Genomic DNA, 72089 nt, shown 5'->3' on the forward strand with positions numbered 1-72089 from the left:
GAAATTAACTGCCACAAACTAATTTAGACATTTTCTGGATCTTGGGATGATAACTACTAGTATCTTTATGATGTATGTGATTTCAAAGCCAAAACAAAATAGGCTCTAAATTGCAAATCAGTGTGAGATGTATAGCCTCAGATGTGCTTTTTCTCTTGCTCTCTTTTTCCCAATATGTATTATGGAAGTTTTGACTAACAAGAAAAAAATACACACAATCTTTTTCTAGTTCTCAACTGGGCTGTTTAAAAGAGAATTGTCTTAAAAGCTTCCTACTTTGCCATGTCCACAGAGTGCTGGCCCTGTCATTAGGCAGACTGAAGCTGCCACCTCAAGCAGCTGAATCAGGATGTTATTAAAAGACAACAAATGGGTAGTTACTTCCTGTATTTCATTTTACAGTCTCACATCCAGGAAAGAGAAAATGATCTGCTGGTCACCATAATGAGACTACTCCTTGATTTTGGTAAGGATGTGTGTGGAGAAGACAGCCTTTGCCTCATTTGATGTTTTCAGCCTTCCTAGTAGCCAAGCTGAAGAACAAATACAAGCATGCTAACATTTCCCCTGCTGTTATCCAGGCTGGTTCTTTCCAATCTTTTTTTACTTCAGTTCAACTGCCAGCTCCTAAAATAAGGAGGTTCAGGAATAACTTGCTAAATGAAAACAGATATGTTGGAAATGAATGAAAACTGATTGAGAAAGAGGAAACTATCCTCAAGCCAGAATTGGAAGTGGAACTCCTTGCTTCATCCAGATTTCAATAATAAGGAACATTCTGCTATACTAGTATTTTTATTCAATAATGTCCTGTGGTACTAGACCTGGAACTTGGAATATGGAACATCCAGTGATTTTTTAAAATAAAATTCCTATTGGTTTTAAGTGGAGAGCAACAAACTATCAAAATTGTTGATCAAGACTTAAGGGCAAGCTAACCACTCTAGAAATATTTCTCATTTAGTGAGACTAACCATAGTTTTTCCCACTACTACGATAGTAGTTTGGGGTTTAAATGGGATTCAGATTTAAACTGAGCCATGAAGTTCACTGGGTGACTCTGGTAAATTATAATTTTATAGTATTCTGACATGAGATAAAAAGTCCTCTGAAAATTTGTTAATTATAATGTGAAGGAACCAAATGTTCATATGGGTTAAAGCCTAGGCATTAGGTGAAATTTCTAATAATCTGGGAATAATTTCCTCAGAAATAATGGAATCCAGCTCAACAATATTTTAAATCTGAAATAATTTGGACTTTAAGCAAAGAGGTTTGAGGGATAAAATTTATCCAATAATTTATCCATGCCAAGCAATAGTTACAGTATATTAATATGTCAAAGTGCTTTCCCCTCTCTATACATCAGCATTATTTCACAGGAGTGGTGTGAAAATTCTAACCTTAAACCCTTCCCAGTTTTTCATTAGATTGTTAAGGCTAACATTTTCAAAACAGGGCTCGGCTGTTTTTGGCCTCAACTGAATTTTAACCTCTGGCACCAGCCTCCTTAAATATTATTATTTATAATGATTATGTATATATGCACATAGGGACGCGGTGGCTCAGTGGGTTAGGATGCTGAGCTTGTCGATCAGAAGGTTGGCAGTTTGGTGGGTTGAATCCCAAGTGCTGCGTAACAGAGTGAGTGCCTGTTACTCGTCCCAGCTTCTGCCAACCTAGCAGTTCGAAAGCACGTAAAAATGCAAGTAGAAAAATCGGGACCACTACGGTGGGAAGGTAACAGCGTTCCGTGCGCCTTTGGCGTCTAGTCATACCAGCCACATGACCATGGAGACGTCCTTGGACAAGCGCTGGCTCTTTGGCTTTGAAACAAAGATGAGCACCGGCCGCTAGAGTCGGAAACGACTGCACACATGTGCGGGGGAACCTTTACCTTTACCTTTATATATGCACATCTTTTTTGCCAGCCCCGCCCTTTTTTTTAGTTGTGTGTCCCAATAACTTTTATCCATCTCTCTCATATTATCCATACAAAAACGCTTGGGGGCGGAGACACAGTGATTTGGTCTTTGGAGGCTAAAGGGGTCCCTAAGAAGAGACTTAGGGGAGCTCCCTATCACCCTAGAATTAATGTGAAACAAGATCAGAAGCCAAATGGCTAATATGAAATTGGGTTGGGAATAATTCTGAAGCCAAGTTTTTTTGAGTTTAGCAAACTCATTGTCTCCCCTGTTTTATCTCTCAGGGTAGATTAAGATGTAACTTTATTGGGTCAGATGTAGGAGATATTTACAATTTCTAACAACAAAGCTGGGCACTGCTTATTGTCCGTTCCCAATCTATATGTGCTTGTTTAACCTCTTTGTCAGAGGGAACAAGCAGCCTGGCACAGAAACTCTATACACAATCGGTACCTTTGTCCTTAGTTTAACAATTCTCAGATTCCTTTGTTTTGACAACTGATCTAAGAAATGATTTAGATTAGCCAAGGCTGATACAGAGGCAGAGCACAATGCAGAAAACAACTTCCTTTTATGGCATAATCTCACTTTTAGAAAATGGTCTCTTGTTACATTTTTTTAAACTCATCTTCTTATAATTAGAGACATGACTCTCCACCAAGTTATTTGTAAGTTCATTTCAGTCTCAGAGCAGCTTCTGAATAATTCTCTTTCTGAATCATAAAATTAGATTTGCAAAGGAATTATTGAAACATTTTTGAAGGTCAGTAATTTATGGACTTTAGGCATAAATTTAGGGACCAGTTACAAACAGTGAAAGTCGGGTCTGCTTTGTCCACACCCCTGAAGCTTTGCACCCGCTCGCCACAGGGCTGTGTGCTTAGCCCCTATCTGTACTCTTTGTACACATATGACTGTGTATCATCTGACTCATCTATTGCGATAATTAAGTTCGCAGATGATATTACTGTGATGGGTCTTATTACAGATGGGGATGAGACAGCATACAGGGCGGAGGTACAAAAACTATCCATGTGGTGTTGTAACAACAACTTGCATCTGAACATCGGCAAGACGAAAGAGATGGTGCTAGACTTCCGGAGGAAAAAGGAGGAACCTGCCCCACTTTACATCGGGGAGGACTGTGTGGAGAGAGTTTCCTCCTTTAAATTTCTGGAAGTCTATCTCTGCGAAGATCTTACCTGAAAAGTTAATACAACCCAGGTGGCCAGAAAGGCCACTTCACTTTCACTTTCACTTCACTTTCTCAGGGTCTTGCGGAAGAACAGGGTAGAACAATGGCTAATGACCCTCTTTTACCGGTCTACTATAGAGAGCGTTCTCTCGTACTGTATTGTGGTTTAGTATGCTGGTCTGACAGCCATGGATAGGAAAGCATTACAGAGGGTGGTGAGCACAGCACAAGACATTGTGGGCTGTCCCCTGACACCACTGGATGACATCGCCAGGGCTCGCTGCCTTGGAAGAGTGAGGAACATTCTCAGGGATGACTCACACCCTGGACGGTATCTCTTTACTCTCCTACCATCGGATAGGAGATATAGGAGTATAGCCAGCTGTCCCAACAGGCTGAAGAACAGCTTTTATCCATGGGCTGTTAGGCTTTTGAATGGGATATAATTTTATAAACTTTATGTATGATTGACTTGCGAGGCCGGTGTGTTGTGCAATTAGCTCACATGGTGTAATAAGATGGAGGGTTTGTGTCACTGTAAGTTGGGGGTGGGGGCACGAAGGGAGGCTCAGCCAATCTTAATGTATACATGGTTGTACTTTGACAATAAAGGTTCATTCATTCATAGGACGCATAATTAGAGACTAGGTTATGTTTACATACCTAGCATAATGACAGAAAGCTTTATTTCTATTAATTAATCTTACATACTTTTCAGGAGTGGGTAATGAAGGGCCCTTCAAATGTTGATGAACTGTCACTTCCATTATCCCTCATCATCGGTCATATGGCAAGGGCTGATGGGATGCTCATATTTTTCTCATGTCTCATCCTTCAACTGCATCTACAAGTACTTCATTCTAAGCCCTGGGAAAGTCCAGAGGTTCTGGGAACACTTAAATTTAACTGCAAATACTTTTAAACCAGGTTTGCTATTGTTTTCTTAAGCATCTGTAGTTAGTTATCTGGAAGGGAGCTAAGTAACATTGTTCTCTCCTTGTCAGCACTAGTTTTGGTGGAAATGGGACTGAAAAGTTTCCATAGTACTTTTTGGCCCAAAGATGACCATGGGAGAGTAGAGATTGGCCATTGTATTGAGATCTGCTTGTTCTGTCCTTTGCCAACATGAGCTTAGCAATGAAAAAAAACACACAACTAGTTTTGTATTACAGTGATTTAGGCCACACAAAAGTCTTTATCAAATTCATCTGATGCAATTTAATGGTTATTAGTCCTTTATTCCTCATGGAAAGGCTGCCCCATTGGTCCTTAGGAAGGAATGAACAATACAAAAATAACTAGGTGAAAAAAATTTCCAATTTATCACACATACTTTTTTCAATGAAATTTGCATTGGAAGGTAAATAATAAACCTTGCAAGAAAGCATCTTACTCATCCTGTTTTTATTTATATAAGAGACTAGGGCATCCTAGAGGGATGTATCTGTGTTTGTATTAAATATTGCATGCATATGCAAATTGGTATAATGATGATTGATCAAGCAAAACCTCTTTGAAAAATCATAAATTTCTTTAATCAAGTCTTGATGTCAATATATACATACATCTAATTGGAGAGCTTTGATAGTTGAGGTAAGCCATGCTAGGTTCACACATCAAAACTATGTGTTTATTTTTATTGGGTTCTTGCTGCATTGCATCACTGTAGATCATTGTATTATAGAAATATGATGCTGGGTAACTGTGGCTGTGCAGAGGATCACTAGCACAGAAAAATGCATGTGTATTATAGTTGGCAGCATTGCCATTTCTTTTGCCAAGATGCACCTTCCCTGTAGTTATCTGGGCATTCATCTAGGCTAGAGGTTTTCAACCACTGATCTTAAGAATGGGGTCAGTCTGCAGATTGCTTTGCCTTGGTCTGCAGTTAGACAGTCAGTTCTGGCTATTAAGCTGGAGAACCCATTCTCGCTTTCCTCCAAACAATAGCAGAACCTCACCTATTGGAGAGACAGATACTTTCTTCCTTTTATTCCACCATATTACCTGTTTGGGTTTCAGAAAGTGAGAAGAACATCTTCTGCTGACTTACACAATTTCCAGGAGGGAGATATTTGTGTATCTGTCACTGAGGGCCTCTGAGACCTCTCACTTCCAGCTATATTATTCTAGAAAATGTGTTATAAGCTAAAGAGCAGATTAGTATGAATCCTCTCTGCTGACTTCTTTGGTTTTGCCTTGGGTTGAATAGTTTCTATCTGCTAGAGGGAGAAGGGGATCCAATAGTGCTGCCTTCTTACTGAGTTTTCTTATAGTTTATCTGCCCTTTAAACTGTATAATCTGCTTTATCTTCTTAGAGAAGGATGGCATTAAAAATTGCACTGGTTTTCAGTACAGAATTTCAATACAGAATTTTAAATGAAAAATTCTCTTTTTAGAGAGATTCTATTTTACAAGACAAGAGCATTAAAAATAACTCTATGACTTACTTTGGAAATTTCTGGAGAAACATTAGGTAAACGTTCTGGCTTCCAAATACCTCAACTGGTGACTGGATTAGGTCTGAACAAAATGGTAAGCCACAATACTTGGCTGCAGAACTACATGTGGTGGGAAATAAAATGGCACCAGACACTCATGAAACAAGCTTTATTAAACAAGCCTTTTAGTCTAGTGTGTTTGGCAAACACAGCCATTATTATTTACACAATCTAGTATTATTTATTCTGCATCCAGACATTATTTGAAATAATGTAGTTTACATTGTTTTGACTCATCATGTTGACTGAATACAGAAGGAGTGGTTTGTAGCTTAATGTAAATTATAATTATCATTTACAGTATTCAATATATCATGGTTCAACAAAACACTAGTGATGCAAGAACCAGGTCTGACACCAGCATTTCATATTGGTGCAGCTAAAGAAAGGTCTCAGCTCTGCTGCAGCTGCCAAAAAAGCCAACACAGTGCTAGGCTGCATTAACAGAGGGATAGAATCAAGATCACATGAAGTGTTAATACCACTTTACAATGCCTTGGTAAGGCCACACTTGGAATACTGCATCCAGTTTTGGTCACCACGATGTAAAAAAGATGTTGAGATTCTGGAAAGAGTACAGAGAAGAGCAACAAAGATGATCAGGGGACTGGAGACTAAAACATATAAAGAACGGTTGCTGGAATTGGGTATGTCTAGTAGTTTAATGAAGAGAAGGGTGAGGGGTGACATGATAGCAGTGTTCCAATATCTCAGGGGCTGCCACAAAGAAGAGGGAGTCAAGCTATTCTCCAAAGTACCTGAAGGCAGGACAAGAAGCAATGGATGGAAACTAATCAAGGAGAGAAGCAACCTAGAACTAAGGAGAAACTTCCTGACAGTTACAACAATTAAGCAGTGGAACAACCTGCCTCCAGAAGCTGTGAATGCTTCAACAATGGAAGTTTTTAAGAAGAGACTGGCCAGCCATCTGTCTGAAATGGTATAGGGTTTCCTGCCTGAGCAGGGGGTTGGACTGGATGACCTCCAAGGTCCCTTCCAACTTTACTATTATGATTATGACCTGTTTAAATCAAAATGTCAGCGGCTTTCCACATCTGGGCCATCACCCCGAGCCTGTAGCAATAAAATCTTTGGATACGTTGGAAGAACTGAACACGAAGCCCATGGAGTCAGGTAGTTGTCCACAGCGTACTGGTGGCTGGGAAAAGCTGCTTCACACATCTAACTATACACAGTCTCCCTTTACTTGTCTTCCGGCAACCTTAGCATCTCTTGACAGACGGGATTTTCAGAGCTTTAAGAGGAACGATCCTCTGGGAACAGAGGCAGGAACTGAATCATCAAGGTAGACATTTAGGGTGCAGGATGCAGTATTTGACTCAGGGGTGGGTTGGGAGGGAGGGAGGGGGGGAGGCTGGAGGCTAAGCGGGGAAGCGACTCAAACCAGCAGCGAGCGAAAAGCTGGGCTCCTCGTCTTGCTGGGGCTGCTAGAGCAACTTGGCGCCCACCCCAGAGCCGTCCTCAGTCAGGAGAATCGAGGCTCCCCTTCTTTTAAACGTCGCCCGAATTCGGGAGCTTCCCCGCAGCGGCCAAGCGGTGAAAAGCCGCGCTGCTTTTCCTCCGCTTGGAACTGGGGCCGGCCCCTTTAAGAGAGGGTAGCACGGTAGCGGCGAAGGCGAGCCCCGCCGCCTAGCTCCGCTTGCGGGGCTGGTAAAGCGGCCGCCGACTGGCAGCGGAAAACAAGTCCTACTTCGATCTTCCAAGGGCGCGTCCACGCCGCCCGCCTCTGCGCCCCCCCCGCCCCACCCCCGAGGAGTAGAGTTTGCCCCGCCGGTGCGAAATCCCGCGGGGAGGTTTGCGGAGGGAGTGGACCCGCTGACAAGGGATGGCAGGTCGGGAGTCCTCAGCTGGACAACGGAGAGAAGCCAGCCAGAAGATAGATAAATAAAACCTCCCACCAGCCCCCCGGTCCCCCCCCCATCCCGGCATCCTGCATGGAGGAGCTTGGTAAGTCAGGCGAATGGGAATGCCTTTGCTGGGCCTTTAAAAATACTAATAATACTAATAATACTAATAATACTAATAATACTACTAATACTACTACTACTACTAATAATAATAATTAATAATAATAATTAATAATAATAATAATAATAATAATAATAATAATAATAATAATAATAATAATAATAATAATAATAATAATAATAATAATAATAATAATTCTTCGCAAGTTGGTTTGATGCAGTCTCCTATACAGGACAGCTGACCAAAGACGAACTGCAACGGAGAAGGGAGCTTCTTAAAATTGTATACTCCCTTCCCCCCCCCCCAAATAAATAAATAAGTAAAAAATCCCCCTTTCCGCATTAACTCTTTGCAGCGGGGCTGAGAAACGAAAAGCGAGCGAGGCGAGCGAAGGGGCCGGTGGTGCGAGCAAAAGGCGACGAGCTCACTTCGGAAGGGCGCGCAGCTTTTTTGGGGCGATTCACTGCAGACCGTTCAAGGGCGGACCGGGGGATTGCTTAGAAACGTCATTTCGGGCACAAGGACTCCCAAGTCAATCGGGCGGCGCCTGGTGAGGTTTATTCTCGGGGTACTACCGGATTGCAGAGGCTAAAAAAAAAACAAACTTTGCTTCGACTGATTGTTTGCCTGGCTTTTAAATGTTGCGTTGCGCTTCGGGCTATAATTGGAGGGCGGGGGGGGGGGACGACACGGAAACCTTCCTAAGTAAAAGCAGGGGCGTTGATACGTGAAGTTGAGGTTTCTAAATCCGTTTCGTCGCCAGTTGTTAAGAATCGGCTGATCCGAGCTCAGCTGGGACTACTCCTGCCGGGTCCAATCAGGTACGGCAGGGGGCGTCGCTGCGACGCTGGGGGATGGCCGGGTGTAAAAAGGGGCAACTTGGTAAGTTGAATAATTCAGTTGCGCTTGAATTGGTACTAGAGAAGGGTGCCTGGGCTAAGCTGATGATTAGGCTGATCAAATGAGTGAGGAAGTACTATCGCTCTGTCGAATGTGAAGGAACGCTTTCTTTTCTCTTCTTTTCTCTTTTCTCTTTTCTCTTTTCTCTTTTCTCTTTTCTCTTTTTTCTCTTTTCTTTTGATGACAGCTGTATAAGAATTATTTCACAGTATTACTGGAGGATCATATATAATTATCATTCCATATATAATAATCTGCCTTTGCATGTTGTTGAAATATATTGATTTGGAATTCTTCCAACATAATTTTAAAAAGGTGTGTTTAGTTGCTAAGCATATCAAGTTTGGGAAATGCGCCAGACTAGGCTCAGATGGCAGGTCTCTGTTCGGTGAAAGGACTGTCCCCCAGAGTAGAATGCAGAATTCATCTTTAGTGAGCAATCTTTTTAGTGAGCAAATCTTTTCAGTGAGCGATCTTTATAGTGAGCAGTCTTTTGCACAGAGCTGTTCCTTGGACTGAAGATTAAGTAACAGGATGCCCAAGACCGGCAATGATATTTCTTCTCCCATTTTTTTTGTGGGGTCTTGGGCATACAGGTAATTCTCGACTTGCAACAGTTTGTTTAGTGAACGTTCAAAGTTACAACAGTACTGAAAAAATGTGACTTATGACCGTTTTTCAGAGTTACAACCTTTGTAGCATTCCCAGAATCGCGTGACCAAAATTCAGATGCTTGGCAACTGGTTCATATTTATGACCTTTGCTGTGTCCCGTGTGTGTGTGTGTGTGTGTGTGTGTGTGTTCATGCGATCCCCTTTTGTGACCTTCTGACAAGCAAAGTCAATGGGGAAGATTGTTAAGATTTACTTAACAACCAGGATGCTAACTTATCAACTGCAGTCATTCACTTAACAACTGTGGCAAGAAATGTTGTTCAATGGGGCAAAACTCACTTAACAAATGTCTCACTTAACAACAGAAATGTTGGGCTCAATTGTGCTCGTAAGTCGAGGACTACCTGTATATTAATATCCAGTTGCTTGAAGACTTCAGTCAATGGCAATATCTTGCCAACTTCTTCATCCCATAAATGGCCATAATCTTTGCAGGGTTGAGTGATCCTCTCCAGAAGTGCCAGCCTTCATGTTGTCTCGTCAGGATACTGATTGATTCCTTCCCTCTGATTTTCTGCCTCTACTGTCTGCAGTTGATTTTCTGTTCTGTGGCTACTGAATATAGCTCCAACCTGTTATGTTCCCCCACCTGTTGAATTTCTATTTCCTTTCTGTAGTTTTTGTACCTCCAATCCAATCATCAGATCATTAAATTCGTTATCCCTCTCCACTGGGAAGGGGTTGTAGCTTAGGGTCAAAACACGTTGCTTTGCTTGTAGAAAGATGACAGGCTGGTATGCAGTACCTCCAGGCTAGACTGGAAAAAGTCCTGCCTGAGACCAGAGAATACTGATGCCAGCCAGTCTCCATACTGACAATGGGCCCAGAGACTTGGCACCAGCAGAGCTTCCTATAGGCAGATGGTGCTTGAGATTGGCATTTGGAGAATGAATTTGCTCCTCTTGATTCCCAGGACTTTAATTGGCCTGGCTATGATTTGTTAGCCCTTCTAAAGGTTTTCTTTAAAAAGGCTGAAGGACTGTCTTCTCGGCATGAAAAGAAATAGCATAACCTATCAAGAGCCAGTTTGTGGCTCTGAAGAAATGAGCCATTGAGCCTCATCTGGTCTCCTTGTTTAGTATCAAGTCTTGAATCTCTACAGTACAGTTTTTGAGTGGGGTTAATAAGGCTTTCTAATAGGGTAGTTGCATTGCTGGATTCATAAATACAAAGAACATCCTTTCCTGCTGAGCTGTTTTTTTTCTCTCTCTCTCCAGAGCTGAGTACGAGATATGGCCAAGAACAGGATATAAAAGTTGATCTTTCTTGCTTTTTTTTATTGATGCTGAAAAGCAACCTTTTACTATCCCTGTTTTCTTCATTTCAGGTTGAAGAAAAATGCATGTGTTATTGCAAATACAGTTAGTCTGGTGCTAGTAGAAAAGTGTGGTTCAAGCCGCGGATGCTTTAATATCAGAGCTTGATTGTGTCTGTAGAATTTCAGATTTTGAGATTTCTAAGGCAGATCCAGGAATGGCATTATCTGAATATGCAGAGTAATGTTTCTAAAGCTCTGTAACCTTAACATTCTGAGGTTGGGAGATCACTCACTGACTTACTCTTCTCAGCGCAAACAATAAATCTCGGAAAAGCTACTGAAAACATGTCATGAAATTTGCTCATTCAGGTTTTTGGCATTTAGAATTCATTGAAGTTTTTTTTTTGCTGTTATGGGTGTTGCTAAGTGATGCGGCACATCATACCAGAAGGTTATCTTTACACACAGCTGGCAGGGGATGTGTATATTTTCAGACCTACTTATACTTCTTAAGGCTTAGTGAAATCCAGCGTTCTGTTCCTGCTGACAGACTCCCCTTTCATAGGAGAACTGGCTTTTTTCCCTCTTCCTCTGAGTACTTACTGCACACTTAGATTCTATTCATAAAACTTGGAGGGACCCACTGGAGCAGCTTTTGGGGGGATGTTTGAGGATTGCAGTGGGGAGTGGGGAAATGAAATGTTCCTTTGTGCCTCTAGATTGCAGCTCATGCAGCCCTGAATTTGGGCCTATTGTAGGCGCACACACTGGGCTTTTTCCTTTCTCCACAAACCTGTCCCCCAATTCCTTTTGCAGTGATAGGCCATATCGGCAACAGAGTTGAGAGATTCTTAAAAAGGTATTCTGGAATATGAATGGCCAATTGAGGTCAGGGGCCATACAGGAAATAACCTGTTATTGTTCCTCTAACAATAACAATAACAATATCAACAATATCAACAACAACAACAACAACAACAACAATAATAATAATAATAATAATAATAATAATAATAATAAGAAGAAGAAGAAGAAGTTGGAAGGGACCTTGGAGGTCATCTAGTCCAACCCCCTGCTCAGGCAGGAAACCCTATACCATTTCAGGCAAATGGCTGTCCAGTCTCTTCTTAAAAACCTCCAGTGTTGGAGCATTCACCACCTCTGGAGGCAGGTTGTTCCACTGGTTAATTGTTCTAACTGTCAGGAAGTTTCTCCTTAGTTCTAGGTTGCTTCTCTCCTTGGCTAGTTTCCATCCGTTGCTTCTTGTCCTGCTTTCAGGTGCTTTGGAGAATAGCTTGACTCCCTCTTCTTTGTGGCAGCCCCTGAGATATTGGAACACTGCTATCATGTCACCCCTCACCCTTCTCTTCCTTAAACTACACATACCCAATTCCAGCAACCGTTCCCTATATGTTTTAGCCTCCAGTCCCCCAATCATCTTTGTTGCTCTTCTCTGTGTGGGAATGAATAAAATGAAAAACAATGTGAAGTGGTACCTTGTTTAAGCTAAGACCACCTTGCTGCAAAGTAAGATCTTTGTGCAGCCAAATATTTGGGGTGACTGCTGGAAGACTGGCAATAGAGAATGTTGACAAAGAAGACAAATGTTTTTTGTTTTAAGTCTGATATCATTCTTCTCTTCCTTGGAAGGGTTGACAAATTACACAAAGTTCTCTAAAATTCTGGAAATTGGGATTCTTGACCATCTGGATCACACCGATTGAGGAAAGGGGGATTATGCAAAGTATTGCAGTTAAAAGAAATTTGAGTCTCAGGGACATATAGAACATGCCATTTAAAAATGTGGTGCCTGTGCAGTGACACAGTGCATTTGAAAGTTGATTTTTTTGTCTGAACAGGAAGAGCAATTCAGCAATAGATACAATTTCCTAGGACCTAGGTGATGGTGGGTCCCATTTATTGGTTATGTTCCATATTTATCATATTCATCAAATTTAGGCATCACCTGTAGCACAATACAAGTCACTTTGGGTGGTTTTTCAGGTAAAGATCATAAAACTAGAATAGAGTAGAATAGAACTGGAAGGCACCTTGGAGGTCTTCTAGTCCAGCCCCCTGCTCAAGCAGGAGAACCTATACCATCTTAGACAAGTGACTGTCTTGTTGTTGTTAGTTGCAAAGTCGTGTCCGACCCATCGCGACCTCATGGACAATGTTCCTCCAGGCCTTCCTGTCCTCTACCATCTTCTGGAGTCCATTTAAGCTCACAACTACTGCTTCAGTGACTCCATCCAGCCACCTCATTCTCTGTCGTCCCCTTCTTCTCTTGCCCTCAACCTTTCCCAGCATTAGGCTCTTCTCCAGTGAGTCCTTCCTTCTCATTAGGTGGCCAAAGTATTTGAGTTTCAACTTCAGGATCTGGCCTTCTAAAGAGCAGTCAGGGTTGATCTCCTCTAGGACTGACCGGTTTGATCGCCTTGCAGTCCAAGGGACTCACAGGAGTCTTCTCCAGCACCATAGTTCAAAGGCCTCAATTCTTTGGCGCTCAGCCTTTCTTATGGTCCAACTTTCACAGCCATACATTGCATCTGGGAAGACCATAGCCTTGACTATATGCACTTTTGTTGACAGGGTGATATCTCTGCTTTTTAGTGTGCTGTCTAGATTTGCCATGGCTTTCCTCCCGAGGAGCAAGCGTCTTTTAATTTCTTGGCTGCAGTCCCCAGCTGCAGTGATCTTAGAGCCCAGGAAAATAAAATCTGTCACTACCTCCATTTCTTCCTCATCTGTTTGTCAGGAATTGAGAGGGCCGGATGCCATGATCTTGGTTTTCTTAATGTTAAGTTTCAAGCCAACTTTTGCACTCTCCTTCTTCACCCGCAACAAGAGGCTCTTTAGTTCCTCTTCACTTTCTGCCATTAGAGTGGTATCATCTGCATATCTTAGGTCGTTGATGTTTCTTCCGGCAATCTTAATTCCAGCTTTTGATCCATCTAGCCCTACCTTTCTCATGATGTGCTCTGCATATAAGTTAAATAGGCAGGGCGACAGTATACAGCCTTGCCGGACTCCTTTCCCAATTTTGAACCAATTAGTGGTTTTGTGTCCAGTTCTCACTGTTGCTTCTTGATCCGCATATAGTTTTCTCAAGAGACAAATAAGATGGTCAGTGACTGTCTAGCCTCTTTTTTAAAATCTCCAGTGATGGAGCACCCACAATTTCTGTGGGCAAGCTGTTCCAGTGGTTAATTGTCCTCACTGTCAGGACGTTTCTCCTTAATTCCAGATTGCTTCTCTCTTTGATCAGTTTCCAACCATTGTTTCTTTTTTTTATTAAAGAGTTTTACAAAAACAAAATTATCCCCAAATCCCTCCCACCCCAAACCCACCCACTTTCCCCCCCACTTCCCAGAGCTAAATACAGGATTATAGTTACAATAATCATATTCTAAATAAAAATTATGCATAATATACAATTAACCAAATTCATAATGTGCTTTAACTCCCCTTTAACATAACTGCATACAAAGTACCAATAACAATATCCCACTAAAATCTACTCATAAGCTAAATGGAACTTTTTGGTCCCATATTTGTTCTGAATATAATCTATCCATCTCCTCCAAACTGAAATATATCTTTCCTGTGAATGATCTTTCAAATAAGCAGAAATCCTAGACATTTCTGCAAGATTCGAAACTTTAAACACCCATTCTTCTATAGTAGGCAAACTATCCTTCTTCCAATATTGTCCCACCAGTAACCGTGCTGCTGTTATCATGTTCAACATCAAGTTAGTTTCTTTAACATCACAATCTACAATACCCAATAAAAACAATTGCGGAGAAAACCTTTATCTTTCTCTTAAAAATTTTTTGAATGTTCCACCAAATTTTGATCCAAAAAGCTTTTATATTTCTACAAGTCCACCACATGTGAAAATAGGTAGCTTCTAAGCTACCACATCTCCAACATTTAGACTGTAAATTAGGATACATTGTTTCTTGTCCTGCCCTCTGGTGCTTTGGTGACTAAAGTGACCCCCTCTTCTTTGTGGAAGCCCCTCAAATACTGGAATACTGCTATCATGTCTCCCCTATTTCTTCTTTTCTTTAGACTAGCCAAACCCAAGTCCTGCAGTCATTCTTTGTATGTTTTATTCTCCAGGCCTTTGATCATCTTAGCTGCTCTTTTCTGATTTTTCCCCCCCAAATTCTTAACATCTTTTTAGTGATATGGTGACCAAAATTGGCTGCAGTATTCCAGGTGTGGTCTTACTAGGATTTTATAAAGCGGTACTAATACTTTGCATGTTCTTGATTCTATGCCTCTGTTTATACAAACCAGGATTGTATTAGTTTTTTTGTCTGCTGCTGCACACTGCTGGCCCATGGTTAAGTGATCCTCCACTAGGACTCCAAGGCCCCTCTCTCTCAACTAAAAAGACACAATTAAAATTGACTTGAGCTGTTTATGAGGCTGAGAAGCTTCAGCGGTACTTCAACCTGGATTCCTACTTTGAATCCCAGGCTGGACCTACTGGCTAATTTTTGCACTTTCTGGGCACAATATGGCCAATTTTTATATATCTGGGTTTTCTATTCTGTTCTGTAGGGCAGGAAGGGCTCAATCTAAAATGTTTGGTTTTGTCTTGGGGGGGGAAACGTTTATATTTGCTGCATCTGCTTTTGTAAGATTTATCCAGCAGCCTTAATCTTTGCACAAAGCATATTTTAAGAATGCAGATGAAAGTTTGCATTGTCTGTTTCTTAAGAATTTCTTATACAACATGGGGCAGTTATGCACGCCACAGTTTATTTTGCTATACTGACAAAAATATAAAGATACATGGCCGATTGCTTTTTCTTATCTTAGCTGATAAATCATTTTGGTAATAAATGTGAAGGATGGGGGTCAGAGGACTCTTTATTGCTGCAATCCACCAAGCATCTTCCTCCTCAAAATATTCCAGACTCTCCAAATGAATGCATCCTGTTGGACATTAATCTCTTGGAGAATTCTGAAGCAGTCAAGGCAAAGGCATCTTAAGATTTCTAAGGCTACTTCCAGAGTAAAGTTTCTCTGAGATCTAGTGGTCTTGGCACCGCAAGCCATGCAGAAATTACTGCCTTTGCCTGGTTAACTCATCAACAGGTTGTGTTCCTTTTGACACATTTATTTTATTTATTTATTTTATTAGATTTATATACCGCCCCTCTCCAAGGACTCGGGGTGGTGTACAGGGCAATTAAAACGCTAACAACAGGCAAGGTATAAAAATTAAGATTAAATCAATAGCCTTAAGTAATAAATACAATCTAAAATTTAAATGTTTTTAAAATTTAAACACTAAAATCCAATCCCTCAGTCCAGGCCAGCCTGTTCAAACAACCAAGTCTTCAGGTCGCGGCGAAACGAGCGAAGGTCGGGAGCCATCCGGAGCTCACCGGAAGCTGATTCCAGAGGGCAGGCGCACCCACAGAGAATGCTCTCCCCCTGGGGGCCACCAGTCAACATTCCTTGACCGATGGCACACTGAGGAGGCCCTCTCTGTGGGAGCGCACAGGACGATGGGAGGTTAATGTCGGCAAAAGGTGCTCCCGTAAACATCCATCACCAGAAATGGTAGTATGAATTCATCCATGGAACTAGCATGCAAGTATAGGGTTTAGTGCTAGAGAGAAGAGTTGCAGTGAGTTTCAGATGAGTGTACTGTACTGCACACACACACACTCACACATGCTTCATTCTCTTTTGCCAGTATGATTGTTAAGGGAAACTTAACACTTTTTATTAAATGCAGTTTAGTATTAAACCCAGCTGCAAGCGGCTGACTCAGTAACAGAAGCAAGGGCTTCTAAAATTCTCTTTATAATTATGCGGATAGGCTGGGGGTTAGGAACTCTTATCTAAAGGTGTTACCATGAAACACTAATTATGATCTGTCTGAACTATAATATAATGGGTTCAGTTCTGGAAAGGAAGGTTTTAATGCTGCATAGGGCTAAATAAAGAAAACATTTTAAATTCCAGTTTGACCTACTTCTTCTGGTATTTTGTCTTCTGAGCAGTTGATTTCAGAAATGTGCATAATATTAGTGATCTGTAAGGCACCAGAACAAGAAGCCTTTTTTGCTGTTGTTTTAAAAAAAGAATGTGTGGTGGATGGTTACTGAGGAAATTGGTGTAATGAGAAGACAAATCCTTTATGAATATGCAGAATGGAAGTTTATTATAGTAGAATTCTGATCATTAGAAAACGGACTAGAGGAGAGGAAGATGCTTTTGCAGCGATGTTTGCATACTTGGAGAAATACTTTAATAGAATAATAAGGTTGAGTGTAGAGGAAATTTGAATGGCAGAGTTCACATAATATCCTTATCCATAGTATATGATGGGTTTTGATTTATTATGTTGTGTGAACTCTGCGGTTATGTATGACTCTATTATACAAACCCAAGCAATTGTGATCAGTTCTATAAGTCTTAATTAAAGAAAACCATGTTTTAGCATCATGTCTGAATTTGGTCAGTAGTAAGGATTACTAGACTGATTAAGGGAAAGGGAGGGTTTTTTTTTCTGTTCTCTGAACGTGATCATCAGTTGAACCCTGAGCATGACGCAAAATTTTACATTTGAGTGCTTCCCCAACTGTGTATATGTATGTGTATGTTTTCCTAACAAACTGAATTCCAGGGATGTTTGTGCCAAAAGAAGGATGTAATAAAAGCCATTTTTCCTAACTCCTCTTTTAGTTCTGATAAACCATTTAGGGGTCCCAGTGGGCTGATATCCCTGTAAACAACTTTCAATCTTGAAGAAATGTGCTAGTGAAAACCTGGCTGCCTATGGCTTATCTAATGAGACAATACAGAAAATGGAAAATGATGAAGCAAAGCAGATATAGAAGAGGAGGATTGTTGACACGGGGTGATAGCAAGGCAATACAAGTCTTGGATTACTGCCAATCATTAACATTAACTCCTGCTCTCAGGACTTAGGGATGGTAAACATCAAAAGATTCCACATGTCTGCCCAAGTGACTCCCCTGGCCATAGAAGACATCTGACATTGTCCTCTTGTGTTGCAAATTCTACATTTTGTAGAAAATCTACATTTTGTGATATGTAAGCCCTTTATAAGATCAACAACGACAACAACAAGAAAACTAGGCAGAGATGGTGATTCATTTAGCTCCTTTGTGCTAGCAGACCATAAGAATGCTGTTACTCACAGTGTAGCCAAATCCTATCTGGCTGAGAGGAGAAGGAGGCAGCAGAGACTGTCAAACCCAGTTGTACTTCTCTCATAACCTCTTTAAGTTTAACCCGCAACACTAACATTTTCCTTTTATTACTATTTAATGAATTGTGGGGAAATTTAGGCATGTTTGAGGTATTTAATAAAGTTTATTTTGTGGTGTGCTATTTTGTGAAATTCAATGAAGAAGCTCTAACAGCTGTTTGCCAGTTTGATGATTAAGGCACCAGACTAGAAACTGGGAGACTGTGAATTCTAGTCTCACTGAGACACAAAGCCAACTGGGTGACAATGAGCCAGTCACTTTTTCTCAGCCCTAGGAAAGTGGTAATAGAAGGCATTTCTGAAATCTTGCAAAGAAAACTGCAGGACTTGTCCAAGTAGTCTCCACAGGACTTGTCCAGATAGTCTTCAGGAGTCAAAACTGAATCAAAAGCACAAAACAAAACAAAATTAGTTGTGCTGCCTTGGCTCTTTAGTGGAAATGGAAGGAGGATTTGTGATTTTTTCTAAAGCTCGAACTTATCTTTCCTAGTGCAATGGTTTCTTTTGTACTGTTATCTAATTGGTTGTAGCACAATTGTTAATTTGTAAAGGAGGCCTAAAATCAGTGGGATTCTGTGCCAGGATTGTCCGTTTTTTTTGACCTTTCTCCCTGGAGTCCCCCATTTATGGTATTTGGCAGTTCTGAAATGTGTAGGTGGTTGAAAGTTTGTCCAATTTCTAAATGATCTCGCATGTGGATTTTATGTGCTTGATGCAGTAGCCATGCAGAACAAGGTGGACTAAGGACAAACTGGAAGAAATTGCTCTTAGTTCGATGAATATCTCACTAGTGTTACACACATGGTTTGAACCTGGCATTTTGTGGTTTTCCAAATACACAGGGTGGATGCCATGTAGCGAAATTTAGTGGGTGTGCCAATGCGTACAGCTCTGTGGCTGGTAACTTTACCTAGATCTGGCTATTTGACAGCCTGATCATATGGCTGTGTTTATTTTGAAATCTGCAGAAAGTACTGTAACTTCAGCTTTTTGGAGCGAACGTTTTGCAGCAATTGATGAAACTGGAATGCTCACCAAATGGTATGGCTCTTGTGTTATCTATTCAGTTAATTAAAAAAATAAACTTTGGAAACCTTGGTAGAAGCAGTTTATGCTACAGTATATTTCAGTTCTTGCCCTACTGCCCTTCCTTAAAGAAACTCCGGGGCCAGAGTCTTGCAGGTACAGCTGAGAGGAAAAGGGGAAATAAGTGGTTTTATTAAAGGTATTTCTGACTGAAGCTTAGAAAGCGCCCAGACTGCGTGAACTGGAAACTTTAAGCCTGTGAGGGAGCTTTTGATGGAAATATTTAAAAGGATCAATTTTATCGGCTGCTAGAGAAGCAGAACATTTTTATAGTAACCTGATACTGTAATACCAGTAACATGAGCTGGGACTTGATTGGCTGTGGCAAATGCTTATTGCAAACTGAAAATACAATTCTCAGTATAAAGGAAATGTGAATGAAAACTGGGAGCAGGGACTCTCCTCTTAGTTATAAAGCTGCCCGCTTATGTTTAATTTGCCTGAAATTGCTCGTGTCCTGTAGTTTCATATCTATAATTACCAAGGACCTGAAAATCCCAGAAGCTTTAATTGAAAGGCTGAAGTAACTAACATTCCTGCTGTCATTCTGACTCCCTAGTGCCCACTCCCTTCCATTAACATTCAACATGCTGGGTCCCCAATTAATTAAATGCACTTTTTTTTGATATGTTATGCATAATAACGGCGCTCTTTGAAGAACATGCATTTGCAAATGCATTTGAGATTTTATTCGTCTTTTATTGCTCACTGTGTATTTTAGTGTGCATCAACATCAGTGAAAACTCTTTGTGTATCTTCCATGTTTTAAAAGTAAGAGTTTTAATAAACTGGACAAAATAAGACAAAATGTTACTGGACAAAATAGACAAAATACAGTGGTATAAAAATCCAATAGAAGAGAAAATACTTTAAATTGAGTTATGTTTTCATCTCACCCTAACCATCAGATAAGGCAGTGGTTGGCTAAATATTGTTGTTGCTATAAATCTGTATTTGTCTGGCTTAGATACAGCTAGATGAACTAGGTATGAGTACAGATAGTTTATGTGAGTGGAAATTTGTTATAGACATGATTCCCTAGTATTATACTTCTAGCTTCCGGAAACAGTGAATTGTTATGTTGTGATGTGATCCAGGATAGATCTGGTTCTTTAAAACCTTTGGAGAAATTGTCAGAACTTATAAATCCTTCTGAACCAAAATGGGAGGCTTATAGCTTTCTATTCTGTTTACATAGGGGTGGGCCACTTTTAGCAGCTTCTCACAAGCAAAGTCAATGGAAAAACCAGATTTACTTAACAATTGGGTTACTAACTTATCAACTGCAGTGATTCACTTAACAACTGTGCCAAGAAAGGTCATAAAATAGGGCAAAACCCACTTAACAACAGAAATTTTAGGCTCAATTGTGATCGTGTCGAGTACTACCTGTGTCTGTCTATCTACTATCTCCTTTTTAAAGCTATGCGGATTTCATGTGACAGAGTTCTAAGTTTGATATGGATTATCCCACCCCTTACTACTACTAGTAGTAGTAATAACAAAAATGATAATGATAATAACAATAATGATGATGATGATGACGATGATGGTGATGTTGGAAGGGACCTTGGAGGTCATCTGGTCCAACCCCTTGCTCAGGAAGGAAACCCTATACCATTTCAGACAAATGGCTGCCTAGTCTCTTCTTAAAAACTTCCAGTGTTGGAGCATTCACAACTTCCACTGATTAATTGTTCTATCAGGAAATTTCTCTTTAGTTCTAGGTTGTTTCTCTCTTTGGTTAGTTTCCATCCGTTGCTTCTTGTCCTGCCTTCAGATACTTTGGAGAATAGTTTGATTCCCTCTTCTTTGTGGCAGCCCTTAAGATATTGGAACACTGCTATAATTTCACCCCTCGTCCTTCTCTTCATTAAACTTCTAGACATACCCAATTCCAGCAACCGTTCTTTATATGTTTTAGTCTCCAGTCCCCTGATCATCTTTGTTGCTCTTCTCTATACTCTTTCTAGAATCTCAACATCTTTTTTACATTGTGGTGATCAAAACTAGATGGAGTATTCCAAGTGTGGCCTTACCAAGGCATTGTAAAGTGATATTAACACTTTACATGATCTTGATTCTATCCCTTTGTTAATGTAGCCTAAACTGTGTTGGTTCCTGGTGTTCACAGCTCATTATGCTCTTGTTGTGTGAAATTATCAATGTGTTGTTTTGCACATGTGTGTGTACAGCATATGTTTAAAAAACAATGACAATATTTTTCCCAATGAGGAAATCTTTTTTAAACAGAATTATGAATGATGGAGACAGGGTTGTAAGAGTGGCTGATTAAAGAATTCTGAGAACTGTGTAGGCAGGACAGAGCTAGTACTGTTTCTGTAGAAGTTGGAGTAAAACTCCTGGATCTTTATTTGACCTCTTTTGGCAATCATCCTGTACCACCAAGAAATCAGTAAGGAATCCTTTGCAGCTTTAATTTTTGGAGTGCAGAGATGGTTATAGAGCTCTGAACAAAACTCAATTGATTTCTAGAAGATTGAAGTTACTCAGCAATTTTGTTTCAGCTACTTTGAGATAAAAATGAATATGTTTTTTGTAAGGACAAACATCCACATTTTCATTCCTTGGTGCTGGGAATATTTAACTCCTTACTATGCTGTTCCTTTGATTTGAGCCTTGATTTGGTTTGAGCCTTGATTAGACACACTGATAATCTATGTGCAAAGTGAGAGAGATCTGGCCAAAAGATCTTTTCTAGATTAAACTTCAGCTTAGATTGTACTAGAATTACGGTATATGTGTGAATTGATTTTGTTTGAAATTTTAATCTTTCATATTTTGTGTATACAACTAGGAGTCATATTTTAACCTGGTCTGGTGCTAGATATAGAGAGCCAGTGCAGGATAGTCATGAACTGGGACTGTGGAGACCTAGTTTCTGGTTCATGCTCAGCTATGGAAGTTCAATAACTAAGTTTGGGCCAGTCTTCTTCCTTATGTCTCTCAGCCTAACCCAGAGGTCCCCAACCTTTTGGGCACCAGGGATCAGTTATGTGGAGAAAGGTTTTTCCACGGACTGGAGGGTGCGTGGTTTTGTGTGGTGCCTGCATCCCACAGATGGGGCTTTGTTTGTTTGTGCGGACTGGTTGCTGGCATGCTGCAGCCTGGTACTAGTCCACGGATCAGGGGTTGGGGGCCCCTGGTCTAACCTATTTCACAGGTTAGGGTTGGAGTTGTGGGGGAAAATGGGAGGAGTGAACATTATGTACCCTGCTTTGAGCTCCTGAACTGGAATCTAATAAATAAAACTAGAAAAAGTAAATGAATAAGTTATAGGTAGCCAAATTGACCTGGGTTAACTATACTTTCCCAAGGAAACTGACCAGGTTGAGGATTAGCCATAGATAACTGTATCCAGTTAGGTTGCTGCATTCTAGTTATTGTGATCCAGAAGCTGGGCAAATTTCTGAATATTTTCTATATGGAATCTAGGCAAAAATGTGAATGCACTGCTTTTCTGGTCTCAGTGTCAGGAATGGTTATCTCAGCTTTCCTCCCCCCCTCCCTCTAATCCCTTGCGAGGCAATATTTTCATATTTATCTTGTGAAGAAATGTGGTGTTTTCCTGCTGCAAGGAAATCCATGCAAATTTAAGTCAGCTGAAGTGACAGTCATTTTCCTTTCTCTGAGATTTATTATGCCTGTGTAGTTTTTGTCTTTTTGTACGCTCTAGTTTAGGTCTTTCATTTCTTTAAGTTCTGAAACAGGACTTGGATAAATTTAAACTCTAAAATAAAAACCCTTACAAAGGCTATTTTTTCCTCTTTAAGACCAATTTTGCTAGTATGATCCTTTCAGGATAGAATTTCTTGGAATGGTTTTGTGTATTTGATAGAAAGGGAAGTTTTACACTGAGCATTTAGCTGATTTGTTCACTTGGTTCTGCCTTTACCAGAAATAAAACTCAGTATCTTCTAGCAAAGTGGAAACCTTTGTCCCACCATATACGTATGTCCCATTGGGTAATGCAATAGAGAACAAAAACTTGGAAAGGAGGAAATTTGGTTCTTGTGGGATGAGACATAGCAGAGCTCAAAGAGCAGGATAGGATTGGGACAGGAAGAGATCAGTATGGAGCCTGAGAGTTTGCAGATATTTTCTAAAATCTGGAATTGTGTATCATGAAATAGAGTGGCATTTTACATGAACTACAGACTTCAGATGGCCCTTCAAAGCAGTTGGCTGGTTGTCTGTTGTTAGGAACTCAGCGTAGTCCCGGACTACTGTGGGAGAACTGCATTATGATGGAAAGATTGGCAAGCTTTGTTTTTGTTTTCTTGCTAGGGTTTTGGACCATTGGGAGTTTTATTTCTTATAGCATGAAGGATGCGCAGTAAGGTTTTTCCTCATAGGTGGGTTGGCTGCAGAGAATAGCAGGTGGACATTAACCAGGTCTTCATCCTTGTTGATGCTAACTTTTCTATTTTGCAAAGAGAGGAAGAAACAGGGAAAATAAACTCTTGGCTGGTATCTTCTACTTTAGGAGTAATCTGCCCAGGGCCCCCAAAATCCTAGATCTAGCGTGAATCTAACCATTGTTATGATCACTCTGTTTTGTCCCTCCATCTCCCTTCTGTTTCTGAGCAGAGTGTAAACCCATCTATTCTAAACCACACTGTTGCTTTCAGCTAGGAGAGAAAGAGAAAGTCATAATGAAGGAAATCAGGCAGAACTGATTTTCATTAGCATGTTGAAGTTTTCAAAAGCATGTTGAAGTCCTCCAAAAGAGCCTTGGTGGAGCAGTGGGCTAATGCCTCCTTAAGTAACACCAGCTGCCTGCAATTAGTGCAGGTTCGAGTCCCACCAGGCTCAAGGTTGACTCAGCCTTCCATCCTTCCGAGGTAGGTAAAATGAGGACCCAGATTGTTGGGGGCAATTAAGCTGACTTTGTAATAATGCCACTTGGGGTGTGTGTGAAAGCCCTAATAAGCAGGCATATACATAGAATGAAGGCTACTGCTAAGCTTGTAAGCCGCCCTGAGTCTTCGGAGAAGGGCGGGATATAAATGGAATTAAAAAAATATATATATAGTGAAGCAAGAGGGTAATGATTCTCTGGATTTCCTCTGTATGTCTGTTTTTGAGGGATGAAAATAGCTTCTCATTTTGTTGACACTCAGCAGGAACTGAGACTTGTTTGTAAAGAAGAAGGAAGATGTTACCTGTATTATTATTATCATTAGAATAAGCAAAGTACCCATTATCATCATAGCAATGTATCCTTATGTGCTTTCTAAGGGGCTGCCACAAAGAAGAGGGGGTAATCTGTTCTCCAAAGCACTTGAAGGCAGGACAAGAAGCAATGGAGTAAACTAATTAAGGAGAAAACCAACCTAGAACTAAGGAAAAATTTCCTGACAATTAGAACAATTAATCAGTGGAACGACTTGCCTCCAGATGTTGGAGTGCTCCAACACTGGAGGTTTCTAAGAAGAGATTGGACAACTGTTTATGATATAAGGTTTCTTGCTTGAGCAGGAGATTGGACTAGAAGACCTCCAAGGTCCCTTCCAACTCTTGTTATTCTTTCCAGTTTTTCCAAGTTTCTAACCTTTCTCTAGCAGTACTACTGTTGGTCTTTCATTCAGAAAATGGAAGACCTTGATCTAATAGGGCAGACCTCATATTCTGGTAGTGCTGGGGAGGTGTACAATAATATAATAAAGTTCAGTCTTGGGTAATTTTTTGCCTGAGATGTTGTATATTTGCTGAGTAGGAGGATATTTAATGCACTGTATTGCTATAAGAGAGAAGAGTTAAGGATTAAAGGAGTATTTGATCAAGGATCCCATTAGAGTCCATTGGAGTTGAACAGTAATAAACGCAGATAAATAAATACATAAAATTTTTCAAGAAGCCATGAAACTTAGCACCAAATATTAATTCTAAGTAAGTCTTAGCATTCTTTGTCTCTGAATGCATTGAACTTCACCTTCTTAAATCCCAGGATAAGAAAGGTTGAAGGTTGCATTAGAAATGAAATAATAATTAGAACAGTACTGTTCTAAAGTGTAACCATCTTGTCTTTCTAATTTTACTTCCCATTGCTACAAAAACTACCATGTGTCTATAAATACTACCATGTAAAAGCATACAATTCTTTTGGGACACTTGGTACTACTGCAAGATAATCAGCACCAGTTTACAACCAGGTATGCAGTTAATCACAGGACTGTGATCTTGTGGTGTTCATCTCTTTTCCCAAAGACAAGATGGTGACCACTGACTGAATGCCTTTTCCATAAGTGTGGATGGCCATGATGTCATTTCCTTTTTCTTTTGAATATAATTTCTGATAGATCATTTTTAAAGTAGCATAAGTCCTTGAGTAGGATTTTCATTTTACTCTATTAATTCCCTTCAATTCCTATAGGACTGGCTATTAATTACAATAGCTTATGAGAATCATTGTTACATCAGAACAATATTATAGCTAATGTGGAATTTGAGACTCTTATCATCGTCTTAATTTGATGTAGGCAATTACGTACCTTTCCTTTCTCCGAGACTCATCCAGAGTTGTCATTTGTTAAAGGACAGAAGGGAAAAGCCAAATTTAAAAATAGCCTTATGCCTCATTATTTCCTCCACTTCCTGTTCTATGCTCCAACATTGCCTGCAACTTTGGCAGTCCTTTAGGCTCAGGATTATTGGAAAAGTTGCCTACTTAAGTAATCATCTAGATAAAGTTGGGTATTGTGTGTGTGTGAATATGTGTTTGTTTGGGTGCATAGGGATGTGTATGTGTGTGTGTATATGTGTATGGATGTCTCACTAACACGCTGTCTCTTTCTCACACACTTTCTCTCTTGCCTTAACCACTAGATTTCATAAAACATTGTACTATATTCTGTATGTATTTACCTGGAAATTTATACCTAGTTCCATACCCGTTCTGTACCTGAGAGCTACCTCTACCCCATATTTCTGTTCTTGTGCATGAACCTTCTGGAACATCTTAAGATGTCAGCATCTTTACAATTCTCCTCTTCTTGGGAAGTTAGAACATATCTTGGAGTCTAGCTTAGAATATCTTCAGAGCCATTTCTCTGATGATTGTTCAAGTCTGTTGCCTCCCCAAATATAAGCTTTCTTTTAGGAGGTTCACCTGGATGCAATACTACTTATTTTCTGAATCCAAACAAAGGCATTTTTTTTCTGGCATTTACTATAGATCTCTGACTTAATTGTGATTTTCCATTGGTGGCTAAGGCAAAGTACAAAAATATACCATCATTCCTTGCAAATATTCCCTGACAACATTTGCAGTGCAAACTGGTTTAATCCTTGGGGACAGGATACTGCTTTCCAATGGACTAGTGTCTCAGAATATCAAGTTAGTTGTGCAAACACAAATCAGTAGACCATTTAGCAAATACTACTCTGCCCTTCATGCTAGTCTCTCTCTCTAGCATCTATAGCCTAAGGCCACTACCTCATGCCTCATGCTACAACAAACTTTGTCTCTGCTGTTACATTAGATACACCAGAATCATCTTACAGTACTGCATCTGGCCAAAGTCTGTCTTAGTCCAGCATTTGTTTATCACAGTGGCTGACCAGATACTCACTAGCAAAAAATGGTGGCCGAGCTCTCTCCCACTGTTGTTCCTCTGTGACCTACAGTAGTTTGTTCCTCTTCTACTTACATTCTGCTGTCATCCCAGACATAACACTGAGTCTTCATACCCTTGTAGATCTACCCCCCATGAATTGATCCAGTACTCTTTAATGAAGTTGGTCATGATTCCTGTGTCGTATAGTTACAAATTGCACAGACTAATTATGTTACATTCATTTCCTGCTGGAAATAAATAGAGATCAGCATTTCTACTTTTCTCACAAAGTGTACTTACAAAGTATCCTGGTCTAGCAGGATACCAGTAGTATAGCATAGTAAGTACGTCTTGGCCTGACTTCAACAACAAGGAGACACCTCTGGGGCATCATTTTCTAAAAAAGTAAGCTCATGACTTACTTATGATTCTTCACTGCAAGTGGCTTTCAACCAGCAGAAAGTTTGTGGCTATGCTTTCTAATTCTTCATTTTAATAGATGACCTCTGTTGCCTTAATTTTATTGGATACTTACAAAAATGTGATTGTCTGCCAATGAAAGAAGAAGAGTTATACAGGAAAAAGGCTCGTTAGGAGTCCAGCCTTTGCAGCTAATAGCTTTTGAATGCAAGGGGAGCTTTCCAAGACCCACAGGGTTGCTTTGAAACTGTAGTTAATACTGTCATATGCAATGAAGTGTACATAAACCTCTCCTGTTTTTATCACAAAGTGACTGGCTTGCATTATGAATTTGAAGTGTTCTGTATTAGTACAGCCGAGGCTAACTGGATGAAAGCCAACCATAGGCTGCCTTCTTCCACAGTTAACAAATGATCTCATTGTGGTTTAGATCCATTGGAGTTCACAAGATCACGGATGTCCAAAAATTTCTTTTGGACAATGTTCTCCCTACCAGTAGGCATTTATATTCTTCCCTGGGTTTTATGGGATAAGTCTATTTTGATGACTTTCTGCTGTAGAAAGTGAAACAAAAGTAATGTTCTGATATGGTCTACAACCACATGTCTGTGCTGGCAGCCCGTATTTCTATGAAATAAAAGACCCGCAGGGGGAAACGCCTTCCAAACCTTGGAGCCAGATTCTTCAACAAACTGCAGAATTTCCTCAGGTCTCAAGGGCATCCAGCTCTGTCCTTCCTCTATGGCTTGTGACTGTTTTTGGGTCTTGCTGTTGAATGCAAAGTATTTTTGATGATCCTGTGTGTGAGAAGCTTTCTCCAAGTATCTCCCCAGTCACTGTGTGGGAATTCCTCAGATCCCTAGCCAACCTAGCCAGTAATTGAGAGGGAGAGAGATGTGATACACCTTTTTTCCTTCCTGCATGAAGATCAGTTCCTTCTTCTATTGAGGATGGGGCAGACTATCAGGCTGAGAGGTGTAGCCATGTGGCTTCAGACTTCCTAACCTGTGGGTAACCTTTATCCATAGCTGCTGGTATGTTCTTACGTTAGAAGAAGGTAGCTGGTCTTTACAGTGCTCTGAGATGGTAGAAGTCAGAATATTTTCTTTCTGTACATGTGAAATCTGTTAGGATTTTATGCGGACCCACACTTTTCCTCAAACTGAACTCAATTTCTGGTGAATTACATGATCTTATTTATTTAGTTTTCTTGGCAGCAGTACTAACATGGTTTGCCACTTGCTTTTCCAGACTTTTCCCCCCCTTTCCAGTCTAGTCTGCAGCCTGGAAATTTTCTAGTGGTCTCCTGTCCATGTGCTAACTTGCCCTGATTCAGCTCAGCATTTTGCAAATCGGCCAAGACTGGTTAGGCTACAGCTACTTATATCCATGAATGAAAAAAATATATATGATGCTTCAGTGCTGTCCTTCTCTGCTTCTTGTATGGAATGGGTGCAGGGGAGACACTGGAAATAATTTCCAGTTTCAAATAAATTGCAGTTGATTTTGTTTCACAAGGGCATTATTGCCTTAAAGCATAGTTCGTTAAAACACACAAATCAAATCAAGGGCTTTTTTTTAGAAGTGCCTTTTAATTATAGATTAAAGTAACCACAATTCCTGATTCAGACTGACTGGTTTAAACCAGGGATAACATTGGAGAAGAGTTGCTCAGATATAGTTTCTGTGCAGTGTAGGGTTAACACTAAACCTACTTTGTGTGTTTTTTTAAAAAACACCCTGCACTAGAGATTTTCTTCCATGACTTTTAGTGACTATTATTAGGTGTATGCCACACCTAATATTGTGCGTGCTGAAGTGTTGCCACAGAAAGGTTGGGCGTTTGTGTATCTGGCTTAATATGCAGAGGCATACTTTTGTGAAGGATTATGAATACAGCAAATTTATCTCTCTTGCTACATTTCTCTAAATATGGCTGGAGTGACTTAGCATTATGAACCATTGTGTATATTCTGTTTACAGTATGTGTTTCTTCTCACATCTTTCCTCCTCTTGCACTAAATCAGCCATTCCAGTCTGTAGTGGAACGTGCCTAAGCAGTGATGTCCTGGCTGAGCTGGATTTGTGTTTTTTACAAAGTTGCTTGTGAGACCTGGTCATTTGCTTTTAAAGCATTATGTGAATGTGAACTGGGGATATGAAACAAGTATTGCCAGGAACTGCATATTTTACGATGGGCCATATGGGGTGGCTGAATGGTATGTATGCTTTAAAGATATAATTAGATGATAAACTTTACTTGTTCTGGTTTTTGGAATTGTTCTTAGTTCATTTTATTTTTGCATGTAGTTTCTTGTGCATCAAAACGGCAAACAAGTTTTGGTGCTGTGCCTATGAAAGAGAAAAATGAACAGGTTCAGTTTTCTAAGTAAGTAAAGGGCCATCCAGATGACCAGATCTACATCTGTAGAAGGCTCTAGAAGGTAGCAGCATAAAATGATGAGAAGGGTTTCATTTCAAGTTCTTGTGGTCTTACATTTTGGTCCCCACTCCCTTTAGTTTATGAGACAATTCCCTTTGGCATTTAAGTATCTACTATCTAGCTGAATAAAAAAAAATACTTACCTGAGAAAATATTTCTATTCAGTCACTACTTTTCTAAATGATTATCTCCTTGTAGCTGTTGTCAATAACTCTTAGTGTTGTAAACAAGTTAAACTCAGTGTGCTAAGCCATAGCATATTGAGTACATTTTAAGAATAGGCCGTGTGGTATTACGGATAAAAACAGTGATGTAGGACCAAAAGAGCCCAGGTTGATTCACTTTCAGCTGTAGAAGCTCCCTGGGAGATGTGGGGCCATTCATTCTCTCTCATCCCAACATGACCCAAAGGATTGTTGTTATGGGAAACAAATTACAAAGGAAGTTGCTGGGTGAGCTCCAAAAGAAAGAAATGAAATATGCATCTAAGAGATAAAATTGTATCTCATTGATGAGAGGGCAAATCTACAACGGTATGCTGGCTTCCCTGAATTCTTGCTCTCTGAATTATATATAATGAAGATTGATGGGATTTGTCAGTTCCCATTTTCTTCTTGCCTTGGTCAAAGCGGGTCAGAAAAATAGTACAGCAATAGGAGCCTTTTAAGCCTATTAAATTCTTTCCTGGTGATGGGAGACGGATCCTCAGATAAGCAAAACACTTTAAAATGGGTATGATTTTTTCACTGATCTGCAAATACAGCTGTATAATGCAATGTGTATATAATGCAACCTATTATTTCCTTTGGAGTAGACTACACTAAGGAGCCAAATGTAAACTTTGAGGGTATGACCTAGAGAAATTTATTGGTTTCATTCAATAGCTCACATTCCTAAGGACTTCTGTCATTCTTGTATCAAAAGTAGCCAAGGGAGGAGGGGGGCGGGAAACAGTAATTTTTCTCTTGTTAAATATCTACATTGCAGTCTCTGATTGCTGATAGTTCATATTTCATTTTGGATTGAATTCTGTAGATGGCTGCTATTTATAATGAAAAATGAGTGGATAGCTCCCATATCAAATACATTTGACAGCTCCAAAGTTTAAAAACATTTTATAACATATTTTTCCTTTGTCGCATGAAGTATTTACTGTTTCCTGATATGAACTAACAGATGAGTCCCACTTGGTTTTTGTGCCTTTTGTCAATCAGAGAGGTAATATTTCACTTTTGAAGACTGAAAGATGCAAAATCTCCCTGATGCAGGCATTATAAGTTATTACAGAAGTTTGTAAGCTCTTGCTGGTGGAAATTTGGGCAGGACTATACAGGGAGTAGGGAAAAACCCTTAAGGAAGTTATTATTAAAGCACTATCATAATAAACCCACCAAGGACTTCAACATTTCTCTCTGCCCTCCTGTAAGCTATCTCACACCTTGCATTTTTTAATGTTTAAAATTTAATTTTTTTAAATTTTAAACCTCAAATGTTCTAAATTAACACCATCTCAAAATTTGTCTTCCTGTTTCCTAAAGTTTTTTGTCAGCTGTGGATTAGCTATTTTTCTGCTTGATACTCTTTGATGGTAGTTTTGCAAGGCCAGGGAGGGTGCTGATATATATGTTTCTCTTACATATTTTCTCATCAGTCTCTGGCTGTGTTTTCTTCTTAGAGGGAAAACATAGCATGGAGGACTTCCCCTGTGGTGGAATTGAAAACATAGAAAGGTGAGCGATTGTAAATGTACGCTAAAAGGCCCTAGTTACCTCACAGTTTTGTTCTACTCTACCAGTGGTACTATTGCCCAACTTTCTGGTTTTGCATAGACTTCTGTTACAATTGCTACCTCACCATCCCAACATGCAGCAATGGCAGAAAAAGAAGGGAGTAACAATGGAAACCAGAGAGGGGTTAAAGAAACCACAGGTAAATACATGGTACAAATGACAAGATAATATGGGCTCTCAAGAAATGTTCTGGATTAACTTCATAATAAGGTTTTGCAAGAGTCTGAGGAGATTACAATTTCCGCATTGTTAACTCACTAAAATGTTGGAAATACTCTGTTCCTTGTAACCATATAAAGTCAAATAGAATTGTTTGGCTAGCCAGGCTTTTAAATATATGACTTTGCCTGACTTTGCTTTATAAAACTGACTAAAAAAAAGGAGGGGGGGGGGGGAAGGAAGAAATCACAGAGCTAATAGCCTGCTGGTACAAATTCTTTTTTTAAAAACAAAAAATAGTCTGAATGCTATGTAACAAAGAGCATTGTGGCCTCATTAACGGAAGTTCAAAGATTTTGAATTAGAAATTAAAGTAGCTGCCCACAACTGTTTATGGAAAGGATATTCAAGAATCCGAAACCTCCAGCAAAATTTGCAGTGAATCAGCTGCAGCTCTGCACAATATACAGCATAGATGTACAATTTTTAAAGGAGAATTTTTTAACAAAATAAAAGCAATACCAATATTAGAAGAGAATAAAGGAATATGAAAAATAATGACTAAAAAGAAAATAGGAAAAGAAAAGAAACAAAGAAGGAAAGATTATAAAGAAGCAGCTTCCAATCTCTTTGACAGTGGTTATAAATGCATTTATATTTTACCTTTAAAATTGCATTATAATTTCCTTCTTCCATAAGCAACTCTTTCTTATCATCAAAACCATAAATCACAATTTCATTTTTTTTTCTTTCTTCAGAAAAAGTTCATAAGGAGTTTCCAGTCACTAATAAATACAACCGCTGATCATTCTCTAAGCAAGCAGACTGATTTTACCATCTGGGCTACTTCCATCATTTTCATTAACCATTTCTCCATTTTGGGTATATCGGAGTCTCTCCATTTTTGTGCATATAATAGCCTTGCGGCAGTAATCTTATAAAAATAGTCATCTCTGACTCTTTTCTAGTTGACTGTCCATTAATTCCAACCAAGAAAAGTTCTGATTTGAGTTGAATCTTAGTCTTTAAAATTCTTTGCATTTGAACCCAAAATTTTCTGGGGTTTTTTACAAGTTTATTGGGCAAACACAGATCTAACACTGCGACAAAGATACTCACTGATTGCACAGTCAACAAAGAAAAGGAGGAGTTACTTGACAAGATGATATTTATCCAGTGTATCCACCATATTCACATAGACTCCCATGCATTCAGAAGCTTTTCTTTAAAAGATTTGCAAAATCAAATCCTAAGACACAATGCTTTGGTTGGTGTTATTTAGTTTTGTTTTCCCAAGGAAAATAAAATTTCATTGAAACTATTCTGAGTGCAGTTTCTTGCATTATGTGTGAGGTACTTATGGTTTTCAGTATGGTGTCTTAACCATTATATCTAACTTGTTGTAGAGATACAATAGCAGTTTCCAAATGTCTGAAGATTGGCACATAGAAAAAAAAAGAATGGACTTATTCCAGTGCTGGGATTCAGCCAGTTCACACTGGTTCGGTAGAACTGGTAGCTAATTTTTTGTTGTCCAGGCCCAGAATGGACTTCCAGAAGCAGCATCCACATAGCGAACTGGTTGTTCACATATTTGAATCCCACCACTGACTTATTCTCTATGGCTCTAGAAATCAGGACCAATGCATTAAAACCACAACTAAGGATGTTTAGGCAAGATATCAGAAGGAACGTCTTGATTGTAGAGGTTGTCAGCCAGTTGAACAGTCTCCCACATGTTGTTTGCTAGAGGTTACAACAATAGGTTAGAGAGTCATCTGTCAAAAATGCTTTAGTGATCTTACACTGATGAAGGGATTTGGCTAGATGATAACCTCTAGTCTTTTAAACTAAGGATTATGGCTCAGTATATTATCCAAACCCGGCCAACAGGACTTTATTTTAAACATTATGGTTAACGGAGCTATTGTTTTCTGCAGTATATGAACCTAATTGTTATACTGCTTAGGATTTGGGCCTACCCTTGCTCTCTAAACATTTCTTCTTTTAAGATTGTTCACTGCTCAGAGTCACTTGCTGAGATGGTGGCCGTACAAATTAAATAAATAAATAATAATAAAAATGATTACAGGGAGTCCTTGATTTACAACAGTTCACTCAGTGATTGTCCAAAGTTACAACAGCACTGTATTGACTTATGACCTTTTTTTACACAACTGTTGCAGCATTCCTCTGGTCATGTCATCAAAATTCAGATGCTTGGTAATTGACTCATATTTAGGATGGTTGCAGTATCCCGGGATCATGTTTTGCAAATTTCTGACAAGCAAAGTGTCAGATTCACTTAACTGTGTCACTAACTTAACAACTGCAGTGATTCACTTAACAACCATGGCAAGAAAGGTCGTAAAATGGGCCAAAATTTACTTAACTGTCTCACTTTTAGCAACAGAAATTTTGGGCTCATTATGGTCATAAGCCAAGGACTACCTGTACTGTAGAATTGTTTTCTTGTAGGATTCCAACATAACTACAATAATCAGGTTCTATCTGATAAGACTATGTGTCCTGGATGTTTGTGGTGAGCTGTGGGAAGATAATTATGGTAGAAAAGGGGGAACTGTTATTGAACTTAAGTAAATTTTGATACTCAGTAATTTGAGCATGAAAAAATCTTAAGGAGGTAAAATTGTACTAAGACATGGGAGAAGAATCACAGGGAGATGCTAATTTCCTTAATGGAGTGGCATTGTTTTAATATGTTGAATGCTTCAGAACTACAACTGAATGTATTTCTTTCACAGTATCTGTGTAAGCATTCAAGGGGATGTAATTTCCATGTTGATACTTAGAATATTTTCTTAGCGTGAATAATCGTACCCTAAAGTTGAGTAAATGGAATAAATGGTCTCATCGTAAGTCAGAATATCTATGGAGATTCTCAATCATCCAGATCAGCTGGACTTTCTTGTTTTTCTTTGAAGATGTTTTGCTTCTCATCCAAGAAGCTTCTTCAGCTCATAGTCAGATAAAGAAGATAGTCTTCTTAATTTATATGTAACATCAAGACCCTCTTTCGGATTAAGATGTGCACTTGATTGTGAAATAAACCCAGTATTGTAGAAATGAATTTCTTCATAAATGCAGCCAAAGGGCTACAGAACAATCAGTGTTTATCTTTGGATCAAGGTTGAATTCTATCCGCATTTGAGAGAATTAAAAATATTATAGGTGTTGTGCTGCTTATATTATCATGGGAGATGTCTTCTTTAATTTTTTTTTCTAATTTAAACTCCAACCACTTAAAGAGGATATGATCACCTTCCTTTTTTCCTTCTATAACATTTCATCTCTCCAAAACTCATCAGATATGAAAACAGTTGGAGAAAACAAGCCCGTCTTTTAGCACCCAACTTGATAAGACTACACTTCCCTGAAAGTTAGATGCCTTTCTCTGCTTATGTTTCAGAGTCAGATTCCTGAAGCCGAAGGGATGAGTTGTATGCCTTCCTATTACTTTTAATGATAATAGTGCAACACTGCAATGTGGAAATTGAGCTAATTGGATAATACAGGGAGTCCTCAACTTACAATGGTAATTGAGCCCAAAATTTATGTTGCTAAGTGAGAAATTTGTTAAGCAAGTTTTGCCTCATTTTACGAATTTTCTTGCCACAGTTGTTAAGTGAATCACTGCAGTTGTTAAATTAGTAACACCATTGTTAAGTGAATCTGGTTTCCCCAATGACCTTCATTGTCAGAAGGTTGTGAAAGGTGATCCCATGACCCTCATACACTGCGACCATCGTAAAAATGAGTCAGTTGTCGAGCATCTGAATGTAAATCACGTGACCATGAGGATGCTGCAACTGTCATAACTGTGAAAAATGATTAAGTTACTTTTTTCAGTGCTGTTGTAACTTTGCATGGTCACTAGGCAAACTGTGGTAAGTTGAGGACTCCCTATACAGGTAGTCCTTGACTTATGACCGACCACATTTGAGTCCAAAATTTATATCACTAAGGGAGATATTTGTTAAGTGAGTTTTGCCCTATTTTACGACCTTTCTTGCCACAAATCACTGCAATTATTTAGTTAGTAACATGGCTAATAAGTGAATCTAGCTTCCCCGTTGACCTTGCTTGTCCGAAGGTCAAAAAAGGTGATCACATGACCCTGGGACAATGCAACCATCATGAATATCAGTCAGTTGACAAGCATCTGAATTTTGATCATGTAATCCATGGGGATGCTGCCATGGTCGTAAGTTTGAAAAATGGTCATAAGTGACTTTTTTGAGTGCTGCTGTAACTTTGGTCACTAAATGAACTATTGTAAGTTGAGGACTACCTGTAATTTGCCTGAAACTAAGACGGAATTCCTTGGCTTATTTACCTACATTTGTATTGCTGCCCCTTCGATGGTACCTGTGGTGATGATGTGGAAAGCGTTGCTATGGCAATAGGATTACAATGAGCAAGGTGGGGTTGAAAGGCTCATGTCTACCTCAGAGCTGGGCAACTGCTGTATCAGAGCTGCTTGGAGAGAGAGAAAAATGTGTGTATATTTAGAGCCAGCGTACATCCGATATGCTTTCTGAGTTCTGTTTCTTAGTAATAGAAGCCTGTGATCGTGCAGAGGCCCCTTTATTAATGAGGCTCAGAGAGGTGGGGAGATTATAATGAAACAAAGCACGACCCAGTTTTCTGCTGACCAATAAACGTTTTGCAAACCCACTCAATGGGATGAACCTGGTGTGCCAGACCTTTTCCACATGGATAGGAAGCACAGCTCCCTCTCAAGCCCTCAGGCGTGCCTCTTATTTCTGAAGCAAATGTCTAGTTAAGCCCAAACAACATTGAACAGGAATGTGCAACCGGCATGCAAACACAAGTATTGTTTCAGCCATGCGGTGTGGAACTAAGATTGGTGTTGGACTCTTGTTGAAGTATCAGCCTTCTCTTATTCTTCATGAGTACGGGGAGTCTTTTGACCACAACTGAGCCCTGAATTTCTGTTGCTAAGTGAAGCATTTATTAAGTGAATTCTGCCCTGCTTTATGACAATTCTTGCCACAATTGTTAAGTGAATCACTGCAGTTGTTAAGTTAGTGACACGGTCGTTATGTGAAGCTGGTTTCTCCATTGACTTTGCTGGTCAGAAGGTCACAAAAGGGGATCACAAAATCTGGGACGCTACAACCATCATAAATATGAGTCAGTTGCCAACCATCTGAATTTTGATCACGTAATCCGTGGGGATGCTGCGACGGTCGTAAATTTGAAAAACAGGCATAAGTCACTTTTTTCAGTGCCGTTGTAACTTCAAATGGTCACTAAATGAACTGTTGTAAGTTGAGGACAATCTGTATGGCTTTGCTTGCAAGAAACTGGTATAGAAAAAAGCATCCCTTATAGGAAAAGAGTTCAGAGGTGACCATGTGTAGCTCCCAAATTTATTGCCCCTGCCCCCCTTCTCTGAATACAAAATTCGTGAAATTCCTGTCTGCAAAATTTCTGGCTTTCTGTTGCTTAAAGTGAGGAGCAGGTTTACTTCAATAAAAATCACACCTGAAATCCTCTCACTATACAATGTGACAGAACTGGAAAACTAGCCTGAACCTTGTGTGCTACTGTATATAGCTTCACCTGTTTTGATCATTGCCTTTCCCAAAATATTAAAGCTCTTTCTGGCCACCTAAATATTGCCTATCTTTGTCCTAGAAAATGATAGTTTTCTGCTGCTAAAGTTAATAAAGTGGAGAGCCTGGAAATATATCTGAACTATTTGGTGAATCATTGGAGTTAACATAAATAAATATCATAGGAGAAACAGTTAGGATGATTTTTATAGCACAACGTAATTATTTTGGTTGTATGGTGGGTTTGGATTATCTACACAGTGTTTTCTAGCTCGGAAATTCTGGGAGTTGAAGTCCACACATCCTAAAGTTGCCAAGTTTGAAAAAAAATGCTGATCTAAAAGAACATCATGAAGGATCCATATGGAAAAGAACAAAACCCTTTGAAGATGACAGACCCAATTTACTGATATTCTGCTAAGGGTAAGATTCAGAAGAAACCACCCATCTGAAGAATTTCCAGAATATTCTTCCTTGGAAGTTCTTTAGAAAGAGAGGAATCTGGTATCTGCCGGCAGTGAACTTGAACAGATGCTTGGATTTTGAGCTTGTGGGGAGGCATCTGTTTTTGTTCATGTATTGCATTTAGAATAGGTTTTTTTTTTAGGACTCTTACAAAAACTTGATGATGATGATTTCAGAATGTTTTCCACTGATGAATTTTGTTTTGACGGGCTATAAATAAAAAGGCATTCTCCTATCCCTGTCTCCATCTCTTTCTCCTCTGCTGTCTCGTGTAGCCAATTGTAGCCTTTCAGCGGCACATGGGAAGATTAACTGTGTGGGGATTGTGTATTTGCAAGCCTTACTGCAGGGCCCCAAATTATAGGAGCACTTCTAAAGACCTTTATACATTGTGGGTGAAAGTTTGCTGAGGTTTCATAAGCAGCTTTTGCAAAATGAATGTACAAGCTGACTGATTAAAATCCCCAGTTGAGAAAAAGTTTGAAAATGAGTTAATCTACTGATGACCCCCTTTGCAAATCTTAATACTATATACAGAGTTCAGTGAACTCTGTATAGGTTTGTCCACATCTGAGAGGTTTGTCCACATCTGTCAATTTACCTCTGCATGTAATTTGGAATTTAGATGCAGAGAGGGGGACCTTTTAATTTTTTTTAATGTTCTGTTTTTCAACAGCTTTTCAAAGATATTAGATGCAACTTTTAGAAGTAAAATGCTGGGTTAGTTGGTCTTCTGATTGGCTCCAGCAGGGTGGTTTTATTCATAAGTCTTGTCTGTTTGTGTTAATTAAAATGCCATAAATTAAATTTATTTAATCCATTTCTTAGCTTTCAAAACCATATGAACTTCAGAAATGAAAAGTACATTGTATGAATTATATAATTACTGTATATTAATTATCATAAGTAAAAATACAAATATATTAATTCCACATTAAATATAAATGATTTTAAATAAAACCAATTATGATAAAATACATTTTCAGAATGCCCATCTGCAATGAATACTAAGAAATATTTCACTTAAGTGTGGCTTTTTAAAAAGATGCATTCCAGCTTTGTGACTGTGTGCGGTGATATTCAATGGAAGAGAGATGGGCTTGATGTACCTCCCCAGTTGTTTTCCTATTACAAATTGCCTCTAATTGTTTTTCCCTATATTGGCTCCAGATGTTTTAATTTGATTATTGTGCTCTCTTACTGAGAAATCATAGAGTTTTTTTGAGCAGTACACAGTAAATAAAAAGATACAGTGAAATGGCAAAATTGTATTAAAATGCTGTGAGGATAAATGAAATGCAGAATCATTTATAGAAATGAAAGTGGCTATGAATACCTATTTTGTAATGGTGGAAGAGTTAATAGGGAAAGTCTTAGGTGTTAGGAAATTTTTTGTTTTAACTAGACTGTTAAGACTACCACTAGTATATGCTACAAGCATTCTGTCCACGATGGGAGAAAATCTTCAGTTTATAAATTTTTAATCACTTTAATCCCCTATAATATTGACAGGACTGAGGGTGACAAAAATAAGTAAGTGAACTTTCAGATCAAATCAAAATCTTTGTTATTGGTCTTTGAGCTAATATTAAAAAATATAAATGATATATTCTAAACACCTTCTGTACAACTTTCCCTCAGAAGGGAAAGTTGAAGACTGGATGAACATTATCCAATATCATTGGGTCCAGAGATGGTTGCTCAAACACACAGTGAATCATCACCTCCTTAAGACATGATCATCTCTCTTAACTCAGAATTATATCCTCCCTCACTTCTGTCCCAGAGAAGCTGAGCTTAGCTCTCACATCTGGCTCCATGTTGCTTAGCTGTCTGCTTCTCCTGAAAATTACCTCATCAAAACCATATGGCTGTTTCCAGTTTCTATCTTGCTTCCATCTTTTAACAATCTGATGTCCAGGTGTTCTTTCTCCTTTCTTCCTTACCAAATAATTTGCTTCCTTTCCTGTCTCCCAGCTTTTTCTCTTTACTTTTTCTCCAGACAATGCATTTGGACATGATTGTGCCTTTCTAGAAATGGTATTTAGTATTTTGGAGAGCAGGAGTTTTTTTTTTTGTTGTTGTTGCTAAGGCTGTGGCATTTTTGTGGAAGAAAAATTGTTCACTCGTGTTCTCGTGAGAGCAGGGAGGGTGCTAGCATAGAAACATGCATGTACAGAAAATGACTACACATTTTCTCCTAATTAATCTGCTGTCCCACCCCATCTCTCGAGGCTTTGCATCATGATGATGTTTCCTGTTCTCTTGCTTTAGAGTGGCACAAACAGAGGTAATGATTATTATTTTCATTTTAAAGCTGTGTGTCCGGTGCTTGCTTGCAAAAAATGTATTTTTGCTTTTGGCCTTGAAAGAATTTGCAACCCAAAATTCATGTTCACCCCCTAAATTGAGAAGCACCATCATCCTAATTTAACAAGAGATGGCTTTCAAGTTCACCAGTTCCTTGGAAAGGAGTGAAAAGGTCGGTAGTTCAAGTTCTCTTCTCTTCTGCTAAGATTAATGAAATATGAAAATGTTGCATGGTTCTATATTATCCATATTTTCATCTTCTTCCTCAGAAAGAAGATTTGAAGGAGAACCCTTTAACTGGCAGAATATCTAGAAGTTAGTAAGATGACAAGATGCACAGCTATTTTTAACTTAGTTCATATATGAGCTTGGCAATTGGGCATTTGCAATCAAGGTCACACAGTCCTTCAGAGATGGTGGAAGTTTCAGGATTTACTCGGATGATTGATGATTTTGTTTTTTTCTGGACAATGCAATCTGCTGAGAGTCCCTGTGTTTGGTCTCTTCTCTTTTTGAGGTGCTTCAGTTATTAAGGAAATTTAAAATGAAATTCAGTCTCTGTTGGATAGGGATAGAAATCTTACTTAATTTCTCCCCCATTGTTTCCCCATTAAAGCACAGATGATACAATATCTTCTTTGACTATTATCATTGTAATAGACTATTATCATTGTAATTGTAATAGGGATATCTATTTTCTGTGGAAATTTCTCCAGAAAAAAAAGGGGGGGGAGTGGGAAAGCAGCTCTGTGGAAGATTTGCTGAAAAGTTTTTGTCTTAAATAGCTCCAGAAAGGAGCTTGTGTGTTTGGGAGCTCAGTGATCTGTATTTGCCAGGTTGGTTTAGGATTATTCTGTCTGTACCTCAATTAGGAAAGCTAGATAAAAAACAGAAGCCACTGGATAGAAAGAAAAGCAAAGCAAGCTATTATGGTTAGGGAGCTATTAGCCAGTTAATTCATGCTTTTTTATGTATTTATAAAAAGGATGCTTATTATCTATCTTGGCAAAATTTCATGTAAGAGCTCTACTCTTTCTTTTTAACATTTTAATATGGACCTTACCTAGCTATTGTTATTAAAAGGAATTAGTCCATTATTTGTAAAAACACCAAGTATTAAGGCAAAGAATAATGGGTAAGGTATGTTGTAGAGTGCTGACCCCTAGGACTGATTGATTTGATTTGAATATATATCCCACCCCATATCACTTGCATGTGACTCTTGCTTGATGTAGGTTCAATCAACATCTTTACCTTTGAGGAATGCTCATTATGGTAAAATGTTTAGACTCCCACCCTACATTTCTCAGGATGGAGGAATGAATTTTTCAGATCAAAGCAGATACCTTCATTTCCTGTTAGGGCTGTTGGAGCTCCAGATTTGATTCTAAAAATTGCTTTGGAGCCCTTGGGAGTGTAAATGTTGTCCCTGCCTACAACCCCTGAACTAGTTTTTTTCCCCCCTTTTGGTAAGACTGAACAGCTATCCTCCACGTCACTTCAGTTTTTTTAAAAAATATGTTCATCTCATTGCCATTTTCTTGTTTTTCTTTTTGTTTTTTATAGTGTTTATTTGTACAGTGATTAAAATCAGCAGGATGTAAGAAAAGTACTCTCTCTCAGATAAATTGGCTATCAAGAAAGAATTGGATTACACAGAAAAGGTAGAAGTTTGCTTTGCTTTTACATTGAGGTGCTGGGGTTTTGACACTTTTTAGAAGGACTGCTACACCTCTCCCCCACTCTGCTTCTGTAGTATTTTAATATCTTTATCATTTTAAAGCATTTTAACATTCATTATAAGGATGTCAGTCTTAACAGAAATTACCCCTGAAACATTCTTCTCAATCTCATCCTCCTATTTGTATATTACAATTTTATTAAACTTATCAAATTATCTCTCCCTTTTCCCCTTCCCCATTTTCCCACTATTTTCAATTTCATTTCTATTTCTTTAAAGCAGTCTCTCTCACCCCATCTCATGGCTTCTACGACTACATTTCTCCAATGGCGGTTGTAGTCTTAACACATCTGATAGGCACCAGGTTGGGACAGCTGTCTAAAAAATTTGACCGATGCCGAGTATAGCCAGCCATAGAACAAATCGCAATGGGGATTGAAAAACCTAAAATACACACTCTGCATATATTACAAACATCTGTGGCATGCATTTACAATCATCATTCTAGGTATCAAAAGTGTTCTACATGCTTTAGGTCAAGTGGATGTGACACTTTCCCATAGAAAGGGAGCATTTAAGTTGCTGTATCTTTTTTCACTCTTCCTGATACAGCATGTGCTATTAAATGACATACTGTTAAATGACAGATTAGAGAGAACCCAGCCCACAGGCCAGATGCCAGAGATGCCTGTGTTGGCAGTCAGTGGAAAGGCTTGGATGAACACGAAGATTGCCTCTAATTTTTCCTGCTGTTCTTTTTGACACAATTACTTTCACCTCTGAAAACGAATTCCAGTATCTCTGGGCTTCCCCAAAGCTTAGGTTATACATTTGTGGCACCATGGTGGTATTTCCTTCACTGAGGCGAAGAATGTAACAGAGTAAAATAAATGATTCAGAAAGGCATATTTAATATAAGAGGCCTGAATGCTGCTTATGAACATGTAACTGGACTATTCTCCCAACTTCAGTATAAAACACTGTAGGGTTTCCTGTATTGGCAGTAATAGTGATAGCAGTAACACTAGTTTCTGTTGTGAAAATTAACAAATCGCGACATTTCAGTCACTCAACACATTAAGAGTGTAAAAAGCTTTACTGTTGTACTGCTATGCCAAATGTTTGTGGTGACATAATTCTGGCAGAGAAGCAGCATGATGAATGAAGATATGTTTTTGTACAAATAAAACCCTGTGACATGCTAGGCATGTTTCAATTAAGAATTTTCCTTTGAGAGTGGTAAAAATTAGTTGGTGCTAGATGTCCATGAATTTCTGTACATTATCACTTCTTAGCATAATTGGAGTATCTTAAGTGATAGTCATAGCTGAGCAGACTTTATTTTATTTATTTATCAAATGGAGCAGCGTGGTGGCCTAGAGGTGAAGATGTTTGCCTCCCAATTAGAAGGTTGACAGTTCAATCCTAGGCAGTGGCAGATGTTTCTCTATCAGGGTGCAAAGAGAAAAACCTGCTGTGAACTCCACATAGGCATCAGGAAGGGCATCTGGGCAGTAAATGCTCAGTGCCATTCAGTCACCCCGACCCCACCCCGAAGCAAGAGATTACAAGGTTGTAAGAAGAAAAAAAATCAAATTTATATGGCCATCCACATCACATGAAATGACTCACAGATATAAAACAACAAACATGTAAACAACCTATCATTATTAAAGTGTTTAAAAAAGCATAAGGCAACACAAGAGATTATATTAGCAAAGGAGCCACCACAAAATCTTCCCAGTTCCTTGGAACTCCCAGACCCAATGTCATAGTCAGATCTTGAGGGGACTTCTGGAAAATAAATAGGAACGGAGTTGACCTCACTTTGGAGTAAGAGAATGTTTCATAAGATGGGTGCCATGGCAGAGAATGCCCACCATCTTGGGTCCACCAAGTGTAATTCCTTACCTCTGGGAATCCACAACAATCACTTCCACCTGATTTGATGGGGTGAGTAAAGATAATTTGAGAGTTCCTCAAATAAAATAGATAATCTACTTCCTCCAGAATTCCCTGGAATTGTGGAGTTACCCTCTTCTCAACAACCTTTTTTACAAAGGAAAGTTTGGAAACTAGTTGAAAGCTGACCAAATCAATAGGATCCAGCAAGGGTTTCTTGTGGAAGGAATAGACCAATGCTTCCTTAAGAGCTGGTGAAGCAACCTCCTCTCTCAAGGAAGCAGAAATCACTGCATGGATCCATCTACTTGCTCCCTTCTGGGAGATTTTAATCAACTAGGAGCAGCATAGATCTATAACACAGGTAGATGTATTCATAGCACTGTGGACTTGTCTATTTCCTTAACAGGCTCAAACGTCTTTCACATAATGTCAGAAGTCTTCAGGATTAAAGTATAGAAAGTTGTCCACGTTGCCACTGAGATGAAGATCTTAAAGGCAGAGAAAAGAAGAATTAAAGAAAATAACTTTAGAATGTATAGTATTTTTTTCAAATGTGACAAAAGTAAATATGATAAAAAATACTTTTGAAACCACAAAATTTAAAAAGTGCACCTATTAGGGAGCAAGTCTGATTTAGCATGGTGGGACTTCTGAATAAATATAAGACTAAATGTTCCAGGTCTCATTCAGGAGATGCGCTGTGTTTTGCAGGAATCAAGGTAGTTTAGATTTGGTCTTTACATTCATAAAAGAAGTAGGCTATTGGCATGTTCAAGAACTGACTCTTCAATTTTGTTTGAATATATTTAACATATGTGGCATGATGGGGGAATCCTTTGTGCAGGCTATTAATTTTTCATATTTGCATAATTGTTCCATATGCACAATGAAGAATTCTAAATTTTACACCCAGATCTTATGCAGGCACAACTTGAACATGCACTCAATTCTATGCTCAAAGCTATAATGAGCCATGGTGGCTCAGTGGTTAGAACGCAGTATCACAGGCTAATTCTGCTGACTGCCGACTGCCTGCAGTTTAGCAATTTGAGTCTGAACGGCTCAAAGTTTACCCAGCCTTCCATCCTTCTGAGACGGGGACCCAGATTATTGGGGGCAATATGCTGACTCTGTAAACCGCTTAGAGAGGGCTGTAGTATCCGCAGCAGAACATCCAGATTCAGCCATAGTTTCATTCCATACAGCATTAACCTTGTGAACTCTCAAGCTTCCTCCTTCCATTATATATTCAAGGTGGACAGTATTTAATATTTATTTGTTATGTATATGTAGGGCTGTGGGTCTATACATAAGTGTATATGGTATGGTTAGGTGTGTGTCATGTATGTGTTCCACTTTGAGAACGGGCAACTAAATTTCATTTTTGATCTGTGCTGTTGTGCCCACAGTAAAAAAATGACAATAAAGGTTATCTTATCTTATCTTATCTTATCTTATCTTATCTTATCTTATCTTATCTTATCTTATCTTATCTTATCTTATCTTATCTTATCTTATCATCTTATCTTACCTTACCTTACCTTACCTTACCTTACCTTACTTTATCGTACTTGAAGTGGTAAATAAGTCTAAGTGCTGTTGCTATTGCTATTGCTATAACTGTATAGAAGAGAAGCTGAACTAATAACTTCCCCTGTATGTTTGTATGAACTGTACCTTACAGACAGCACACTACAAAATATCTTGTTATTTATATTATTCTTGCTGCATATGAAATTTTTCCTAAGGTGACGCAGTATTCCATTGGGACAAGTTCCTTTATTTCAATTAAATAGCCAAAAATGGAAGGTTTGGAGTAAGAATGAAACAAAAACAAGTCCTCACTTCTTCATCATAAAGTAGCCATGCTTGTAGAGACCAGTAAAATAAGGGCAAAAATGCAATCAGTTAAGTTTAAGTATATGAGTGTAGAAAAAAAGCTAATGTTGATTTGTTCATTTTTTCCCATTTTGCCTGAACATAGAAACAGTTGGATATGCAGCCAATTTCTTCTGGTAGAATTTAAGAGAATGTCACATTATTGATATCTTGCAAAAAAATAAAAAATAAGAGAAAGCTTGGAAGGAAAAAGAAAACAAGGATTAACCAGGTTTCTGTAGTTTGAATGCTGCAGATGAAACATTTCAACTTCCCAATGTTTATCACACTACATTGCTGCAAAAATCTAAATGGGATGCCTTTGGGATACTGATTTTGAAACATGGGAAATATTTAAAAGATCTGAATGGCTGTGTTTTTGTTAAGACAAAAAGTATTTGGATTTTAAAAGGTTGGTACCGTAGTTTCTGGCGTATAAGACTACTTTTTAACCCATGAAAATCTTCTCAAAAGTCAGGGGTCAGGGGTCGTCTTATACGCCGGGTGCTGAATATTTAGGGACAGGGCTGGCTGGAAAACCTGAAGCGGATCTCCCATTTAGTCTGCGCAGGGAAAGCGGGACCAATTGGAGAAGAAGCTGCAGTCTGTGATTTTTTACAGGCTGGGGTCTGGGCATCTTTCCTTCTAAAGTTGAAGAGCAGCTGTAGTATATCCCAACTTGAAAGGCAGGTGGGGAAGGCAGCAGCCAGAGCAGCGGCTTAGCTCTAAGGACACATTTGACTCAGGAACTGGGCGGGCTGGCTGGAAAACCTGGAGTGGATCTCCCATTTGGTCTTTTTTTTAAAAATCCCATTTATATCCTGCCCTTCTCCGAAGACTCAGGGTGGCTTACAATTTAAAGCACAAATCAATGTGCTTAGGAATAGCCTTCATTCTGTGTATATGCCTGTTTATTAGGGCTTTCACCCCCCCCCCCCCAAGCAGCATTATTACAAAGTCAGCTTATTGCCCCCAACAATCTGGGTCCTCATTTTACCTACCTTGGAAGGATGGAAAGCTGAGTCAACCTTGAACCTGGTGGGATGCGAACCTGCACTAATTGCAGGCAGCTAGTGTTATTTAAGGCTCTGCGGGAAAGCTTTAGAGTGAATTAGGAAAAGTGAAAAAGTGAATTAGGAAAATAGGGAACGGTTGCTGGAATTGGGTATGTGTAGCTTAATGAAGAGAAGGGTGAGGGGTGACATGATAGCAGTGATCCAATATCTCAGGGGCTGCCACAAAGCAGAGGGAGCCAAGCTATTCTCCAAAGCACCTGAAAGCAGGATAAGAAGCAATGGATGGAAACTAGTCAAGGAGAGAAGCAACCTAGAACTAAGGAGAAACTTCCTGACAGTTAGAACAATTAACCAGTGGAACAACCTGCCCCCAGAAGTGGTGAATGCTCCAACACTGGAAGTTTTTAAGAAGAGACTGGCCAGCCATTTGTCTGAAATGGTATAGGGTTTCCTGCCTTAGCAGGGGGTTGGACTAGATGACCTCCAAGGTCCCCTCCAACAACTTCTTCTTCTTCTTCTTCTTCTTCTTCTTCTTCTTCTTCTTCTTCTTCTTCTTCTTCTTCTTCTTCTTCTTCTTCTTCTTCTTCTTCTTATTATTATTATTATTATTATTATTATTATTATTATTATTATAGTTTAATCCACTTGCACTGTTTTATGTTTACATGTTTGATGACAAACAGCCTTATGTTTATAAGTGACAGTTTTCCTACTAAGCACCTGCATGTCATAAGCATTTGAATTAAAATTACCATATTAAAATCAAATCTGATGTTTTTTAATTTTTATTTGGTGTGCATTGGAAGAGGGGTAGTCTTATACGGCGAGTATAGCCCAAACCCTATAATTTAACAGGAAATGTAGGGGGTCGTCTTATAAGCCCAGTCGTCTTATACGCCGGAAAATACGGTAGTTAAAATCTACCAAAGATATTTGTAAAGTGGGGAATAGAAAGAATAATGCCTTGAAAGTATCCCTTATAATTTGCAGGAAGAGAAGACTAACTTTTTTGTGCTCAGAAGAAATGCATTTTTCCATTGGGTTAATATTCCAGTTCCTGATGCTCAAAGCAATTTCAAGGGCTAAGCTGTTGAAAACCTTAATTCACCTTATGGTTTTGCTTATGATTAATTCCCAAACCAGAACCATTAGATTATGGAGAAGAGCAGGACATATTCATCTATACTTAAGCTGCTTTTAAAAATAAGTCCTATAGTTATCACAGCATTATGACGTTAATAAATTCTTCCAATCTGAGTTAAATTAAAGCAAAATGTGCTTGGCAGTGGTGAAGAGTATTAGCTTTTTATTACTAAGTTACAAAGCAGAGGAAATCATGACAATATAGAATGTCAGTATACTAGCTTTTTGTTGCTTCCTTTTGCATAGCATTTGTTGACTCAGTGTGTCTTACATAAACTATTAAATATTTGGGAAGATAAAGGCCTCTAAGCAGGAAATTGCTTCTATTTCTTGTCTCTCACACAGTAAATTAATTAAGCACATTGCTGAATGCAGTGTAGACAACATGCCTGAGAGGGTGGATACCCTTTTCGTTAATCTTGTTGGGTGTTGGATTTTAATACTGGATACATCTGTTTTCAAATTTTGGACCCAAGAGAATTCTAAGGGCCCAGATTAAGAGTTGTTTTATCAGGCTTCTAGAGACATTTCAATGTCTTTTTTCCTGTTCAAGTGTTCTCCTATTTCTATTTAAACTCAAGATTAATGTAATCAGAGTAGACTAGGACTGGATGCTGAAAATGAAATTGGTAGTCATTTGTTAATATTTTTTGTCAGTGAAGACTACTTAGAAATCCTATCTGACTGACAGAGAAGCAAAATATATTAAGGGGGGGACATCTTTATAATGCTGAGGGGGATTGTATCTTAGATTTGAAATGACTCAGTATATTGAGATAGATAGATAGACAGACAAACAGACAGACAGACAGATAGACATAGATATAATTATGTCTGTCCATCTATCTGCCTGCCTGCCTGTCTGCCATAGTACCCTTATCTTTATTCTATCTGGCACTCCATTTTCCAAACATACCTAATTTTAAAGAAATAAAATTATAATAAAAGTTCTAAAAAGGTGCCACTAATGACCTTGTTAATTGTTTATTTTACTGAGTATAAAATGAATTCATTTAATATGTATAAAATGATCAGATTGTACTTAATTTTGTTAAAGTCACTGTGGCAAAACATGATTATCTAAACCAAACCACTGCCACATAAACCTATGGGCTTTTAAAAAGTTGCAACTAGAGGTGAGTTTGCCTGCTTACAATTTACCATTTCAATAGCTTTAGTAGCAACAACAATGCAGCAAGCTTTGCTGTGATCAGATATAATTCATTCTGTCAAATTATGGATATATTGTACAGTCTGGAATCAAAGGTTTCTGTCATTACACAGTAGAAACTATTGAAGGAGTTGGTTATGTTTGACTTAGAAAATAGATACCTGAGAGGTGATATGAAGATACTCATAGAACAAATGTGTTTTTTTTTTTATTTCCCCAGAAGAAATGCTCTAAGTCAGTAGTTCTCAACCTTTGCTCCGTGGACCTCAGGGGGGCTGCGATATCATTAGAAAGGGTCTGCGAAGGCTTGAAGAAATGTTATGATTTAAATCTTGAGTTAAGTCTTGGGGGTCAATGGCCATGTGGCCACAAAAGGTATTTAAAGGGACTCCACGGTGAAGAAAAAAGGTTGAGAGCCACTGCTCTAAATCATAGCTTTAAACACATAGAGGTTTGTGCTCACTTTACAGTTAAATGTTGGAACAGGAAGATAAGCCAATCTGGCTTAATTTAATTGCTCCACCTCAAGAAGTGAAATTAAAAAAGAGAAGTAAAATTCTTTTTGCAAAGTTTTGTTAAGTGGCCACTGTACTTTATTATTGTAGGAAGAAAAAGGGAGCAGTTTATTATCCACCTGGAAAATTCCATGCTTTTGTTTCTTGAAGAGCATAATTTAATGGTTAGAATTCCATCTACTTTCAACAGAGCTTCCTGGGGATATGAGTTGTTGAATGTTGAAACAGTTTTCCTCATGCATTGCAAATGTTCTTTTGTCAGGAATTTCTAAGTGACAATTGGTCACCTATCACTAGTGCTGCAGCAGTGACTATTTGGAATTGGCAGGGTTGGACGCAATGATTTTTGAGATCTTTGAATGATTCTGAGCCATTGTTTGAATCATATTTGGTTTTTAAATCATCTGGTGTTCTACATCTTTGTCACGTTCCCCCATTTGCTGTCTCATTCAGCTGCTGCTGACCTTTTAGAAGCAGTAAGTAGATTTACTAGGCTGGACATCTGCTGACATAGCTGCTGAACTGATGCAGTTATTAAATCATGTAGTAAGCTTATCTGATGCCTCCTCTAATATTCATCAGCTGCAAAGCTATTGGAGCAAAGCCCAACAACAGGTCATTACCATTCTGCAGTGTCTGATCGGCTCTTTCTGATGGGGCCTCTTTGCCAATGCAACAAAACCCCAGAGTTATATTTGCCCCTACAGTATCATTACAATTAGGCAGTGAATGTTTTTAGAGTTTTCACAGGAAAATTCTGAGTGTTAGAAATCAAATGTGACATGTTGTTTTCTTTGCAGAATTTGTGTTACTTCTATCCTGACCACTTAATAAACTCACATAATATAGCTGACCTGACGGCAATATCTAAAAAGCCATAAACAAACCACAGATAAAATCATTGTTTTTAAAACCATGATTAAAAAAAAACAGCCCTGTACCCCAGACATTTCAAGCCCCCTAACTTATTGGATGTTTAATAGCACTTATTTTCCACAGAACAGGAAAAGTGCTTGTCTTAACTATCCACATACTTTCCTATACTGCTCATTTGTTCTTCTGACTTGGGAAAGTAAAGTGTACCCTGGATTAGTTGAGGTTTTGAGAGTTGGCTCACCTTTGTTTCCTTGTTTATCCATGAGCCATCATATGTTTTGCATTTTCCTTTGTTGCTATGCCTTGAGAGAAGTCTTTAATTGTTGTCTTTTCACTAATTATTGCAAAAAGAAGGGTGAACTTAACACTGCATTTGGTTCTGTAACATGCTGAACTAGGATGGATAAGAAAAGAGAACTCACAATCTTAGCAACCTGAAGATTTCTGGTCTTCAACTCCCAGATTTCAAGTTGCAAAGGTTGAGAAACACTGCCATAAGTGTTTTCTGTTATTGATAGAAACTTCTCAGTTGATGCTTAAGTCCTGAAATATCAAAAATTACCATTCCTGCAAGTCAAACTTAGCTCCAAGAATCTTCTTCAACATGCCATATAATTTTCTTGTCAATAATGTGGAAATAAGTTACATTTCTGTTCTTTCAGTATGTTTTTTTTCCTGTCTGCCATACAGCTTTGTAAATTCCTTGTGTTTTCCCATTCAAATACCAGGTTTAGCCTTTCTGAGCTATGTCAGATCAGCCAGGATTGCCACTTATTGTCACTCATACATCATCTAAATATAAAATAAATTTCTTAAGAAAAGACTAGCTAGGGGTTTGCATCTATCTTGGCTCATGTTTATGTAGCTATCATGTGCAGCTTGCTCTACATGGAATTGCCCTTGAAGACCTTCTAGAAGCTGTAGTTGGTTCAGACACAGAAGTGTGGGTAGTTCTGGACATTTCTTATTATGCCTCTATAAACAGCACTTGCTTTGTGGTGTAATTTATAATGCTGATTGCCACCTATTAATCTTTACATGGCATTACACTGAGTTATTTGTCAGCCCACCTGCTCCCAAGGGATCTGCCTATCCCACATACTCCAAAGTGGAGGTTACAATCTGGGTCTCTTCATTAAAACAATGTCATCTTGTGGGACACAACAGTCATGCTTCTCAGTTACAGTTTCTGCCCTTTGGAATGACCTTTTCCCCAACATATGGTTGAGCCCAACCCTGGAAGCCTATACAGAGTTGATTAGCACATGGCTCTTTCCTCAGGCCTTTTGTTCAGGATGAATAGTGTTCCCAGTTTGAGGAGTAACTGTATATTTCATCTTGGATTGCTTTATTATTGTTTTGTAGGTTCGAATGAGATACGCTGGTGCCTTTCTAAAATTTGTTAATTTGATTTCTTTGTACAACATTTAGAGTCAAATTCTCTAAATTGAGCAACCATACAAATGTTGTGAATAAATATATAAATCACAACATATCAGTTTGTGATAAATCAAACTGGTGAAGGTTTTTCCCACAGCCTCCTGTAATCTGCTCCTTAGTGGCACCATTTCCCTTTGTTCATCTTGGGGGCACTTCCAAACAAAGCACTTGGTGTCAGGGACGCAGCCTTTTCATTTTCTAGGAGCATCTCTAAGATCCACAAGGTATCCTTCCAAATAGAGACATGCTAGAATCTGGTGCTTTTCTTTGTAACGTGCCAACTTCACACTTATTCATTTGTAATTACCAGTTTTCTTCTCTTTAAATAGGGAGGGGCGAGAGCTAAATAGGACAACTGCTCTTTCTGCTCCTAGTCTGTGCTTCATAAAGTTCAGGCAATATTAAGAAGAACTGGAAGCAGAAAAAGTTATGTTAGGAACATACTACACATATGTTGTTGCAATTTGAGGAAACGTTTGCCAAAAATGTTTCCTTGTCACAAATTGTTTGTACACTGATTTTTTTTAAAAAAATAGGTAGAACATTCTCTCTGAGGTTTCCTTAGCTGCAATATGTGAGTATTGGCTTGCAGCAATTCTATGATTTGTACCACAGTCTACCTGACCTTGGCTTTCTGTCTACAACAGGAAGGACTATTGCTAATCCCAGCTTGCTAGTCAGAGAACTGCTAGTCAGAGAATGATCTTCCTTTTTGCTTCCCGGAGGCTTCTTTGTGTTCAAACACTTAGTAATAACATTTCTACAGATTATCTGTTCTGATTTCGACAACTTACTTTATTTGAGTAAGAACTATCAAGGGTTAGAGAGAAGTGTCAAGCATAACCGAGAGTGGCTTCTGTCAGTCTGCTGAGGTAGTCCTGGCAAATTTGAAAGCAGTCACCTCCCTCTTTACTTTGTAGAGAACTAGGGAGGGTCCCTTCTGAGATGCTTTCTCCACCCCATCCCTCCTTTAGACTCAGATTTCTCTTATCAGACTGTTGTCTAAGCTGTGGCTTTTCCTTCTGATTCCCAAGTTTTTTCTCACAGCCTATTATAGTTTCTCTGTTTTTACAAAGAACTATCACAGTCCCTTAGCTAATCTGCCCCGTTCTCCATCCTGCTTATCTCTGACTCTGATTTGCTTTCTTTTACCAGAACAATTTAGGTTGTGCATCATATTCTGACAAAATTTGTAGAGCAGCCATCTAGAACTGAGACATTTTCCAGATTGATAGTCCCTCCAGCATGACTATTTCTAAGAATCCTGGGAATTAAAGCCCACATGCCTAGTGGGTACCAACATTAAGATTACGATGGAAAGAAATGTTAGGGAAAGATGTTTGGATTCTAAAATGGATTTCAAATTGAGAACTGGTTGGTAGACTCATATTTCCCATTTTTGTATTCCTGGTAACAAAGAAATGGGGGAAACCATTGGTTTTCAAATACAGATACCTAGGCTAAATAGTTAGACAACAATATCAACTTCTATTTAAATATCTGCAGGGGTTGTACAGCTTCAAAATTCTATTCTGTTATGCAATTTGTACTTTGGTGGTCATCAGGCTCAAGTCACATTTACCTGTGATTTTAAGAAATACTGTTACTTTTTATTCTTATACATTTATCTTTTTTTCCTTATAATTAAATACTATAAGGGAGAGGAAAAAAAATAGCAAAGTTATTTCTGTGAAGATGTTCTGAGCACCTAGAAAATGATGCAGGAAGCCAGGTCTGGTTCCTTCAAAATGATAAAGATATTTGGCATTATAACAAATCAGTGAAGGATATCAAAGTTTAAAAAGGGGAAAAGCCAATAAAGAAGCTTTAAAAGTTCTAGTATTGCTTGTTTTGACAAATTCTCCAGTGGTGTAAAGATGTTAATCCTGTTCTTATCTGCGTTATAATTTAAGTTTGCAAGACATATAGAAGAAAATCTAACAGTGTATTGCATATAGACAATTGTATCAGAGTTTTGGGATTATTCCTGCATGTATTTTTTTGGAGGGGAAAAAATAAATATCACTGAAAGGAGCAGCTTTTACTTATTGGTACATATTAAGGCTCCCATGACTTTCCGCCTGCAAATTAATTTGCCCAGAAAACAGCACTTTTTTATCTGGATGTTATTTAAATTACACAGCCCTTATCAGATAGAACTTCTGCCAGCTAGCAATTATTCATCAAGACGTTTTAGGTTAAAAGTTCAACACTGATGCTAAATTGCTGTCTCAGAATCCAAATCTGCTTGCGTAGTACTGAGGTTCCAGAGTCATTAAACCCACATTTAATGGGTACAAAAGGCAGAATGAAAATGAAAACAGTCCGTTTGAATTATTGTGCTTGACCTTTCTATAACATTTTGATTTCCAGTGGGAATGCAAAGTTGATTCCACATTGGGAGTCCCAATAATTCCCAAGTACCCTAGCTACTCAGTACACTGTGATAAGTAGGAAGATTGCATTGATGTTTTTGTCTTAAGAACATACCTTTGGACTGCCCTCAGCACTAATCCCTGAAATGATGAAGAAGTAGTTGTGATCCTGTTCATAGTTTGTCACATAAAAGTCAACCAATAGCAATCAACCATGAGCCAGCATGGTGGAGCAGTGGGCTAATGCCTCCTTAAGTAACACCAGCTGCCTGCAATTAGTGCAGGTTCACATCCCACCAGGCTCAAGGTTGACTCAGCCTTCCATCTTTCTGAGGTAGGTAAAATGAGGACCCAGATTGTTGGGGGCAATAAGCTGACTTTGTAATGATGCCGCTTGGGGGCCCCTAAAAGCCCTAATAAGCAGGCATATACATAGAATGAAGGCTATTGCTAAGCACATTGGTTTGTGCTTAAATTGTAAGCCGCCCTGAGTCTTCGGAGAAGGGCGGGATATAAATGGGATTAAAATAAATAAAATAAATAAATTAGGAATAACTGTAGGAATAACCCACTTAATATTTTCTCTTTGTAGGAGGAGGTGGGTAAAGATGCATTTACTTTCCATCCGTAGTCTGGACATCAATGTTCTCAGGAGCTAAACCAAGCAGACTCCATCCTTTATCTTAGCAGCAAGTGGGAGCTTCTACTAATATTATCTGGTTTTGGAAGCTACATGTGATAGGACCGGTTAGGAAATTAGAAGGAGACTATCAGGATTGTAGACTATATTAGTAAGTTAGAAAACATCTTGGAAGAACTCAGTAGCAAACCACTTCCATACTTTAGCCAAGAAGAGAACCTGGTTATATTTATATTCTCACCAGGAGTCAGGCTCTGCTCAGAGAAAACTTTAACTACCAAGAAAGGAGAATATTTGTAGCTCATGGTTGAAAAGAGAGGTCTTTGGTGCTCTCTGAGCTTGTTTTCTTGCAGATGTTTCATTACCCAAACTAGATAATATCAGCAAGAAAAAAAAATCAAAACAATAAAATAAATGAATAATAATAAAAAAAGTTTCTTTCAACATCTAAATAACAAGAAAAAAAGTCAAGGAAACAGTTGGCCCACTAAAGAGAGAAGATGGCAAGGAAGTATCAAGCAGTAGACAGAAAGCAGAGCTGCTTAACTCATTCTTTGCATCAGTCTTCACACAAAAAGAAACTATAAACCAACCTGCCAAAAACATAATTGTAAAAGACAGACTAGAAATACAAATTAAAATAAGCAAGAAAATTGTAAGACAATCTGTTTAACCTTGAAGAATATAAATCACTGGGACCTGATGGATTACCTCCCAGAGTTCTGAAGGAGCTGGTAGATGCTATCTCAGAACCATTGTACCATATCTTTTTTTTTTAAAAGAGCTGATGTGGCTCCCATCTTCAAAAAAAAAAAAAGGGGGGGGGAAATGAGCCAGGAATCTACAGACCAATCAACCTAACAGCAATACCTGGGAAAATACTGGAAAAAAATAATAAAAAATTGGATCTGTGATCATCTAGAAAAAAAATAAAAATAAAGTCATAACTAGTAGCTAGCACGGGTTTGTTAAAAACAGCTCATGCCAAACCACTGCACTGGAGGTTTTCAAGAAAAGACTGGACAATCAGCTATCTGAAATGGTATAGGGCAGGGGTAGGCAACCTCGGCTCTTTTATGACTCATGGACTTCAACTCCCAGAATTCCTGAGTCAGCATAGCTGACTCAGGAATTCTGGGAGTTGAAGTCCATGAGCCATAAAAGAGCCGAGGTTGCCTACCCCTGGTATAGGGTCTCCTGCTTGAGCAGGAATTTGGACTAGAAGCCCTCCAAGGTCCCTTCCAGTTCTATTCTGATTGATTGATTGATTGATTGATTGATTGAACTATTTTTGATATGATTAGTAATGATTGATATACTGTGGACTAGAACTGGAATCTTCTGGTTCCTGATTGTGTGCAAGTCCCTGTAGCAGGACTAAAGAAAAAAGAGTAATTGTATTCTCAGCCTCCTTGCAGAATCCTGCAGGTTGTAGATTCTTCATGACTGGTTAGCAACAAATTCCCTCTATGCATGGATCTTTGTCCAGAGAATAACTAGTTTAGACTTGCCTGTCTTTTCTTATTTCTACATATATCACTTTCACCTGTTCTTCCTCTTTTAAAGTATGTAAGGGGGCAAACCAACCTTTGTGGTGTCGTGGTGTCTTGCCTTAATTTCCCAAGCCTTTTTATAGATGTCTTTCCATGTCTGTTGTAAAAATCTGTTGTTATTCATAGAAGCCCTACAGCAGGGGTGTCAAACTGCCAGCCTGCGCCCACCCGAATTGCCGGCAATGCAAAAAGAGTCATGATATGTCGCGACACGTCATGTGACGTGGTGAGTGACACCCGAGCCCTACAGGAAGAGCAATATCCATATACAATAGTTGTCTACTCTTTAAATTAATGGATATGTAAGCCTCTCCCTTCCAAAGCATGAAACTACTAATATCCAGGAATTATATAAATTGGCTTTACATTTACACTGCTCATCTATGCCTGTTACAACTATGTTATTGAGGTATGCAGTTGTACTGAGTTTCACCTAGGTATTGTGTACAACTAGCATACTTTTAAAAAAGGACTCTTCTCGCATAATGGAGTAAATGAGAAAAATAGGAATCTTTCATTTAGTTCGAAGGTAATAGGTAGAAAAACACAATTAAATTAATAGTATTTTATACCCAATTACATTTTTGTAGTAATTTTAGATAAGATACAACCTCCTCTCCTCCAGTACAAGCAGGGTTCTCCTGCATCTGTAAACTGTGGAAGTGAGCAAAAATAAAACTCTGCTGCGATAAACCTGTTAATCATTACTGTTCCCCTTGCCCAAGTAAAAGGTAAAGGTTTCCCTGTCACTCATGTCTGACTCTAGGGCACAGTGCTCATCTCTGTTTCTTGGCCGAGGGAGCCAGCATTGTCCAAAGACAATTTCTGTGGTCATGTGGCCAGCGTGGCTATACGCTAAAGGCACACGGAATGCTGTTACCTTCCCACCAAAGTGGTATCTATTAATCTGCTCACATGCTTTCAAGAAGCTAGGTGGGCTGGAGCTAGGATAAGTAATGAGAGTGCACCCTGTTGCACAGCATCTTTAACTGCTGAGCCATCGTGTGTCCTTCACCCAAGAATAATAATATTTTATGAGCTAACTCTTGAAGTGCGATTTTAATATTACAGATGGGTTAAGGCTTTGACCCTAAATTGGGATCTGCAAGTCTTTTTTTTGACAAGACTTTCTGTTTCTGTGTTTCTCACAATTTGTCAGATGCTGTTTCTACGCAGGTTTCCAACTTTCAAATTTTCATGAAATTTGGCACCAATTAAACGACCATAGTATTGACTAGATGTTGTGAATGACACTAGATGTTCATTAACTCTGCAAATTTTCTCTGGGAATAAATTCCATTGAATTTAGTGAATCAGCTGAGAATAGACACAATATAGTAGCAATAGCATGCCTCTTTTACACACAAAACCATTTCCTAAGCAGCTCTCTGATGTCTTAAGAGTACAATTTTGGACGCTTCATTTTTGAACGGGAGGCAACAAAGAAATACAATATCACTTGTATTTCTGAATTAAGGAATAATGATACAGGAATGGAAAAATCAGGAGTGCTGGAGAGCAGCTAAACTGACCCAAACACCCAAGCAGACTTTTTTATTCATTATTTGCACAAAGGGGTCTGGCATTTAGATGATGTAGTATATTCAGAGCCCCATCACATGCCAGCTTTGGCTGTTTCAAACAGAGAAACCTTAGACTCAAATATCCAATTAGATTGGTGAACCCTGTTCTCATTTTGTTCTTTGTGCCTCTGGTCTTCTGTGAGAAGGAAACTGCATATTTTTGACGGCAGGCACAAAAGTTTGATACATACAGCCCATGCATTTTTAATTACCGGTAGGCTGGCAAATCTGTGAAGGGGACAATAGATTGAATATCATCATTTGCATAATTGCAGCTATGGGAACTTGGGAACTAATTATTTGTAGGAATGATTAACCCAGGATTCCCCCCCCCATTAAATTATGTCTAATTCTTGGAGAGTACAGATAGTCCTTGATTTACAACAGTTCATTTAGTGATGGTTTAAAGTTACAACATTACTGAAAAAAGTGTGCTATGACCGTTTTTCACACTTACGACCATTGTAGCATCCCCATGATCATGTGATCACAATTCAGACACTTGGCAAGTGTCCCACGTTTATGACGGTTGCACTGTCCTGGGATCATGTGATCACCTTTTGCGACCTTCTGACAAGCAAAGTCAATGGATAAACCAGATTCATTTAACAAACATGTACCCAACTTAGCTTCTGTGATTCACTTAACTGTGGCAAGAAAGGTTGTAAAATGGGGCAAAACTCACTTAACAAATGTCTCACTTCGCAACATAAATTTTGGGCTCAATTGTGGCTGTAAGCTGAGGACTATCTGTACCTAGATAGGTCCCTGCAGTTTTCTTGGCAAGGTTTTTCAGAAGTGTTTTGTCGTTGCCTCCTTCCTAAGGCCTTAGCCTTAGGAAGAGATTGACTGACAGGTCACCCAGCTCACTTCCTGCCTAAGGTGGGACTAGAACCCATTGCTTTCTGTTTTCTAACCTGATGCTTTGACCACTGCATCAGTTTGGTTCTCCTAAACCAGGACTATTATTTTTTTTAAAAACTTACATTATCCATTTGATTAGAAGAGATGAGGAAGTCAAGCAAATGCCAGTCACTTTTAGCAGAGATACAGAGTAAATTAATGTGGAGCTACTTTTTCTGATCAAGCTTGCCATGGAAGGAGAGAAACAACTACGTTAAATTAGTTGTGTTTGGTTACCAGGCCAAGGGACTTTGAAATGAACTGTACACCCTGTCAGAGAAAGAGGACGTTGCTATAATTAAGGTTTCTGGCAGAAATCCAGATTCTATTGCCTGACCTGGACCAGCCTATTGACTTAGCTGGATGAGGAAGGGTGGAAATGAGACATCAAGGCGTTACAAGAAATTGCTACATGTTTGTAAAAAATAGACCAAATTTGCAAAGCCAAGAACAGTTCAGAAGAAGCCTTGGGTGCAAGGTAAACAAAGTTTTCTGGAGGGAATTCCTGATGGTTATCTTGGAACACAATTTCCTAGAGATATAAAATATGACAGCCCGGCTTTATTTTGTTGTTGTTTTTGAATAAACCCCTCCTTCTTGAACAATGTTTACTATCCTGACAGGAAGTTTTAAATAATAGGATTTTTTGTCAATATTAATTTTTACAAATTACAATACTTTGATGTTTTTTTCCTCACTGGGAACAGTACTCCCCCACAATCAAAATACAGCAGTACTCTTATCCAGAAATTTCTGTAGACATTCCTAGAATCCCTGTCGCTAATTGCTACTCTGACATTATTCTGCAATAATACAGGTAGTCCTCAACTTACGACCACAATTGAGCCCAAAATTTCTGTTGTTAAGTGAGTTTTGCCCCATTTTACGACCTTTCTTGCCACAATCGTTAAGTGAATCACTGCAGTTGTTAAGATAGTAGCATGGTTGAATCTGGTTTATCCATTGACTGCTTGGCAGAAAGTCGCAAAAGGGGATCAGATGACCCCCCCCCCCGGACACTGCAACGGTCATAAATATGAGTCAGTTGCTAAGTATCTAAATTTTGATTAAATGACCACGTGGATGCTGCAGAGATTGTGAGTGTGAAAAACGGTCATAAGTCACTTTTTTCAATGCTATTGTAACTTCGAACAGTCACTAAACAAACTGTTGTACGTTGGGAATTACTTGTATGTTTTTGAAAAAAATGCATGATTTGCAAAAGAAAGAGGATTATGAAAGAAGGCTTTTGGAAGGTTTTCAAAAGGAAGCAATGGGTATTAAAGATGTGCAAAAGATTTTATGGTTGGAATCAGTCATGGGATTCAGCTGATTCGCACCAGTTCAGTAGAACCAGTAGCTAATTTTTTGTTGCCCAGGCCCAGAATGGACTTCCGGAAGTGGCATCCACACAGAGAACCAGTTGTTCACATATTTGAATCCCACCACTGATCGGAATGTCCCATTTCATGGTTGGACCACTTTAAGCAGCCATGGAGCATCCTGTTTCCAGGTCAGAAGAGGATACGCTGAAGCTGGAATATACATTTAAATTCACACACATTTTATTCTTGTAACAAGCCTGTACTTAAATTGGGGGTGGTGGTGGAATGAAGGAAGCTTTGAGGTCCTGGTAGAATAGCTTAACTATCATGCCACTTTCAGTGTATATGTTTTAGGAAGATTTAAGTCAGTTACGCCAAACACTTGAATGATTTGTTTTTCCACATTAAAATAAGCTCCTTCACTCGTCATACATTCTGTTATTTTTACAGAGGCCAACAGGAAGACAACTGCCCTTCATTGTATAACCATTGTTCATTCCGTATAGATTTCCTCTGAACTTCATTGTAGCTCCAAAGGAACACCAATAAAATCCATATAAATCAAATCAGACATATATTTTTTTTAAAAAAATGCATTGACCAGTGCAGTCATCTAAAAGCAACAAAGGCTGGACCTGGCTTTGCTGGAGATTTAGCACAGTGCCACAAAGATAAAATGCAACATGGCTTAGAAATATAAAGATTAAATTACTGAATGATTAAGAATGTTTTTGTTTGTCATCCAGACAATTAAGGAGATTCCTCAGTAGAAAGTCAGCTGGTAAGTAATTTACCTGCTTTATCTTAACATGCAAGATTTCTCAGAGCAGGACCTCTGAGAATTTTTTGGATTGCAGAGGAAGAAATATTATTTAAGCTAGTGTGGCTGCATAAGTCATAAGGGCTTGAATCTGTCCCAGAAATTACTATAATTTGGAGCCAGTAGATTAGATACAATCACGGTAATTATGGAGAGCTTTCTCCAATACGATTATGATGATTTGAGCTGATGGCAAGATGTCATCTCTTGTCTAGAGTATTAATATCACTTCCTTGATTCCTTGTATTTTGCTTAAGAGATAAGGTACTAAAGACGTTATGAGCTAAATCACAGCATTTTTGCAGGCAACGGTTGGATAATCTGAAACTGTTGGATTAATCGGACAAAAATCTGTAAATGCTGCTATCAGACAAAGCAAAATTGTGGCCACTTTTGGTTTTTCCTTAATGAGATTAGGGACACTTCTCATGAAATCAATGTGTGATATAGATTGCCAAAAATGAAAAAAAAGTATGTTCTTTCACTAGCTTTGTAAACTAACAGCCCTAATCTGTGAAATAATTATTTTTCTGAACATCGCCTACCCTTCTCTCTTGTTTACAAATATACTCCCTTTCCTTCAGTGGATTTAACTTAGTTTCAAAATGCCCTGTTTTATTGAATGTGGGCCTTATGAGCAGTAGTTATATATGAATGAATATCTCAAGGAATACAGCCTTATAGGCGTGACAATCATATGCAGAAACAGTGGCAAAAGACTGTCAAACAGTCTTTTGTTGGAACGAATATCTGAATAGATTCAGGCTAAGCAATAGTACAATCAGATTACCATATTTCTTCCTACAAAGCCCAAGCATTTGTAAAAATCAATGTGCTCATTATTTCTGAGCACATTAATCTCATTAAGTTTTAGGAACCACAGCTTGCGATCCCCTCTTTTTCTCACTCACATACATATACACTTAACCATTTGCCTGTAACTGTGAAAGTTTAGAGAGTTCTAGAAGTATGAATTATGATTGCTGCAACCTACATAGGCCCTGTTTGCAAATGTTCAGTAGTGTTCGTCACCCTGTGATTTCATCAGTGGTGTATCTGTTTTTAAAAACTCCAGACACAATTACATGCCTATGCTCAAGAGGTTAGAATTTTCCCTTTACGGAGAATGCTGCTTCCAAGTGTGGTGGTGGGCTGGATGCTGGAAAATTTTTACAGCTCCTAAATATAGATTGCATAATGGAGATGAATACATTAAACCTTTTACTGTTTTGCAGTTGGATAATTGCAGTGCTTTTCGGTCATCTGTAGATTTTCTCCAACACCTGATCAGAAAAATAGTGAAACAGAACTAACTAGCTTCAAGAAACTCATTGAACACAGTTTTCCCATGGCCATCCTGTTGCCTTTGATTTAAACATAGAAGTGAGTGTGAGGCTTTGTAAATGTAGCTATTTAGGATAACATTGACCCATCACTAATTTGTCTGCTGTAAATGACCCTTTGCTCTTTGAAAGTAGATTGCTAAGGTCTTCTTATTACCAAACAGCAAGGAGAAGATTGGACAGCCATAACTTTTTCTGTGGTTGCTTGGAACGGTTAATGAAAAAATAAGTTTCTTCCTCGTGACAGTGTTTTCACATTGTAGAAATACTGTCGGAGTTTTGAGATTGTCAGCTAGGAAATTTCTCAAGCCATTCTGTGTAATTCCTGCAGCTTGTTCTGAATACATCCAGGTGGTCCAGTATCAAGCAATTCACCATATCTGAATGGTTTTATCTACTGTAGCATCTATTTGATTAGTAAGCTGCTACCTGCCCATTGAGAAGGAATTGTTCATCTGTTCAGCAGATCTGAAGGTCTTCTTGATGCAAAATAGGGAAAACTGTTTTAGGCTGCATCAACAGAAGGGTAATTCTACATTATGGAAAATAATTTTTCACTTTTATTTTACTTTGGTCAAAACCAGCTCCAATATTGTGTCATCTTTGGTTACACTCTTTTATAAGGAGTCAGAAAGATTGGAACAATTCAGAAAAAAACAACAAAGTATGATCAGGGACTAAAAAGTAAGTGCTGTGAAATGAATGAAGGAGCTGTTATAGGTTTAGCTTTGAGAAAAAGTTACAGAGGGAAATACAATAGCACTTTTTAAATCTGTGAAACGATATCACACAGAAGATCAAATTCAATTCTCTTATTTTAAGTACAGGACATGATTTAATGAATTGAATTGACAGGATGTTAGATTTTAGTTAAAAGTAAAGCAAAACTTCTTAGAAGTGCAAGTGGTCAAATAGTAAATCCAATTATCTAGAGAGATGAATTCTTTGGCCCTTTGTTGGCTACCTTTAAGTAGAAGCTGGATAATCATCTTGTCAGAGATGGTTTAATTTGCATGCCTCCATTGAGCAGGAAATTGAATTTGGTGATTCCCAACGCTTTGGACTTCTGTGAATATTTCTGATGAATAATACAGTATGTAGTTGTTCACCTGAGGTACTGACCATGGTGCTGTTTGGACACTTAGATAATTATAATAACAGGCAGAAAATATGATGACCTGGAAGGAGATCATATAGCAGGGGTGTCCAATCTTAGCAACTTTAAGACTTGTGGACTTCAGTTCCCAGAATTCCATAGCCAGTCATGCTAGGAGTTGAAATCCACAAGTTGCCACAGTTGGACACCTCTGGCATATAGGCTGAAAAGCCCAAACTTCTATTTCATGCAATAATCCAAAGTAAAGCAAAGCAGAATATCTGCTTGTAACATACTGATACGTGGAATTAAGCAGAGTGAAATAAAATTAACAAAGAGATAAGTATTACTAAGGTAAAGGTAAAGGTTCCCCCGCACATGCGTGCTAGTCGTTTCCAACTCTAGGGGCTGGTGCTCATCTCCCTTTCAAAGCCGAAGAGCCAGCGCTTGTCCGAGGACATCTCCGTGGTCATGTGGCCGACATGACTAGACACGAAAGGTGCACGGAACGCTGTTACCTTCCCACCGTAATGGTCCCTATTTGTCTACTTGCATTTTTACGTGCTTTCGAGCTGCTAGGTTGGCAGAAGCTGGGATGAATAACAGGTGCTCACTCTGTTATGTGGCACTCGGGATTCGACCCGCCAAACTGCCGACCTTCTTATCGACAAGCTCAGTGTCCTAACCCACTGAGCCACTGCGTCCCTCATTAAGTATTACTACTGGATGAGAAACACCCCCCCCAACTTTACAACAGATTAGTGTGTTGTGGCAGAGCAGCCGTGTCCAATGTGATGCTTTCATTAATGTTTAAAGAGCTTTCTTAATTCTCAACTGTAGCAAATGGTTTTGCTGGCGGGGAATTTTGGGATTTGTGGTCTTGACATACTTAGACAACATCCATTTGGAAAGATTGAGCATATTAGCTACTGTTTGTGTCACAATTACTATAGAAAAAATTCTAAAGTTCTCAGAAGTGAGATCTTGATCTGTTTTTCCCATAGCCTGGAAGTGTGCACAGCCATTGCTTGCTGTTCATTCTGATTTACAGAAGTGTTGGAATATTCATAACTTTCAGAGGCAAGGTGTTCCACTGAATAATTCTGACTGTCAGGAAATTTCTCCTTAGTTCTAGTTTCTAATTAGTTTCCATCCATTGCTTCTTGCCCTGCCTTCAGGTGCTTTGGAGTCTAAGTTGACCCCCCTCTTCTATGTGGCAGTCCCTGAGATATTGGAACACTGCTATTTGAATTTCATATCTTCTTCTTCAACTGTTTGTTTTATGTTTTTACATAATAATAACAAAGTTATAATAATTTGCTTCTGTGGGGCTGTTTCAAGGTGGATGATCTCACATGACATCTTTTGTATTCATAAGAATGGGGCTTAAAAGTCACTGCTAATTCTGGGGATCCCAACTCTTCCCTTGGGCAAAAAGAAAGTTAAATTCTTAGATTCTCAGAATTTAGACCTTTTTCTTTATTTCTCTTAAACCAGTTGGAAAGTTTTCATTGATATGGAAAGGAAACATAGAATAGATTAAGAAGAAACATCAGGAACCAAACAATGATATTTCAATAGTCTTTAAAAAAAAGAGCTGGCATATTTAGACTGTGCTGAGTGCAGTTTATTCAATGTTGTAACTTAGTTCTACCATTGGAAAAGCTAATGTTTCTAGGGCACGTGCTTGGTCTTCACAAGGGCACAAGGCAGCCTTGTTCAGGCAAATAAACAACACAGTGTGACTTAGGGCTGATTAAAGTGAATCAGTTACAGCAGCCTACTTGAGAAAACTCAGCTGTTGATGTAGCACTGAGTGGTTCTGTTCACCTGCCACCTTGTTCCCTTCTGCTCTGAGGAGCCAGTATTTTGAAAGACAGCTTTTATTATTTACACTCAAAATGTAGTTTATTCTGCAGATTAAATGAAAAGGACGAAATGCTTGGGTGGTGGTGGTGGTGGTGGGAATAATACAAATAAACTCCAAGCTGCTGGACAACTAGTCCCTTAAAAGGACAAAATATGCAGGATCATGTGGACTGCACAGATCCTTTCTTTCAGACTCCTGGCAGGAGACTTCCTGTTTGGATGTAGGGCTCACAGTCTATGCAGTGTGTTAAGATCTACCGTAAGCATTTTCCCTTCTTTTCCCCTCCTCGGCTTTTCTGTAGGCAATTCAGACTTCTCATTCAAGGAACCTTTCAAGCACAGAGTGGCTCTCAGAATGTAAATTGGAAGAAATAGATTAGATGGCTATGCTGTCATCCAGCCTGCAAGTAAACGTAGACTTATGTAAAGCCATAGGTCTACTCAGAATTGCTGCAGGATGTTGATTAACTGGTGGCCAGTTGACACAACAATTTGTAGGTTAAGCAACTTCTTGCTGCTATCTAAGTATGATAGACTGTGATTAACTAGGCATTAATTTATTATTATTATTATTATTATTTAGTTTTTTATGTTTACAATTCATAAATGGTTATTAAACAACATGTCTGAGTCTTAGCTTAATAACATATAATAAAATCCTAATCTCTATCCCGTTTTTTCAACCATTGGTAAAAATACATCCCATATTTGAAAACATTCTGTATCTTCTTTTTCTTTAGTCTTCAATATGAGTCTATTCATTTCTGCACATTCCAGTATTTTCTTAATTATGTCACCTTCAGATGGCGTTTCTTCATTTTTCCAATGCTGCGCAAAAACAATTCTTGCTGCTGTTAATACATGTACCATTAAATATAGATTTTCTTTCTCATATTTTCCTGAGATTATACCTAATAGAAATAGTTCTGGCTTCAAATCTACATGCTTTCTTAACATTTTTTTCTAACCAAGTATGAATTTTTGTCCAATTTTGTTTTTGCTTTAGGGCATGTCCACCAAACATGATAGTACGTGCCTGGTCTTTGCCTACATTTCCAACAATTGCTAGACATATTTTTAAACATTTTTGCTAGTCTGGAAATAGGCATTAATTTCTGATAATTTCTGATGTTCTGCTGTCAAGGGCAAGTTCAGGGCAGGAGAAAAACATCTCTAAAGCATCCCCAAATTCTAACAGGGGTGCACCATTCTGGAGGTTGCTTTTGGATTAGGAAAGACCCCATCTCTCCCTGCGTACTTCATATTTCCCTCTTCCCCAACTTTGACAGTATTTATTACAGTTGTTATTTTTTTGCTTTATTATTTTAATGTTCAGTAGTTTTAATGTTTGCAAGCCACCCAGAGTCATCTCTGGATAAGATGAGCAGCATCTCTATTTAATAAACAAACAAAATTAATAAGTAATTTGTAATTGACATTGGTTGACTTACAGTTAATTTATTTGACTCATTAGTGAATTATAGGACAAGAAGGATTGACCTATGTACCTGAGGCCCTTATTTTAGGCATGGAAAGCAATGCCAGCTCTACTATTTGGGGTAAATCAATTAGTTGTTTCTTTCTATATTTTACCAAAATTAAATTCTGGTAAACCACTGGCATAGCAGTGATTTTCATTGACAAATAATCTCTGTGGCTTGCTATTCAGCTTGACAGCTGGGGTCCAGCATTAAACTATATAACTTTGCTGATTTTTAAACATGTCCATCAACTTGTTTCAATTGTTCCTAGTTAAGTTTCGCTACAGCATAGGGGTGCATGCTGTGTAAAAGAAAATATTTTTGAGTTTAATTGAAATCAGAAGCTCAAGTTTCCAGACTTTTGCATTGTGATTGAGGAGTTATATAATGGAACAAACCATTGCTTTTTGTTGCTAGGATTTCACCCATTGGTCATCACTCAAAGGATCCTGAATAGTTGTATGTTTTCCCTATCCTAGCTCTTTTGCAGGACCTGGTAACCTTACAAGTATAATTAATTCATAAATATTGTTTTCTGGTCCATTCACAGTTTTACTTTTTGGACTTAGGTTTAAGTAGTTTATTTAATATGGTTTAAAGAATGCCCAATTCCAAATAACTCTGGGCAGCTTACATTAAAAAAACAGAGTAAAAACAGCAAAAAAACAGATCATAAGTATACAGAAGGGAAACTCTGTATAACAACCAAACATCCTAAAGGGCTGAACCAACATTCTACCTCAGGACTCTGGGAGAAAAGTCAAGAAACAATCAGAAATAGACAGTCCCACAGATAGCTAGGCTCTGTGCCATGAAGGACCGTATAAGTGATAATCAGCACGTTGAATTGCACACAGTAGCTAACTAGTAGCCAGTGCAGCTAATGGAGCAGCAGCATCACATGGATAGAATGTATCATGAACATCACTGCCTAACCACCAACTTGGACCAACTGTCCCTTTCGAGTGGTTTTCAGTGGCAGCCCCATATGGAGTACATTGCAGTAGTCTTAGTGACTATACTTAACATGACTAATTGTCTGAGAGGCTTCCCAATGAAGGACAGACATAACTGGTGCACTATATACAACACATAATATACAAAAATTAAAATAAATTAAACCAAGTAGCCCTAAACAATAAAACACGTTCTAAAATTTAAAATTTAAAATTTAAAATCTAAAACCCCAGTCCCTCAGTCCAGGCCGGCAAGTTCAAATAGCCAAGTCTTCAGGTAGCGGCAAAAAGAGCGAAGGTCGGGAGCCATCCGGAGCTCAACAGGAAGCTGGTTCCAGAGGGCAGGCTTGGTTGGACCGCAAAAGAGATGTACAGTGGATATTGTCAGCATACTGATTATAGCTCACTTTAAACCAGCAAATAGCCTCACCCAGAAGTTTTATATAGCTGTTAAGCAAAATAGAGTGCTGAGTTGAGGCAGGCCATAAATGAGGGGCCAACAGACTTGGTCTCTTCCCCCACCAACGCCAACTGAGACCAAAGTACAAAGGTAGGAGGGGAACCTTCTGCATGGTACATTCGCTGTAAATCCCCTCAACCAGTTCAGAAGACACTAGGAAGGATGCACCATCTCCATCAGGCTCTGTCAAAGGTCATTTACAAATATGATCAGAGCTATCTCTCTACTGTACCCTGTCATGAAATGGATCCAGATAATCCATTTCTTCCAGGATCCTTTAGAGGCTGCTGCCTAACCACCTTCCCACAAAGGGAAGGCTGGAGACTAGATGAAAATAGTCCAGAATTGTTGATTCATCTGTGGTTTCTGAGAGGTACATCATTGCCTTTTTCAAGGTCAAAGAAATACTCCCTCTCTTAAAGAAGCTGATACAATTGTATCGACCTAACCATAGGTCATCTGCTAGACATCTTTAACAATTCAGGAGAAATCTGAATCTAATAAGCAGATGGTCAAGCTTGCAGTCTGAAGGACCCTGTCCACTTCAACAAGAATCATAGACTCAAACTTGATCCAGATAACTCCAAAAGACTCTGTTCCAGGAATGGGAAATCAGATCTGTCCAGTTGGAGTCCAACACTAAGATCAGAGCAACCTTTTGCCAGATAATGATCTACCTTATTATAATTAGAATTTTTTATATTGGCCCTGTAGAACTTCCTGTGGTGCATGCCCAACAAAGAACAAGTTAGCTTAAACAAGGACACCAGACAGCTATTAGTGGATGCAATAAGGATAGTGAAATAATATGTTTTCATTCTTATGGCCATAACATAATCCCAGATATGGTGTCTTTTTCGTGTTTGATCAGACTCAGTCTTCTTCCAAAGATGTTCCAGGCATCTCTTCTATAGTATGTTATATTACCCTGGGTACTTCTTGGCTAAATCATATATTTTTTTCTAACTTGTACCCAGTTCTGGCACATATATTATATAGTTATTTCTCTCTCCCAAGTGAATGAAACTGTTCTGGGTTAAACAAACAAAGAAACAAAACCAAAATTGATTGACAGGGCTAAAAGCAGCTTAGTTTACTGTTTTATATTTTCCACTCAGATATCCCAGAGAAAGTCTTGCAAGACAGTGTTTGTTAATTTTATTATTTTTTTTTAATTTTAATTCCATTTATATCCCGCCCTTCTCCGAAGACTCAGGGCGGCTTACAAGCTTAGCAGTAATATTGCCTGCACCTCTTTCGTCCCCATTTTTTCAAAAGCTTGCTTAGATACTGTAGTTATCTCAAAGTATTCCATTCATGGCCATTCAGTTGGAGTCTTTATAATGTTTCTTCTCCTTTCTCTGCAGATCATGACTGTTAGATAGCATCCTATATCACAATGACTATGGCTCCCCGCAAACGGAGTCGTCATGCTTTGGGGTTTCTTTGCTGCTTTGGGCGGAGTGATTTGCCTGAAATCAACCTCAAGGACAATAACCCTCTGCAGTTCTTGGAATTCTCAGTGCCAATCCCACCAGCCGAAGAACTGAATGCAAGGTTCTCTGAGCTTGTGGTAAGTATATTTAATTTTCTGGGCGGAAATGTCTCAAATTTTATCTCGAGTATCTCTGTGTTAAAACCTCCCTGTTTAACATCTCTGAGTTAAACTTGAAAGAAATTCCAGCTTTCAACACACTCTGGGTATGTCTTGGCAGAAGAGTATGGAAATTGAATGGCATTAGAGCTGTGTCACAGGTATAGATAGGAGTGACAATCATCCAAACCTAATTTAGTATAACATATTATATGAATTTGCCATTGTTAGTCATTCAGATTCACAAAGGCACTGATAATTTGGAATTATTTGTTGACCTTTAAATTTATGGAAAAATAAACATTTTTACCCCAGAGCTGAAGTTCCCTATCTGGTTTTTTGTTCCTCTGTTTTGCCGGGCAGAAACCATCATGTGAAATGATTACTGTATTCTGGACTGAATCTAAATGGGGAAAAAAAGGCACAGGAGTTTATGATAGTGGTAGTCTGGAATAGAAACAAAGATTGTAGGTTGTGGAATCTGCCTCCTAGGCTTCTGCTTTGAATAGATTGACAGCAGGCGGCTGCATTTGTATTGATTGGTTGTGTTGAGGTTTTAATTGAATCAGAAAATTCAATTGGAAAATGAAGTAGTGTAAATTCAGTGACCTGGAAATGTTTGAAAGAGTTACATATATTTTTATTAGCAATTCAACTCTGCAACCTACTGTTGTGCAAGGGCATGTAAGTACTCTCATTTGGCGCCATTGAATAGTGGCTTGAATGAGTGGATGTTAAATGAGGACTACCTGTCAAATTTTGACTTTTGATATTTGCCATTTGCTTTGTAGAAAGTATAATACAATGCTTTTGCATTTGATTCTCTTACATTTGTACAGGTCATGAGCATAGGATCACATTAAGCATAAAATTTGGGTCAAACCATTACATTCCTTTTTTCTTACCAAAAAAAAGCAGGGGGTAAAATGCAGTCTTAATAAGACTTTCTTGTCATCAGTAAATATTAATTACCTTGGATGCTTTATCTGCTTTTTGGGAAAGCATCTTGGCTACTTCTTGGACATTGGTTGACTTGCTCTCTCTGTCTTCCTTCCTTCTTGATTTTATCATTTTAACTCTCTCCAAATTGTTGGCACCACTTTCAAAAATACCTTTTGATGGACAATGGGTTCATAGTGTGATTACTTTTCTTTCTGCAGCCCAAGAAGTAAAAAAAGCTCCAGACTTTCTTAATTATATGTTCAGACACCAACCTAGGGTTTGATGAATGTTATCGGCTTGCCTCCTTTAAGAGTTTGTCTAGAATTGAGCATTGTTTAGTCATTTATCCAGGTTTATTGTTACCGGGAAAATAAGAGGCAGATCAGGCTCTAGTCTTGCATGGAGCTGTTTATTTAGCATTTTCTGGATAAAATGGGTTTCCTAAATTTGTGTCACTTGCCTCTTTCTTGTATGCAATTTAGAGGCAACAGATCATGCGATGGAAAATTAAACAATTGGAGACCTTTTCTATATTTATGTGTGAACATAGTGCTGTTTGGTATGAGATGAGCTGCCGTAGAAATGTGACCAATTAATTAATTAATTTTCCTTTCACTTTTTCCAACTAGTTTTTCCTCTGACCTTTGGGAATTTTTTTCTTCTCATCTTGTTTCATGATAACCTTATATTTCCTGCAACACTTTATGTTACTCTTTGCTTGATGTCTGATCACAGTTACTTTCTTTTGTGCCCTAATAGCAGATGAGTATTGGATTGTATAGTTAGTTAGTGCTTGTTGTTAGCTGCGAAGTCGTGTCCGACCCATCGCGACCCTATGGACAACATTCCTCCAGGCCTTCCTGTCCTCTACCATCTTCTGGAGTCCATTTAAGCTCACGCCTACTGCTTCAGTGACTCCATCCAGCCACCTCATTCTCTGTCGTCCCCTTCTTCTATTGCCCTCGATCTTTCCCAGCATTAGGCTCTTCTCCAGTGAGTCCTTCCTTCTCATTAGTTAGTGCTAGCTTTGGCTAAAACCAGGGCTTTTTTTTGTCATAGAACACCCAGAACGGAGTTCCGGCACCTTTTTTGGATGGAACCTTATAGGGTAGGCAAGGCAGGTTGTATGACGTGTGTGTGAGTTCCGGCACTTTTTTCTTTTACAAAAAAAGCACTGGCTAAAACACCTGTCTCTCATTCAGTAGTTAACTTTGTCTACTATTCGACATCTTACTTAGACCAAGTAGAACTTTTGTCTACTAGGCTTAATGACTTCGGGAGCATATATCACAATCCTAAGGCTTTTTTGGGTTGTTTTTTTTTAAAGTTATGTTTATAGTTCAATGATATTTCATTGTCCTGCATGCTGATTTTATACAATCAGCTGAAAGCAAGCATAGAAATAAAGAATAATAGCGATAATCATTAAAATTATTCTAAGCACTTGAATAAAGAACTGCTCTTATAAACTGGGTCATAAATTCCTCTTCATTAACCAGACTCTGTTGAACCTTGTTTTGACATTCCTTTAGGAAAGAGGAAAGTCAGAATTCAAAGAAAGTGCTTTATAACCGAATTAGTTTACTCTGCTTATCCAGGCTTTGCCTTAAGATAGGCTCTCAGATGTAAAGGAACTTCTTGAATTAGTGTTGACTTTCTTTTGGCCTTCTTGGAACAATGAAGAAAGACCTCCCTATATATTAGAGGATGCTGGCAGAGTATATCCGTACCCCAACAGTTGTGAATCTGGCCCATGGCCATAATTCTAGTGTGTCTTGGCTAGTTCCCCATTTTTCTTTGGCATGAATCACATTATTTGTAGTGAAGTACTTTTGCAGTTGGTGGTCTGTGCAAAATGTGCCAAGCTGGTTGTATGTCTGCTGGCAGTGCGGGCTTTTCTAAGAACATATGTTTTTCTTTGTGCAGATTTATTGACTGAAGAGGAAATAGGAGAATCT

At 38.7% G+C, this 72089-nt stretch overlaps 1 protein-coding gene and 1 long non-coding RNA gene across 3 annotated transcripts in view; both read left to right on the forward strand.

Annotated features, from left to right (window-relative positions):
* Nucleotides 1-7415: 7415 nt before the first annotated feature.
* Nucleotides 7416-31970, forward strand: LOC308659392. Of its 2 annotated transcripts, none has more exons than XR_014024519.1 (3): nt 7416-7590; nt 30915-30969; nt 31947-31970. It is a non-coding gene; the product is annotated as an uncharacterized lncRNA (long non-coding RNA). The 2 variants fall into 2 exon arrangements; XR_014024520.1 differs by lacking the exon at nt 31947-31970 and adding an exon at nt 31069-31128.
* Nucleotides 31971-68977: 37007 nt separating this feature from the next.
* Nucleotides 68978-72089, forward strand: part of DAAM2 (dishevelled associated activator of morphogenesis 2) — a 150456-nt gene continuing 147344 nt past the window's right edge. The window contains exon 1 of the mRNA XM_081312958.1: nt 68978-69168. Coding sequence (XP_081169084.1) covers nt 68995-69168 — 174 coding nt within the window. The 5' untranslated portion in view covers nt 68978-68994. The remainder of the gene's footprint in view (nt 69169-72089) is intronic.

Source organism: Vipera berus (assembly GCF_964194415.1).
Source record: "Vipera berus genome assembly, chromosome: 1".
Classification (NCBI taxonomy): Eukaryota; Metazoa; Chordata; class Lepidosauria; order Squamata; family Viperidae; genus Vipera; species Vipera berus.